Source organism: Molothrus ater, chromosome 6 (genome assembly GCF_012460135.2).
Source record: "Molothrus ater isolate BHLD 08-10-18 breed brown headed cowbird chromosome 6, BPBGC_Mater_1.1, whole genome shotgun sequence".
Classification (NCBI taxonomy): domain Eukaryota; kingdom Metazoa; phylum Chordata; class Aves; order Passeriformes; family Icteridae; genus Molothrus; species Molothrus ater.
The window spans coordinates 7,444,887-7,512,633 of NC_050483.2; the positions used below are offsets into that span (position 1 = coordinate 7,444,887).

The window sequence follows — 67,747 nt, forward strand, 5'->3', positions numbered from 1 at the left end:
ATGACTTAGTCAAATACATCTGGAGCCCTTTTCCCTGAAGAAATGAAACTGATGTAATAACACAACACAGTCTCCTTATTATGTAAATCATGAGGCAGAAGGCTGAGGACATTATTTAAAGCAAACTGAGGAAAGCTGAAGATTTGCTCAAGTAATTTCCCGTTTTTACCCCATATGAGATCTTGCAGATGGCAGGAAGGAGTAGAAAAAGCAGCAGCCTCCTGACTTCCAAACGTGAGACAGCTCTTGTCTCACAGTAAGATTTTATACCACTGGAAACCTGGAGTTTTCCACAGTAGAAGCATTTGGACACATTGTAAGAAAATCAACCCAGACTTTATCTACACATCCTGTGTGTAGAGAATAAAGGAATAATGTAGGTTATTATTTGTGATAGGATTTTTGGAGGCATGAATTTGTCTTAAAGACATACTCTGGTTTTGAGCCCAGGAAATCTCTCTAGCTTGCAAATAGAAATTTCCATCTTTTTGCATTAACTGAAACTTGGATGCAGTGAAAAAGTGGGAAAGAACCAACTAGAACATTTTCTGCAATTTTTGGCTAATTGTGCCAAAAATTATTCATCTTTACTTCACATAAAGTTCATGTTCAAGTCTTTTGCTTTTTTATTCAAGTTATTTGGGATCATGATGTGGTTTTGATCATTTTCTTCAATTATTTGTTTTTTCTGTGGTATTCAGAATGTATCATCCATAGATAAATGTAAAGCTTCATGGGTTGCTGCTTGTGGATGAGGAAAAATGAACCTTGGTGCCATTTCCTTTCACTCTTAGCAAAGCCAGGCCGGTGCCCTGTCACAAAAAATAGCTTCACTTTTCTGGCACAACAGGGTTTTCCTAAATAGAGAAAGCAGATCTCTGCAAGAGACAACATTTTTGAGGGCATGACTCAGACACGAAGCTCTCTGGGGATAGCACACCATGGAAGGGCTCCCCACCCTCTGCTCAGCTGTCCAGGTCCACCCTCTCAGATTTCATGTTCTGCTAGAGGAAGAGATGCAGAAGGTCGCAGTGCATCACTGCTTGGTGCACTGCTGAAAGGGCTCAAATACTTCAGGCCTGAGTGCATGCAAGGATTTACATGAATGGGAACAAAGAGGAGTTGCCTCAAGACTCTGAGGTTTGTTGCAGACAAATCATTACAGTGTTCCCCTACACTCACTGCCCTGCTGAATGTGCAGGGGATGCTCTGTGGCTCACTGTTTGTGGCTTAGGTATTGGTCAAGGTATCGACAGCTTTCACTAATTTTGAACCAATGTGACTTTTCTCATGGAAGAATAAAATTTTGCACCTTTAAAATCTGCTTCCCACTCAGTTTCTGATTTATTTTCATCCTTTTTAATTTTCCTTCTCCTGATTAGGGCTGTGAATCCCCTCTCTGGGAACCTGGAATTTCCAATGCATGAAGAAAAACTGTTTACATGAAAGAAAGCTGTGGGGAGAGATCAAGAACCATGACTGTAAGTAATAAAATGTAAGTAGAGAAGGAAGAATTTTCATTCTTCACTTAAAAAGCCTAGGATTTCATTTACCTTCTCAATACCAGCAAATCATCACATATTCTCACTTTCACTTCCCTGGCCCCAGTGATCTGCTTAGGGCTCCAGCTGCTTACCCATATAAATTAATATAAATACCCATATAGAGTACAAAGGCTCAAATATTACTTATTAATTATAATTGTGGTTTAAGGCTATGAGATGTTTGTGTCTTGCACCTTCTAATCCTACAACCTTCATTAATTCCAAGATCACATGAACGTTTTCTTCCTGCCTGTGTGAAGATTCACTTGCCTTGCACAAACCTTATTGCTGTTAGAGTATTTTAATCTTTTTACTTCCTATGAGCCAGATCTGCTGGGACAGTGTTTCCCCTAATGTGGATTTTTAGTCTTGAATGTTCATGTGGATTGCAATTGTTCTGCTGGAGACAGAAAAGTCCTTGTTCCCATGGGTGCAAAGTCCTTTCTCTGCACTCATGAGATCTGGGTTCGAGCAAGAACTTATTATTTCTGAAATATGGAATGCATTTGCTCTTGGAACACATGTCCTTTTTATGCCCCCTGGTTCATGAGCTGGTTGCAAAGCTACAAATTTGCTATAAAATTCCTTTTAAGGTGCAGCGCTGCTAGAAATTTGTAGAATAATAGAGATCCTTTCATCCTTTGTATTTAAAGATGCAATTTGCTCTAACGGGGTCTGATCAGCCATTAAAACCCACTCTGTGTTTTATGTGTCTAACAAAAACCACACTTGCCCAAGTAAAACAGCATCTATTGTGGCATGCAAGGCTACAGTAGAACTATTTATATTGAACCTATAACGAGGTTCTGCAGAACTCCTTTTGTCCTGAGGGGTTCAACAGCCCTGTCCCAGCAGCACCAGTGGAAGGTGGAGGAAGCCCTGTGGAAGGAAAGCTGCAGCACAGCACCATGCAGTTGTAAAGTGAGGGTTTTGGTAGTGTTTTGGGGTGGCAGTCCCAAAGAGGGGCTTCAACCCCCACAACAGGGATGCTCCAGCACCCCTGTGTGGAATCTGCAATGCTGGATGTCTCTCCTGTGGCATTGGGAAGGAAAAAGTTCTCAGGATTCAAGGCTTGTCTGAAAGACTCACAATAAATTTGAAGGTTGGCTGTTCCTTTTAAAGCTGACTGATTTGCCATAGAGTTGCCTTTTTTTCAATGAAGAAAATGCAATTTCTCATGTATTCCTGTTTGTTTTGCTTAAGCATGCAAAGCTTTGCTCAGCTGAAGGCATCAAGCAAGCATCAAGCCACAAGGGAGAGTATCCTGGCTTGCAGTCCAAAGGCCTTTCCACAGGTAGCACTTTGCCCAAAATCCCATCCAATTCACTTTTCTCAAGATAATTTTTTGTGCCTTCTGGCTCTGTGTTCAGCCTTTTTTTTTTTCCTTAATGCTCAATTGTTTTCTCTTGCTTTTTTTTCCCCCCAAAACTCAACAAATTTTTTTTTGTCTTGTTTTTTTTTCCTCCCAAACCCACAAAAACTCAACAACTATTAAATCTACTGAACTATGAGTCTGTAGGTATGCATTGGAACTCCCCTGGTTTCAGCTGTCAGATCCTGGGAAGTTATTTACAGGAGGACATAATGGACATAAGCATTAGTGGAAAACCAAGAAATTAACTGCCAGAGACATTTCAAAGATGTTTTCAGTCTTTGCAACTAAGAAATGATTACTTCTTTGTTATCAATATTTTTCCATAAAGTTTGATTCCATTGCTGTCATGAACATCCTAAAATGAAAGTGTCAAAATAAAATTTTATTTTGGAACTACAGAGATCAAAAAACCCCGATTTTTAATTTGAAGATTCTTCCATGCATTGCATTTGTCATATCAGAGCTGAAGATGAAAATTCAAACAACTTATCAAAACATTTTGATAACATTTCAATCCTTTTAAGTAGTGAATTTTATTTTTTTTTAAAGGCTTCATGCATTATTTCCAGGAAAAGAAGTGGTTGATTACTTTTTGTATTTGAAATATCTTGTGACCATGAACACCCCAACCTTTCCTGTCAGTTCAGCCAGGACTGCAAATCGTTTAGTCACCACAATTTTTAACATAATAGTAAGAACCCCCAAACTCCTGGTTTTTACATGTATTTATGTTTAATGCTAAGGATAGATCTGTGTAATGAGTTTTAAGGGACTATTTTACCATGGTTGTCACAAAAACTAGCACATAGCAGATTTGCCTTCTTGTTCTTTTTCAAAGCCCAAATCTTTTGGCTGACCAAATAATCCCAAGACCTCTAAAATATTCTGTGATCTTTCTAATTGGATACACTGATGTCTGCTGGAAAACAGATGTGATCAACTGCAGTCATCTGTGAGCTGAAAGAAAATACAGCATGTTTTTTTCAGGAAAACTTTATCAGTAACTCTACCTCCTTCCAAGGCATAGATGTAATCCATAAATAAAAGAGTTGCCATTTGATGAGAAGGAGGAAATTCTATCTTAGTCAATGACAGGGAAAGTGAAATGTGGTCACCCAGAGTTCCTGCAATTCAAAGCCAACTCATGCCCACTTTAATTATTATGATGTATGTTCCTGTTCAGCTTTAATAGCCCTGCTTGTATGAGCAAAGGATCTCAATTGCCAGGGTCACATTTGCTCCACTTTTTTCCCTCTCTAGTTTGGAGTTAGAAAACCTGCAGGAAGGACAAGGATCCTTTGAGAGAGCCATCTGTTTTCTGGACTCTGCTTCCCCCAGGGGAGCAGCAGAGCCAGGGTGGTAGACCCCTGGAGAGCAGCAGAGTGGAAGTGAGGGGAAGTGGGAATGGACTGGCCTTGTTTTCCCCTGAGAAGCTGTGGGATTCAAAGCCAGAGCACCAGGGTGTTTTTGGAGAGGACTGAGTTAGCGTAGGTCGGGATGGCAGAATCTGCCACAGGAAACCAGGAGCTCTGGACAGATCACTCAAGGAGGTGACTGCAATAATTGTTACATTTTCATGGGTTTAAGAACTTGCAGTTTTAGCTTTAATTTTGCCACAGCTTTTTCAATCTCATTTGAATGTTAGAAAGCAAAGTATTCACAGGTGCAGTCGGGAACAGATCTACAAAGTAGATGAAACTTTTTTGTAGGATTGGAGAGGATGGAGATGACAGGTGCTAATTGCTGTCATTACTGGAGGATTTTGTACTGTTGAGAAGTTTAAAGAGTTTTGATTTTGTCCAAGCTCTTCAGACTCCAGGTGGGTTGAGACACTCTGAGGCTTTGGCAGTCCATTTGGGCAGCACCTCTGCTTTGGTGAGGTTCTCCACACAAGATCTGCCTTCTGTGTCGGATTCTCTTTGGAAAGCACTGTTCCAATCAACCACTCTCTCTCTTTGGGCAGGGTGTTGTCTGCCTGAAAGCTCCAGGCAGGGACAGGGAGGCTCCTGTGGGACTCCTCTGGGGAATGCTGACAGTGGGAATCACCAGGCTGCCTCTGTTCCCAGCCCATTAACAGGATTGGCTCAGCTTGGACACTCCAACATCCATAAAACCATTAAGGTGGGAAATGTCTTCAGGCATTATATACCTGTGAGGGCTAAGGCATGCCTTGCTTTAATGTGAAAATTTAAATCCTGATGTCAGCATGTAGCTTTGGGAGCTGTGATTGAAGCCAAGGACCTATAAAATATGTGCTTTTATCTTGTGCTTTTATCTTGCTGCTTTCTAGCACAAAGGTCTTACAGGCATCTAGCATACAAAGGTGGCTCGTTTTAGAACTGATTTTATTCACAGTAGTAGTAGTGCCAATCACCAAACTGAAATCAGAGGCCAGTAAGAATTTGATCTTAGACTGCAACCATTAGCCACCTCAAACCTCATCCAGGATCAATTAAAAAAAATTAACAAATAAATGACTGAAATAATTTTTTATCTTTTCAGAGGACACAGGCTTCAAATTTCCATGAAAACTGCTCCACAGCCAGCTGCTTCTGCAGCTGACATGTGCTTATTGAGCCAAATCCATATCTCAGGGCAGACCAGAGGGAATGTGTCTATTCTGGTTCCTGAGAAACAAAGCAGACAAGGGCTATTTCTAGAGGCCTTTCAGGTCCAGTGTGGGTGGCTGAGAACGCTGAATCAAAGTCCTTCCTTTCAAACTGAGCCCAGTGATATGAATTTTGAACAGGGCTTGCAGACTTAAACCTGGTAAAGGACAAATTTGAGACTGCTTGTGATGCAACAAGCAACTCTGCTTCTCAGAATATTATCTTCAAGAGATGGGGGAAGAAGCAAATAGGAAACAAACTCAGAAGAATGAATTTAAATATTAGAGGACACCAAAATCTAGGGAAAATGTCTTGGCTCGTTTTCTTCAAAACATTTTGATAGCCTTCTGATAAACTAGGAAACAAAAAATAAGCTGTCAGCTTGGGCCAACAAACAAGAAAAAATGCTGACAGATGTGTGGAACACTCACTTTTTTTTTTTCTTTTCTTCTTTACAAAGTTCTACAATAAAATCCAGCCAGTGTATGTGACTATGATATTAGGGAGGAGAGAAGGAAGGGAAGAAGGTTAAAGAGTCAAACATGTGTGTTTAATGCCAAATCTGTATTTCTTATATAAATAATTTTGAGAAATGCATCGCTCATCTCTCATCTGATGCATCTCAGAATTGCCCCCATAAAACATTTAAGGTTGAATTGGCCTTTTGAGGTGATGTGATATGGTGTTCTTCATTCAGTGAAGGAAGCACCTATGAACCATTCCTTTTTTGATTTGCTTCATTTCTGAATGCTCACTTACCCTAAATAAGATATGAAATTTGGGCATGAGAGGGTGAAGGAGCAAAGGCTGCACTGTATTTCTCAAAGGCAGTCTGATGATAAACAGTAATATATATTTGCAGTGCTAAGAGTGATAATGTGCTACAGCTTTAGAGCATTTTAATAATATGTACAGACTGCAAAGGAAGAGGTATTTCTTTTTTTGTCAAAGAGTAGCCATTCATAAATTGCTGAACAATGGGAACTGCACGCACTCGTAGTGCCTGGACTTAGGGTGAACCATGGCATTCCACAGACTTGTAGAGCTCGGCTCCCTCTGCTCTTGGGAGGCTGCATCACCGAGTATCTGCTCCCTTAAACCCCAGGATAGAGGAGAAATTTTCATGGAGCTTATAGTGATTTATAATGGGAAGCATAGGCTTTTTCATAGACATTGTTCTCAGTGACAGTGTAAAGAAAGAGAGCACTAAATCTCTTCTCATCATAACTAATGATTAAGTCAGCAGCTTTTTTGGCGAATACAGAATGCCCTTCTACAAAAACAAAGTATTCTATTGTGATGTATTACATTTAAAAAACCCCCATAAGTATCCCATAAGGCTATTGCAATATTTTTAACTAGATCTTCCCTCTTTGTCACCATATTGAAATAAATGGAATGTGTCAGACTGAGTAATGCTCTTTCAATAAGTTTTTAGGAGCCCACTTAGAAGTTTGGCAAAATATAAAGAAGCGAGGAAAACTTTCTCAGGATCCTCTCTGGCCTGAATGAAAGATCAGTTCATTAAGGAGAAAAGCTTATGCTGATGCTGACACTAATAAATGGGACAGGGAAGGATATTTCATCTTACTTTGGGCTACCTTGCTCCAAGTTTGCTGCCTCAAGTTGCCCTGTGAAATAAATCAGCCAGCTGAAGATGATTCATTGCATTGCAAAGTTCCCATCAATATAATGGGGAAATCAGTTTTGTGTGGATGTTCAAATGTGATCCAGCCCTCAACTATTAGAGTCAAAGGGTCAGCAGTTGCTGAAAAATTAACTTCCCTGCATCCACTGCTTGGACCTGGACTTGAGCTCTGCAATGCCTCTGACTTCAGAGGGCATTTCTGTTATTTAGCCTAGATTCTGAACTTGCTTGAGCATCATACTTTATTTAGAAGAAAACACCATCATTTTGCAAGATTATTCCTTCTCCAGTTCTTTCATTTCATGTGATCTCAGCCCTCATGAAATCAGTGATAACACTCCTACAGCCATCACCGGTTCAAGGCTTTTTTAATCTCTACTTTCACCATTGAGGAAAATTTTGACAAGGTGAGCCTTCACAGTTTGCTCTAGCTTGGATTTTAAGTCTGTCTTGTAGGGAATATAAATACATTGTCTTTTATAAATATGTTCCCTGAACAATTTTCTGCATCAAAACACTTTTTGTTTACAACAACAACAACAAAACCCAAACTTCAGTGCTGCTCAGATGAGAAATTTGCAGTAGTATGGCAATGAGAAAGAAATGTGTTTAATCATTATCCCTCAGATAAAGGTCAGACTTGAGGGGTCCATTGACCTCCAGGTTGCAAGTGCCGTATTTTAATACCCTCTATCTTTCATTCTTTCAGGAAAAAAGATACATTAATGAGAATCCATTTCCAAGAGATTCTTCTTTTGTGACAATGAACCTAGTGTGTTCTTATATGACTTTGTTTAAACATTTCTGAGATGTTTGGAAATCTTGCCTAGTAAATCCTCTTTCGCTTCTTTGCACTGCAGCCTGTCCTGAGTGCCACATCTGGAATCCTGGCCACAATTCACAAAAGTTATGGTTGGATAAAGTGGGCCCTCCTCAGACTTGAGAATCCTTCCGTTTTCCCTCCCTTCCTCCCTCCCCTCTACCTCACAAATGTCCTAATCAAGACTAGGGTAGAAGGAAATCCCATTAGAGCCTAATAATGCTGCTTCTTTCCAGAGGGAGTCACTAGAAAGTAATTTATTTCTTCTTCAGCGTGCAACTGGAGGTACTAATTTGTCACAGGCCTGTGCGCGCTGGTGCCACGGCCTTCGTTATCCCGGGGACGGGGGGCTGAGGTGGTGACCCACAAAGCCTATTCTTCTGCCAGCCTGGCCCTGTCTGTTCCTTCCCAGCTCAGACATCACACCCAAGTCCCCAGGACGTGCAGGGCTGTGCTGCTGGCTGGAATCTGTACAGTGTAAGGTACCAAGCCCTGCAGTTGTGCTGCCTGCCCGTGTTAGCGTCAGCGAGGGGCTGCGGTGAGAGCACTGCTGTCAGCCGCATTCCCTGGGCTCCTGGGCTGAGGGCAGCTCTAATTTTCAGACATGCTTTCCTTCCCCCTGCCCTGCTTTCCCCTATTGTTGTGTCTTTCCCATCAAGGGAATTCACCCTCGAGTTCAGAACACACACACTTGGGAGGGATGCGGCGGAGAATCGGCCCTTTGTGAGCGTGTGAAGGATGCTTTCCTTGACCTGTCAGGGAACATATTTTACTGGATGAGAAAGAATGCTGGGCCAAATTCCTCCCTACTGTAAGCAGGCTGCTGGAAGTGGCCTGTCCATCAGGCATGAGCATGGCCTACTTTGGCTGGTGGATGGTCTCCTCAGCAGATGACACTGTTTACAATGTGTTGGCTGCTTTTACTGCTCTCTTAAGTGATGGTGAGTGTTCAGCCCAAACAATGCAAATAGGAAGTCATTTGTTTGTGAGGGCCTAATCCTGAAGCCCTTATTTGGTGTTTACTGAAGTTAAATTCAGCCTTTAGTCAGATAAACTCCAGTTGAATTCACATGGAGTTTGCCACAGCGAGGACAAGAAGAGGGCTGTGGGAGTGCTCTGCTTGTTTTTGGCCCCATCACAAAGATACTTTGGGTTCAAATACACGCTGAGGGGACAAGAGGCACACACAATGACTGTCTATATACATGCAGCACTATACGTGTGCACATGAACACAATTGCACACTAATCTAATCAATACATTCATTTCTTATTAGAACATAATTACACATCCCAGGAGGCTGGAACAGAAAAGTCCCATTAACCCCTCATGCCCTTTTCGGCTTTCCTCTGCCTTTCCATCTAACAGACCTCTGTGTCACTCCACTCATTAGCAGTTACTGTCTATGACATTGTTACATAAATAAGGATGTCGACCTGTCAGAATGGGTCACCCAATTCAAGGGTGATGATAAATATCTGTCCCTCTGAATTAGGCTAAAGACACCAGAGTACAGGACAGCTACTGTTGATTATTGGATAGTTAATGTATAGAGGACAAAAGGTGCTGAGGCCTGGTCACTTTTTGGATCATTAATATGGATTTAGGCCTATTGTTAAAAAAAAAAAAGCACACACACACTCAAAACTAGGTTAGCAAGAACATGCATAACTTTCAGTTTGGGGTAGAATGTATGGATGGCGGGTACATTCATCGTGCTGAAGGTGTGTGTGGGTTTCACATCAAATTCATGGCCCTTTTGGGTAAACAGCCAAAATATTTTGGGGCTGGGCTGAAAACAGTTTGTGCCCTCCTTGCTTATAAATGCAGGGGAAGTAAAAGGCACATGGATGCCTTTAAATCAGCAGAAATAATTCCAGGAAGGAGAATATACAGTTAAGTACATTCAGTTCCAAGGCAACTAGAGAGTGCTGAAGTAGATCTCGTGGTTTGCACTGAGAATTGGTAATTGCCAAGATTCTTTTCTCAAATCCTGCTCTATTTTCAAAACACCTTTTCCTACCTAAATAATAAAGGGACTGGAGAGTGTCTATAACCCAAAATCATTCATTTTGTGATTGCTATCTTCTGGCATTAGTGATAGGTTATTCCTTGCAGGTAACTCTGAAGTGTGATGCAACACACTGCTTTGATTGTAACAGCAGATAATGTAAAAACATCAAGGCAGCTTGTAGACAGAGGCTCTTGCCATTCCAAATAAGAATTAATTAAGACCCTTTTTGAAAAGACTCAACACTGTAGCTGACATGAATGAATTAAGACTCTTTCCAAAAGAGTCTCACTGAAAATGTTACACACTGGGCACAGCATCCTTTAGGATCTGTTTATCTGAAAGTCTAATCTCAGCACCCACAACTTTTCCTGAATTCCATGTCCCACAGGATCAGACAGTTGTATCACTGTCTAGAATTTATTACAATGACTTGCTCTGAGTGGCAGATCCAGTCTGGGAGGGAGCCAAGTGTCCTGTTAAGAAGTTGGGGTAAGTACAGTGTGTCTTGGCAGACTCAGGCCCCCCAGCTTCACTCCACTTGCTCCAACTTCCATGCAGTGTTACATCCTGTACATCCTGCCTCTGAGCTGCAGGAGAGTGCTTACAGCATCAGACTTTGGGAAGGAATCCTCCCCTGGGAGAGTGGTGAGGCCCCGTCACAGGTTGCCCAGAGAAACTGGGGCTGCCTCATCCCTGGAAGTGTCCAAGAGCAGGTTGAACAGGACTTAGAGCAACCTGGGATAGTGGAAGCTGTCCCTGCCCATGGTGGGAGGTTTGGAATTAGATGATTTTTAAGGTCCCTTCCAACCCAAAACCATTTTTGGATTCTATGATTCTTCTAGAGCAAAGCTCTGATAGAGTATGCTCCAGCCCACGCGCCAAGTCAGTTGTGCAAGGTAGCTGCAATTAACTCTGTTTCCCTGTTCCTCATGTCCTCCACCCTCAGGGAACAACTGATTCAAGAAGTATCCCTGTCTCCCCAGCACACTGATCTGTGGATGTTTGGCTGGTTATTCTAGTCTGAAAATGCAGTCTCACTGGGGTGCCAGACCTTCTGAGCACAGGAGGACCAACAAGTCAACCCAAGTCTGCTGATTGGAGTGGACACTGTGAGTTCTGGCTTGCTGGGAGAACATTCACATCTTTGTCCAGGTTAAGCCAAACAGATCTGGAAAAAGACAATGCAGGTTGATCATAAATAGGAATTCCTACAGCTCCTGAATTTGGTTTGCTAGAGTCAGACTCTGACAGCCTTTTGGGAAAGTGTATTCGTGCTGAATCAGTATTGGACACAGGGAAATCTGAGCAGGTGTGGTGGTTGCACTTTGGGCTCAGTTGGGTCTTCCTTTCCATTTGATAAATAATTGGCTCATTAAAAGGTATGAAGGAGGGAAGGAACAGTAAGAAATAAGCTATGATGTTCACTGGGTAAAGCACCTGTGTGTATCCTCAGGTTCAGAATCTGGAGTGTGGAGCTGTAGTAAATCCATCCCAGATGCCTTTGGATTTCAGTGGCAGAGAAAATGTAAGTTTTCAGACCCTCTCAGACAAAATATCATATAATCAGAGGATCATTAAGGTTGGAAAAGACCTCTAAGATCATTGAGTCCAACCATTAATGATGGATGAATGCATTCTGCAATGTCCTCTGCAAACATGATAATAGATCTGTAAGAAATGTAACAGGACTCTGACAACATGGGTGTTTTATTTCCCCATTCAAGCTGCAGTCCCACATACCTTTCTTTTTAACTGCACTAGATTCTACTATTTTGTGATCATTATTAGTAAGATTCATGCTACTCCATAAAATAAAATTTTAGGATTAGTTTTCCAGAACAGGTTTGTCTATAAAATAATCTGCAGATGTGTTTCTGCTGGAATATACATTTTCTCTCCAGAATTAAATTGGAGGATAAGAAAGCCAACATTTCAGTATCATTATAATAACTAAAATTTGAAGATATTTCAATCCAAGATTTCCTCAATACATATTCTAATATGTGTTGAAGATGATGTTACAAGAAAGACAAGGTTCTTGCATGGCTTGGAAGTGCAGGGTTCAGTAAAGGTGCTGGCTAATACTTTTGTTTCTTAAAATCCTGACATCAGTCCATGTTCTGACTGATATCAGCCACCCTCAGGTATCAACACCTATTCCATTGAAATGACAGATTTGATAGTCTGTGGGAAATACATAAAAAACATAATTAAGAAAAAGCACACTAAATTACATTATTTCTTCATATTTGGTTATTTCATAAATATTTTACAGGACTGGCATAGCCCTATTAGCTTGACAGGGGAGAACCACGTCAAAATATAAGAATGAAAATATATTTCTTTCCTTTTTAGGGTTGATTGTAAAAACCCTTGTGCATACACACATGCTACATATATATATTATTTATATAAATAATTCCTAGCACCCACTAAAAAAGTCTAATCATAATATCTCAAATATGTGGCCAATATAGATGGGATTATTTTGCAGCAGTGGCTTAAGCGTATTGCTGGCACAGAGCTCCGGGACATGGTGATATAAATTCACAGAAATAGTGCTTGCTAATGCAGTAAATGACGACAGCTGCTGTAGCTGCTGGACTCAAAGGGAGCTCTATCCAAGAATAATGAATATTTCCCGTTGCATTTCAGAAGTGCATGCTTTGCACATGTGAGGGTGGGTCGTAACTCAGTCAGCTCCACATAGCCCTGCATTTACTGCACAGTCACGTTGAGGGGAACTAATTAGAGGCCCCAAGTTAACTGTGCACATACTTGGCCTGAGAATTCCAGTGAGGCACCCAAGAGATCCAATCCCTTGGCACAGCCATGGGCCAGGTACCCCTGGCTCAGCCCAGGCAAGGCATTGCTGCCATAACCTGCCCTGGGTGAGAAATTCACTCTGTGTCCACTGCAGCCCATGAACAATCCACCCATCTGTGCCCGTGTTTTCTGTGCTGTGACAACCTTTCCAACAGGAACTGGACTGAGATCACTGGCTTATTCCAGTCTAGCCACTGAAAGGCTGCCTGTTTATTAAAACCATACTCTCTGTGAAATGCATCTTTGTCTATGAAACAGCATAGCCATTACATAATAAGTTGGTGATTTATGGTTGTCAGATAGTGTGTTTGCAGTAGGCAAAGCTGTAGAACATGAGGGATCAGGATTTGTTAGCCCAGGGCTGTCCATCTCCAGGTGCTTTCATGCTTGTTTGCTTCACTGAAACACAATAATTGATGGGAATTAGCCTCTTCAGCCATGAACAGAGCTGTTCCTCACATTGGGTGAGGCAAACCCAAACCAGCAGCTATAGTGTAAAATGTAAATGTAGTGTAAATGTAATGTAGTGTAAAATGTATCAGAAGTATCTGAAGCACCTGGACACCTGTCAGAGTGACATGAGAACGTTCCTGGGCTGTCTCCAGAGCTCAGGAATTGGGAGCAGTCTGGCTGTGGCAGGATGGAGCACTGTGGACATTAATTTACCCCACTGAGAAGCGCTTGAAGCTGTGGCTCCACATTTTTCTCTGTTGCACTTTTGGCTCCAGCAAGTCACGCTGCCACCAACCAGGACAGCTTGTGGCAGTCCCTGCACTTCCCTCCTTGTTCTTCATGGGCACAGAGGGGTGGCAGGAGCATGGGAGCAGCAGGGGAGAGTCAGAGTGGACATTGCCTGCTGGTGCTGACTCCACGTCCCGAAGAAATGTGTGTGTAACCACAACCCAAAGGCCAGGATGAATAAGCTTATGTGAAAGTCTGTGACTAAATCCTTCTGGAAAATAGGCTCTGGGCTCTTTCAAAAGTGTTATCCACTGCTGATAGGACTGGATGTCTCAAAGAAAGGCAAAAGGCTGTTTCATCTGTTCCTTTAAGTGAATATCTCCATCTAACAAAGAAATCGCTGGAAGATGTGAGCTTTCTCAACAAGTTAGTGATGGCAATAAAGATTACACTGCCCTCTCTAAAGTGGTTCTTGGTGTTAATCTAATCAGTGTCAAGTACAGGAGCTGCTGATCTGTGCCAAGTCTCTCCCCTATTATCTGGGTTAAGCCTATTCCCTGGGTGTTAAAGTAACATTTCATAAGTATTGAAGCTGAAACAAAATATGAAGAGCAAGTGCGTTACAGGGCAATAGGAGAGAGGGCTGTTGTGTCCATTGTATCAGTTTATCTGAAAATTTGGATGGTGAAACCTTCCTTTCTCCTTTGTGTTGTCAGAGGGATGTGTGCAGTGCATGGGAGCAGCAGAGGAAGCAGAACTGCTGTGAGTGGATTATCCACCACGAATTACTCAACAGTGCAGTTACAAATATTCATATGCAATGGTATGCATGTCACCAGGGTGGTCCCAGCTGGTGTCACTTGGGTGAGATGCAATAAATTGCCTAAATGGCTCCATGCACCATTGTAGGGTGAGTGTGCCAAGCCCCCTCTGCCTCCAGCTCTATGAGTTGCACCTTGAAAATGCTCATTTGAGAGTTTTCCCCTAAGTGGCATGTGCAAAAACCTCCACTCTTGCACTAAATCCTGCAAGTTAAGGTAGAGAAATGAGGTACAGAAGGAAGCAGACCTCCAGAGGCAGGTCATAAGAGGCTGATGCTTATGAGCCTTTTTACACCCCAAATTTGCCATTCATCACAGTCCCTGTGACAAATGGATCATTTGTCTGCCTGGCTAACCTAACCCCAGGACCACACCAGCAGGTGTGTCTGGGACAGGGTCTGGTGGTGCTTATTCTGAACAGGGCCAGCCAGGAACATCAGTCAGGAGCTACATCCCAAGTTTTTGCCCCAAAACCCCCTCAGCTCTCTATTGACAGAGAGAAGCTGGAGCTTTTGTAAAGCTTGGAGCCCCACACTGTGATCTCATCAGGTGCCATGTGCTAACTCAGGGCTTCAATGGAGGCCTTTTACAGTGTGCATGGGATGCTCTGCTGGTGAATACATGGCATCTTTTCTTCTGAATATGCCTTAAAATATGCCTTAAGCTCACTGCAGTGTGCACCACAGGTACCTACCCCAGTAATAAACTTGACTTAACTTCTCCTCTTCATGTGGCTGTTTTTCCATCATTTTTGCAAAGGTGCATGTGATATTGTAATTCATGGCTGCACTTCCTCTGGCAGTGGAAGCAGACAGTGGTGCAGGATGGATCTCACCTCCAACAGCTCAGGACTGAAAACACAGGGATGTGGTGTTCCCCAGCCTCAGGCAGTCCCCATTCTTGGCTGGGGTGATGGGAAGTGTGGCAATGAGAAGAAAGCAGAGGCAACAGGCATGTCCTGAAGCTGTGGTGGAGACAGGGTGAAGGCAGAATGACTGATTCTCACTGTAGGAAATGTGTGTGATAGAATCAGAGCAGGTCAGCTGTTAGAAAATAAGCAAATACACAACCTGAGAAAATGCAATTTTCCAGGCTACAGAGCCAAGTTCTTTCAGGCACTGATTCCATTTACATCCCTGAGAGAAAATATCTGCTCACACTGAAATGTGGGATTTCCACTGCTGAATTACAATTCTGTGCACTCAAACATATGGCCCATGTCCCCCTGACCCCACCAGGAACAGCTCCACAGCTTCTGTCACAGCTGGCTTGCCACGCTGGCTGGGCAGGATTTCCAGATTTGGGACAGACAGGTTCTGCTCCATGACCCCATCTTTTGGTACGTGCAGGAGGACATCCTTTCCCAGCAGCCACTCACACCACTGGAACTCTCAGTAACTCACTCAAGAGCAGACCAGCCCCTCAGGCTGGGGTTTGTCTGGGTTAATCTTCATGGTACAGCACAGGCCTTTTGCCAGCAGGTAGGATGGACAGACCTGCTGGGTATGAATGTTCATGGCTGTATCCTACTGCCTGAGCTTGGCTAAAAAGCAGCATTTTAGATTTATCTCAACTGCCAGTAACACTTTTAACCCAGCTCTCACAATAAAGGGGTGCACAGCCCCATCCATCAGCATCCTTCTGGACCACCAAAATTGAAATTTTTTAAGCATAAGGCATTTTTTAAATAAATGAAGAATCCTACCCAGTTATTATTCAGCACCATTAATTCAAACTTTATTGATATTTTGCTGTGTTTTCATTTTGGTACACTTCCAAAAGGCGTAGAACTAGATTTGGAGACATGCACAAATTTGTGTATTTGTGGGTTGTGTGTGTGTGTGTGTGTGTGTTTGTGTGTGTGTGTAAATATAGATATCTATATAGATATGTAGATATGTAGATATGTAGATATATAGGTGTATAGGTGTATAGATATAGATATAGATGATATAGATTATAGATATAGATATAGATATATAGATATAGATATAGATATAGATATAGATATAGATAGATATAGATGAGATAGAGATAGAGATAGAGATAGACATAGATGGATATAGATATAGATATAGATATAGATATAGATATAGATATACATATACATATACATATACATATACATAGATATACATAGATATAGATATAGATTAGATATAGAGATATATAGGTAGAAATACACACAAGGAATCAGAAGAAACTCATACTCTGCTGGATTTCAGAGTCCTGAGACTGAATTTACTCTGTGCTGGGATCAGATCTGGCAAGAGCTGTGCTTTGCCCTCAGCGCTCAGTTCAAGGTCCCTCTGAAGCCACAAAGATGTAAGTTGGCTTTTATTCCGATTAGTCCTCATTTCCACATGCTTGTTCACATCCAGGTTCTGGAAGAAGCTTCCAGAGGAAGTGCCAGAATCTTATTAGGGAGAGATTGCTGTGCTTTGTCTCCCTGAGGAGGCCTGATGAGATGTGAAATCAGCATCACGCTGCTGCTGCCACAGGGGGCTCAGGGGTGAGGGAAGCAGAGAAGATGGGCAAGTTAAAAGGAAGAAGGAAAAGTGCAAAAGAAGTAAAAGAGGTACAGCAAGTTAAAAGGAAGAAGGAAAAGTGCAAAAGAAGTCAAAGAGGTACAGCAAGTTAAAAGGAAGAAGGAAAAGTGCAAAAGAGGTACAGTGCACAGGGATGTCAAGAGAAAGGAAATTACACATGAGCAGAATGGATCTTCTCTGGTTTGCAGCATTAATGATATCCCTGTCTGCATTTGTCACATCATTTAACAGTGACCTGGAAATGATTATTTTTATTGCATTTATGTTTTTCATCACTTGTTGATGATTTACAATGAAAGCTTAAAAGAGATCACAGCTTGATTGATTTTTTTAAAATATATTCATTGTTGCTGTTCTGTATCTCAGGCTTTCTGTGTACACAAAATTTTTGCCAGCACAGCTAAATTAGTTCAGATGGATCCTGATATGTTACTGTACAATCCTTCTCCTGCAGCAACCCAAATCCTCATCAGCCTCTGCTTTGGTCAGAGCAGTCATTTTCAGTAGCTCTGCTTTCTGTCCATAAGAAATGCTCAAACTGTCAAAACTTTTGCTGGCAGACAGACTTTCAAGGTGTCAGGAAGATAGAGATGAGGGAAATGGAGAGTGGAATTTTACAGGCAATAGTTACCTGAACTATATAAAAAATGGGGCAGAGGATTTATTTCCCTGGCTCGACTCCTTTTGCAGTTCACCTCTAAAGTAAAATTTCCTATTTTTAATGCATATGTACTAATGTGCTCATGTTCAGTTGTAGATTATTGTATAATTAACAGGATATTCGTTACATTTAAGCACGCTGAGCTCACAGAAACAGCTGGAAAAATATTATAATAATCATTTATTATGCAGAAGTGAGGAAACAAGCATGGATGTGTATGTGTTTATGGGCACAGTGTGTATTAAACCCCACACAGCACTTTATATCTGGGAGAGGGCCCTCCCAAGGACATGGATGACATACAAGCATGATGGATTTAAGATAACAGAGTAAGAGGTGAACATAAATCCAGAGATCAAACAGAAAAACAGAAGAGAAGATAGGGAACAAACTGAGAGGAAGTTCTAGGTTAGTGGAGGGGGAAAATAAATATTCTGTTTGTATATATTTAGTTCTGGCTCTGAAGAAGAGAAAACTTGTAGCAATATGTATGAGAGAAAAGCTTAAAATTGCAGAAGAATAAGGGAAACATAAGGTGAGAAGGCAGATCTGTACCCACCAGGCTCATTTTTTAATATATTAAGAAGAAAACCTGAATGATTCTGATCTTCTTCTCTGGTTTAAAATACAGTAAGATAAAAAGGATAAAACTGGCCTTATTTCAGAAAAAAAAAAAACCAACAAAAACCCCATATCTTATAATTATCCTTAATAGGGATCATTCAGTGTTTCCTTTCCAAGAGTAATTTAATAAGTTCTAACAGGAGCTTTTTAGGAACAAACTACTACAATCAGAATTAAGATCAAAGCATCCCTATATCTGTACCCAGGAATTTTAAAGTACCTCTGAGATTTTCTGGGGTGACAGTAGATACTAATTGGATATAAGCTTCCAAAAACACTAAGGGACAGGTGCCATCCATAACTAGGTGAAAAGAAAGCTGGGAATAAGGATGTTTAAGGCAGGTGACTTCTGCATTTCTCTAGAAAAACATGGTAGAGATTAATGTGGGTGCTGTTTTGCTGAAAATTTTTAAACCAGAGAATAGAAACTCTGATATAAATCAGTTTAGGATATTCTATGGAATACACTGAATTGGAAATAGAACTATGGGACAAATGTACACACACTTATGCCTTGACTTTCCTTTCTGAAAATTCTACAGTGTGAAGTGGCTTTGTACTCAATATATTGAACTTGCTATGTCTTGTATTTTTAACTATGGATATTAAACACCTTTTTCCTTATGGCTTGTATTGCAAGGCTAAGCTCTCCAGCAGCACAGCTCCACAAGAGCTTTTGTGACTTGTGTGTCCTCTGTAAATTTTGTCTTGTGTGAGCCACATGCAGTCTCTCAAATCTATAAAATTATGCATATCATCTTTGATCTAAACCAGTACAAGCTCAGTAAGGGGAAACCCTGTGGTTATCTGTGGGTCAAAAGATGATGGTGGCTTCTTTGGCCCTTCCCAAAATCTGATAATTGAGACAAAGAATAATTACTGTCTCTCAACTCCTTCCTCACTTCCTTGAATGCAACCATATTGATTTTTAAGTAGCTTGAAATATAAAAGTATTACATGGAGACATCAGGAGAATGGGGATCAGACATGTACAGGTAGAGAGCTATAGAACATGGATGCTATTGGTTAAATTGCATGAATTAAGGTTTCTAAATAGGCTTCTGATAACTTTTGGAGAAAGGGGAAAGAAAGGCAAAAATACCATTGCAAGGAGATAAAATTAAATGTGCAACAGCAGAGGAAAGAAATATTGTCATTAATTTAGTGGTATCTTCATGGATTATATGAATTTGGGTTAAAAACAAATGTTTATAAAACTACAGCTTTCCTTTTGTATCTGCATGGGCTCTAGGTTGCCAGATAAATAAAACATTTCTGAAAAAACTCTCTTTTTTTTTGAACCTACTGTTTGTCAAAAACCCAGGGGAGTTGAAAAACCCCTGAGTAACCCAGAGATTGAGTGTGAGAATTACAGTTGGCTGCTCCAGCCCCTGATTGCCTGGTGTCCTTTGCAAGAACAAACACAGAGCCCTGTCATTTGATACCTCCAACCACAACCTGTGATAATCCACACTCTTTAATCCTTTGTATAGCTGTCACTGTGTCATTACAGTTTATTTTAAAATGATGTTCCTCAGTACTAATCTCATTCCCAATCATTCATATTAATGTTAGAATTAGAGTGAATTAGGGCATCATTTGCCTCGTATGTGACACTTAAGCACTTGTAAGTAATTGCACAGGGGAGAGGAGAGCATTAAATGGAAATGGCACATACATATGAAAAATTGAAGAGAACAAATATTAAACTTTTACTAGAAATAACTCCAGCAGAACTTTCCCACAGGCAACAGAACTCTGATATTTTTAGCTGGTTGAGGCCAATGTATGTTAAGAATAGCATTCACTGGAGTGGGAAAATACACAATTTCTATTATGGGGCAGTCAGAATAACAACATACTGATGATACACTGGTATAAAATATGTAATTATCTAGCATGCAAAGAATAAATCACATAAACTGTTTACAGTAGGAATTGTGAAGGGACAATGACACATTGTTGTCTTCTTTGCGTAGCAAGGATAAAGTTTGGCTTCTGAAATTGCAAATTTTAATTCGTGGTGTTTATGTGACACTTCCTGCAAGAAGGCTCTGATAAGATTTTTTTTTTTTAATTCTAGTAAATTAGGTTAGATACTAGCTTGGTTAAAGTGGGAGATAGAAGTGGTTAAAATTAGAAAAATGTCAGCTTGGATAGCATCTTGTGTTTCTTCATGTTGTACCATTAGTCTAAAATTACACAGAATTATCCTCCTTTCCCATGCAGTTGCAGATAACTGCAATTTTTCTTCTAGAACCAAGTTTTGTGGTTCATCCACTGCAAAATTCACAACCATACCTGGAGTGAAGCCCAGCTCTTCGAGAGCTCTGCTTGGAGTGATTATTCTTGTTACAGAACTCCTAGTCCATCATATTAATAATTATTAATAATGCAGAGAACAAAGGCATTGAGTGTCCTCATCTATCATCATGTATAAAAATAGTTTTAATTGATAAGCCCGTCTGTTCTGTGTGCTATTATTGTATCACTATAAATTGTAAAAATAGGGTGAAATCAATATTTTTTATCTGTCCTCCTTGGTAGCAAAGACCTAAGCTTCAGGATTAGTGGACAGATATGAGGAGGATTTCTTTCTTTGTGATACAAATCTGTATTAATTGATTTTTCTTGATGTGGATTAATTGCAGCTCTTTATTAGGAATAATATCACAAATAAACTATAGACAAGTATAGATTGCTAAGCCTAGATTTCAATTGAATGAGGCTAATCAATACCTAAGTCTGTAATTTAAAGCAATTCATTAGGGCCTCGGGAAAAGCTAAGCAATATACGTGAGAAATGTCTCATCTGGAGCCTTCCAGGAGTTTCTCCCTAAACAGAATAAATACATTTGCAATATATAATTATTGCAGATTAATCTTGCTCAAATGCTTTTTTTTTTCCTTGCCAGCTCTTTGCTCTGAGGGTGAGGAGAGCACCAGAGCCCTGTGCTGTGTTTGTCATGGGCTGGGCAAGGCAGGAGGGGAGGCTGGGGGAGCTGGAAAGGGGCTCAGCCTGGAGAAAAGGAGGCTCAGGGGGGACCTTCTGGCTCTCCACAATTCCCTGAAAGGAGCATGGAACCAGGGAACAGGGACAGGACAGGAGGAAATGGCCTCAAGTTGCACTGGGGTAGGTTTAGATTTGATATTAGTGGAAATTTGCCCATGGAAGCATTGGCCAGGCATTGGAACAGGCTGCCCAGGGATCCCAGAGGGATCTAAAAGCCATACAGATGTGGCACTTGGGGACATGGATTAGTGGTGGCCTTGGCAGAGCTGCGCTGGTTGTTGAACTCCATGATCTTACAGGGCTTTCCCAACCTAAATGTTTCTATGATTCTGTTCATTGGCTCCAGCATTGTAGAGCAGACACATTTTGGGTCTTGTAGGTCATTAAAAGCCAATTGCTCTGGTGCATCCCTTGTGCTATCCCTTTAATCAAATGGACAAAAGATCTTAGGCATCCATCTAAGGTTAAATACAGCAGCAAACATGCTTAAAATTGCTCTAATTGCCACCTCCAGGAAATTTTAGTGACCTGTAGTGAGTGTTTATTGTGCAAGGTGAGTTCCAGGCTTTTGTGAAGAGCTTTTAGAATAAAAATTGTATCATACAATGAGGCTGTAGCATTTGGGTAGTAGGACTGCCATATTGCTTGAGACAGATCCTAGGTTTGGAAGCACTAAATGCAAAACCTGGGATAAAGCAACTAAGTCAGTGCAACAGTAATGAACAAAATGTTGAATTTCAAAATGATTTTACAGTAAGTATATTTTAAACATACATTTTGGCATACAATCTTCCTAGCCATGTGTGTGGATAACATAGAAACAGACTTCAAAAATCTACTCATAGCTCAGTCTAGTGCAAATTTTAGCATTTAACAAATCCATGAACTTCTTTAGACTTGCAATGGAGATGCATCTGCCCTGGTAATTCCATGAATGCTGCACTTAACAAGATGTTTCCTTTCTGTTGCTTAAGAAACTTGATTTTAGAGCTTTAAATCCCAAAATCTTAGCACAAGCCCCAGGTTTCAGTGAGTCTACAGCAGGGAAAACGGCAAATTATTCCTGCTGGGAAAACCATGGTATTCTGCAATGGAATAAGCCAGGCAAAACATTCTATTAACTCTCCAGTGTGCATATCCTGATAACCAATAGATGCTGTTATTGCCATAAGCCTTGTCCTTTTCCCCCCACTGCCCTTCTAGGAGAAAAACCACCTTGATTTCCAGATTCCTTCAGTGGAGATTCCTCCAGTGTGTTTAGCTCTCACTGTGAAGATACCAGAGGTTATTAACTCATGTGCACCAAAGATCAACTTTCCAGGTGTTTAACTTGGTTAAGTGACTTGACTTGGACTGCTGGTTCCCACATACACATGAGTTTGTCCTTGTTCTTGTGTTAAGGATTGCTTTGACAAGTAAATTCTCTAACTCAAAGTAGCTGCTACCTAAACTATCTTCTTCCAGGACAGACTTGACATGATTTGGGGCTAATTTTCTGCGTGCCATGCATCCTTTACACAACTGTAAGGGAAATACTGATAACAAGTGTATTTAACTGACATAGAAATAATATCCTACATAACTACATAATGAAAGATGCTACAGGATAGAAATTTCTTGCTCTTTCTCATTCATTTATATCTCTCATTTATAAATTCCATGTTGCTTCCATGGCAGCACCATAAATCAAAGCCTAAACCTGAAGATGTGTGGAAACGGGAGGACATCCAGGACAGACTGCTCTTGCATCTGACAGCCTAAAAAAGCCGAGGGAATAAACACCATAATAAGTCAGTGTGCCCTGTCTCTGGCTTAGATTATCTGGAGGCCATCTGAATAAACTCTTAGCTGCAGCAGGAAGCCCTGGGACTAGATCTTTCACCTTCCTTTGATTGTCATTTTCCAATTGTTTTCATTTTTCAGTGACGCCAGCACACTTGTTCATTGATGTTCCATTCTGGCCGTGCTCTGCCAGATCCACCCAGAGAACACTGAAGCCAAGAGCAAATAGGGCCTCAAAAAGAGGGGCTTTCCTTGAGGCATCCTCAGGAGTGAGGTCCTGAAGAAGGATGCAGGCAGTGCTTCAGTTTTGTGTCAGTGCTTTGAGTTCATCAGGCTGCTTGAATAGGTGGAAATGCCATCACATGCTGAGAAACAAGGGTACCAGCAGCAGAGATATTTCTGTGGCAAAAAAAAAAAGTCCTTTTTTTTTTCTTTTCTGAACCAGAAAACTATAAAAGCTGACTATATTAGGAGAGATTTTGCTCCTTTTCTAGTCTTTGTTAGACTGATTGTGCCATGAAAAGTGGCACAATGTGGCAATGCAACAAGTTCACTGAGAATTCCAAATTGGAAAGGACCCACAAGGATCATGGAGTCCAACTCTTAAGTAAAAATGGCCCATATGGGGATTGAGTCCACTTTGGTGTTAGGTTGGTTTGGCACCAACTGAGCCAATCTCAGTTCTTCTCTTCTCTTCTCTTCTCTTCTCTTCTCTTCTCTTCTCTTCTCTTCTCTTCTCTTCTCTTCTCTTCTCTTCTCTTCTCTTCTCTTCTCTTCTCTTCTCTTCTCTTCTCTTCTCTTCTCTTCTCTTCTCTCTCTCCTCTCCTCTCCTCTCCTCTCCTCTCCTCTCCTCTCCTCTCCTCTCCTCTCCTCTCCTCTCCTCTCCTCTCCTCTCCTCCCCTTTTATTGCCCAAGTACAATGTGAATTTGAGTATTTGATACACAATTGTGTATCACCAACCAAGGAGAGAGAGAACACCTCAGCAAGCAGCACGATTCCTCCTCTCTCCTGTTTATTTTGGCTCATTGCTCGTGTGAGATGAAGGAGAGAAAGATCCACACTCATTTATCCTGACCAAAACTCACCATTCCTCAGGGACAGGAGTTGGCATGAGTGTGAAGAAGGCTGGACTGTCTTGACCTTCCATGTGCCCTGTCCATTTTAGGCTTGGGACCTGGCTGGCAAGGAAAGCAAACCCCCACTTCATCTATTCTCCTTGTGCAAACATTTCAATTGCACAGGGGCTGCCAATTTTGGAACTCAACATTAACATTAAAGCTTAGAGGGGAAAAGCTGCTCTGGAATGGCCCAACAGGGGAAGTCATCCATGCATTTGCACTTTACAGCTGGTAGTGGTGCCACATTCAGAGCAGCTCCCTGGTCTGAGGGTGGATCTGCAGGGCAATTACATTTCATTTGAGGTTTCATTTGAAACAGAAACAAAACAGAAAAAGAAGCACCAAACCGCAATTTTAAAAATAGGATGCTCCAAGACGCCTCCTGGAAGTCACAGACTGTCCTTATATCCTTCAATTTTTTGAATTCTTCAGGAGTGAGAACAGCCTGGCTTGTCAACAGAGGGCTGTTCAGAGAGGCAGGCAGGAGAGTGAAAGAAGGCTGGCTATTGTTCGGGATGTGGTGCAGGCTGCAAGAGTGCCTTGAGAATGTCAGGCAGAGAGAGAGGGCTTTGTGTGAGAGCTCTGAGGCAGAGTGTCAATCATGTGGATAACCTCCATCTCGTTTTTTTATCTTGGTCCCTGTCATGACATTTCCCTGCCTGGAGTCCATAAGGATGGGTGTCAGTTTCCTGGAACATGCTGGTGTCTAATCCAAGCTGTCCAGGAGATCTGACCTGCTATGAGGTGGGAAAGAGCGTTGGGAGCATCCCACCTTCCCTGTGTGCTCTTCTTTGTGCCACTCTGACACAGCCTTGAGCATCTTTCTGAGCAGGTAACACACAAGCACCCTGCTTTGCTTTGGCTTTCCCTAAAACAGGAATGCCTTTATCATTCCTTTATCATTCCCCAGAACAAAGTGCATGATTTGGAACATTCATAACTGGAGAAGGAAAACATTGGGTAATAGAAAGGAAAAGCTACACACTCATGCAAATGTAAAACCCTTGCTTGATCTGACAATGGTGCACATTGTGTCTGGGTGCAATGATGTCAGAGCACTGTTATGAAATTCCTCAAAATCCTGAGTGGAACAGAGGCAACATGCCTGGAAAGGGCCCATCTGTGATTAAAATAATTTTAGTCTTTAGGCAAATTATCGTTTGAAACAGAAGCTTGCTGGGCTGGGAATAACATACCTGTTGTGACCTGAGTCAGAGCAGAAGTCTCCCTCCTCATGGGTTGGTGCTGCTTCGTGGTGCTTGGGGCAGACCCACCTTTGAGGTAACACTGCCAGCAATGAGAGGAGATCCTACTCTGATAAAATCCTCCTCCCTCTGAGAGGCTGGGCTAGGATTTTGTGAGCCCACACCATGCAGGAATCATAATAGCTCTGTGTCAGTGGAGTTTAGGGCCAAGAGGAGCAAATTTGCTCAGGCACCCGCAAGTGAGATCTGTCATGTGAATATGCAGAAGGAAAGTGATCCTGGGCAGCGCAGGGTGCAGTCCTACGCCACCAAAGTCAAAGAGAACTTTCTCAAAAACTTAAAAGAGCATTAAGAATGTGGATTTTGGGATAAACCATGTTATTTCACTGGCCTCCAGCATGGTTTATTTGGTATAGTGAATGAACAACAGGCCATGTAAAAATCTCTGTTTGTTAAACCAGTGTAGCTCTTGTCAGTTCAATAGGGCTGTGGTGATTTGTCCCAGCTGAAGATTTATTTTCATCACCTCAGGTTTCTTCTTCACTTTTATGGCAACTGTAGCTGTATAGCACTTAATAACAGCACCTTATTATGTTAGAGTTTTCCATGATTCATGTAAGTACACATAACCACTTGTACTTAGGGCTTAAATGCTGTGCAGATAATCATCTTGATTGTAGAAGCAAATTTTATTTATGCATAAAAATATTATTTATTTGGCCAAAACTAGCAATTTCCAAAGTTTGCCAGAATGTAGAAGCCTACAGGATGGATGTGCCATTGGGAATGGCCAGTAACTGGAGAAAGCCGTGTACTGTTTCACAAAATCTTAAAATATGTTTTTCAGTCTAACCCATGAAAAATATTCAGTTTCATTCTAGAGGGTAAAACCGTTTTGAGAAAAAATTTGCATCTCTTTTATTTTGGTTACAAAAATAATATTTCCCCCACCCACCCGCCATTAAAACACAATTCAGAATATATTTTAATATGAAATCCTACAAATCTCACTGAAAAAAATGTTGTTACAATTCCTTGGGGAAGAGGGAAGGGTTGTTTCTTTTGCATTTGTCTTGTGCTGTGCGGGCGTGAAGAGGAAAATTTCTCCTAATGGCGATAATTCAGTTGAAAGCTATTTTAGAAAGAAATGCGATTTGACAGAGATAGTGGCCAATTCTTGGGTTAGATTTTTTAGCAGCGCACATTTTTTAGCACTGCACTCCAGTTGGGGTTCCAAACTACAACTACCAAAATTCTCTGATGACTAACTCTTCCTGGCTGTGCTTCATGCTGGCTTGGAAAGAACAAGACGACTTTTTGTCTAAGCCTGTACCAAAGTTAAATAAAAGTCTGTGAAAAAGGTTGTGCAGGTCCATCCACAAGCATCTGTCTTTTGCACATGCTTGTGATGTTTTTGCTCCTGGCTTTTAGGGAGAGTTAATCTAAAGTTTAATTAAATCATTGAGCTTTACTCCAGCCATACTTTTTCCCCCCCTAGCTGGCTGTTTTTTCATGAAGGAATTTGCTGCAGTCCCAAAAGAAAAATGAATAACGCTTCCTATCCTTAGCACAGAGTGATCTGATGGTGCATGTTGTTACTGAATATTGAGGAAAAACATCCATCATCTACTCTGGCCCATGTGGTGGGGAGCTGACATCCCCTTGCCCTGAGTCAGGCTGTGACAAGAGACACTGGTGTTAATTAAAATTAATGTGATAATACCCACCCCTCCAAAACACCATGCAGGCCATTTGTGCGTGTTTAGCAATTCTTTGACTCTGAAATGAAACCCACAGAACAAAGATAAGAGCTGAAAGTACAGGCAGCACTGAGCACATCTGATTTTTCTGTAGGAGTCAGGGCCCACCAACCCATGGACTCAAAGCATCATCTTAACTCCTCAGGAAATAAAGACCAAAGGAAAGCTGCATGAAAATCCTCTTCTTGCTCAGAAGACATTCTGCCTTCCCATTCCTGCTCCCTCCCTTCCATATATTTCCATATTTTACTGTGTCCCTTGATTGCTATTTGTGATTTAAAAAGTGGTATCTGCATTTGAAGAGATCATCTTTGATCCTTGCACCAGCTTTGTGGTTATCTTCATTCTTATACTCCAGATCATGGAAAGTCCCTGCAGGCTCCCTTCTTTATCCTCCCTCAATTTTCATTCTTCTCTAGGGTTGGACTATTTTTTTTGTGCAGGTTATCCTCAAAGTGGAAATTTCAGCCGAGTTCCATGACCTCAGCACATTTTACATCTCTGCTTCCTCGGCCTGCATCGCTTGGGCAGGGCTGGACCGAGGCTCACCAGGAGGAACTTCCCCGCCAACAGCTGTGGCTGCTGGGAATTGAGGCAGGGATTGAGCCTCACAGGAGCTGCCTCTGGACCCCCTGGGTGAGGGAAACCTTCAGACACAGCTCTCAGGACTCTTTTCATCCTTTGGCACCCCTACAAAGATGCTCCAGCCAGGGGTTGTGCTGCATCTCAGATGTGTACACAGCTCTTGACGCGAAGAGGGTGCTCTAAAATGACTGCTCTGTTCTAAAATGTTGCTGGCAAATTGTTGTGAACATGGGAAAGAAACAAGAGTGTTGAGAGCTCTGGATATTATTGAAATATTTAAATATTATGTATGGTGATGCCTCTAATTCAACATTTGCTGTGGTAAACACAGCAGAAATAACTGTAGCAAAATGTTATTCCATATTCTAAGCCAGATTCTTGAGGTTTGTTTTATTTATATCACATGTGGCAGGGGAGAAATAGTTCTAGAAAGGCTCAAACCATATATTTTCTTTTCAAATTGCCAAAATATCTTAGAGAAATCAATTGCTGGGGACTCTTCTGTGCAGCTAAAGATTTATTTTTAACCTCTTGGTGTGCCAAAATCAGGAACAATTATTAATCTGTCCTGAAACTGCCAATACAACCTGCTAGCAACAGATGGTGTGAATGAAAAGCCCGAAGTGGCCATTTTTAATATTCAATAGATTAAAACAATCTTAGTTCTCTAATCTTATCTAACCTCTTGTGACTGAGGGTCCACAGTATTGACTAAAAGACAATATCAATAGCCTTGATTTGAGCCTGAATCAGCCAGAGAACTGAATCATCTGAGGCACTTTGTACCTCTAAGTGGTGCTTTGTGTTCCCATCTCTGCTGGCCTTGGTGGGAGAGGAGCACTGAGGGGTCCCCTTCAGGAACTTAAAAGCCAGAGCACCTCGTGCTGCAGGTATGGCTGCACTCCAGGGGCTCTTGTTTAGGTCTGAACTTGTATGGTAGTTAAGAACAGCTCCTGTCAATGCCAAGGGATGCAGGAGGATTACATTACTAGATATTATCTCGGGCTTGCTGTATTTATACATTTCAATTACAAAATCAGGAAGTGTTGCCAGCCATCCTTTGGGTACAGCTGGCACAAACACACACACACACACAGAAAGAAACAAAAATAATCCCATACTGTGAGCCTGCTTGACTTTTTTGATTAGTTAAGGAATTGTGGAAATCTGATTCTTGCAGCCTGTGGTGACCCTGTGCTGCTGGGGAAGGCAGGAGCACAGGATTCCACATCTGCTCCGGAAAGGTGGATCCCAACTTCAGACTCACTCACCTCACCCAGGAGAAAAGCTGCACCTGAATCCCAGGTTTGGGATTGCTCATTGCTTGCTGCAGCACCTCTGCAGCCCTGATTTATTTTGTGAGCAACAAAAGCAGGTGAAGGTGGTGACTAAGGGCTGTTATAAACGCAGCAGCAGCTCCTGTATGAGGTAGTGTAGGTGAGAAACAGCCAGGAGGAATTCCCCAGGTCAGGCATCTTCTATTTGCTGGGCAAAAGCAGCAGATGTGGCAGGAGGACCAACTTTGCCCGTTCGACTCCGGGACGGACAAAACCTCCTGCGCGCCAAGGGCTGCAATTTGAGCAGCCTCCCCTGTGTCTATTTTTAATGCCTTTATTGATAGTTGTGTGCACAGCCCCCGTGTCCTGGCGGGTCAGCAGCTCCTCAGCCACAAAGCCCAGCTCTGGTCCAGCCTCCCTGCTGCCCCTTCCCGCCCACGGAAAGCACTGAGCGCGGTCAGGCAGGCGTTCCCCTGACAATTGGGGATGTGGGAAAGCTCTTCCCGGCCAAGCAGCAGCCTTTGCAGAGCTCAGGCCAGGCAGGAAAGGCTGATGCACCAGGGGAGAGCACTGGGAGGACATTGCAGCTTCCTGATGAAGGGAAAATGAGTTCTCCTCCGTGGAGTTTTCTCTGGAGGCTACGAGAGCGAGACTTCGGAATTGGAGGGGAGGGAGAAAAAGAAGGAAAGATGAGAAAATAGCCAGCTAGAGGGATGTAACCTTAATTTGCACATTGGCACACTGATGGGAAGTACTGCTGTGGAATGGAAGGTGCTGGGAAACACCAGGAAAGATAAACTTCAATATCAAGTGATCTTGGACAGCAAAATTTAGTGTGCCAAACAGAGAGAGACAAACACCTAAGGAACAAGGGCATAGCTAAGCTATCCCTCAAGGATTTCTGCTGGAAACAAGCAGGGCCTGGGGGGCCTATGGTCTGAGTAGATATCAGCAAAGTATTCTTCAATTCTACTCGTGGATGTGACACAGAACCCCTTCCTAGCTTTGGATACATCTTGCACGGAGAGCGCGTTCACTTGTCTGAAAAGGGGGTTATGAAGTGATTATTCATGTCTGTAATATTGTTTCACTACAGAAAAAATATTAAAATGCCTTCCTGTGACAGCAAATTTCTGCCAGCTCTGAGATGTGTTCCTAAGTGTTAGTTTTGTACTATCAGGCCATGTTTTTTATTGTGATTGTGTTGAAAGTCTCTTTTTCTCCCTGATTCTAGGAGAATTTCTGCACTATTAGCAGTGAATTAACTCTGAATATCAGACTATATAACTCTGAATATGTTCACAATGCATGGGTTTCCTTAATGTGAAAATATTTTGCATCCTTGCAGAAATAACTTCAGCACTTCTGTGAGGGATATAGTCTGCAAAGCACAACCCTTTGATTACAAGCCCTTGTAATCACAACACCAGAATTCATAAAAATAAATGAGGGGTCTAAGACATGATATGAGATCTTTATAGTAATGGAAATGAAATTATTTTTCTTTTTTTAATTTGTTTTTTTTACTTTATGTGTGTGTGCATTATAGTTCTCATTCTTACTTCTCTCATGGGTGGTGGAAAAACCTACAGCTGTTTAGCTTTATAATATCACAGAAAATAGCCCAGATTTCTGCTCTGCCTCACTTGAAGACTCTCTTTTAGGTTGTTTTGTGTTGTTTGTTCTCAGAGAAGAGAGCTTGCCTTTTGATATTAACATTAACAGAAAAGTCCTGAAGCAAATAAGCTCTTAGAGCTCAGGGGGAACATCTCCAAATTTTTCTGCTGTCTGGATGGACTAATCACACACTGCAAAAACAGAGAAAAAGACAGGGAACTGGAAATTATATCTTCAGGGCTGTTTTTTTTTAATCATGTTTCAATCCACTTTTTAAAATTTTTCTCTTTTTTGGCTTTACTGTTTAAACAACAACAATAAAGTATTTCCTTATTCTTTTCTGCATAGGGAATCACAAAAGTTGCAGAGTATATGGAACAGCCAAGGCTGGGGTAGAAGGGAAGGTCATCACTTTACAGGACTGAATCCTAAGTACCACCAGAATTCCTGACAGCACATAAAATAAAGAAAAGCCTGCAATGACTAAACTTCCTTTTTGGAATGGGTGCCTGGTGCTGGAAGGTACCATTGACAAGAAAGGCATCTAAGGACACTTAGGAGCAGCCAGGTAATATTCAGTGTCTTCCAAGATCCAGTGCCTCAGCAGGCAGGAGCAGAGATGCAGGGGTTTTTCAGCATCCAAAAAAAGAAAGGTGAAGGGTTCATCTCAGTCCTAGGTGGTATTTGAAGGCTGGTGTGGTTAAGGCATGCCCAGCACTGCTGCCAGCAGCTTGCAAACCATTTTCTTTTGACTTTTCCTGTCTGAAGAACAAGAGCAGGGATTAGGGTGAGCACAGAGCAGGCCTCAGGCTCACCCCTCATTCCTTTCATCATCAGACCATTTGGATTCTCTGCATAGCTGGAAAACAAACTCTTCCACACTCCATGTAAATTCCTCTGTAGTTCTCTTAATACAGGCGAGTGAGGACTGACACCAGTTGATGATATTTTCCTGCATTTTTAATTCTGAGATTTAACATTTTTTGCAGCAAAACCAAAGCGAATTAAGCCATTTTTTTTGCAATGACTGTAGTCAAAGACTGTGAAGCAAAGCCAGGAGCATTTATAAAATAATCCACCTACATTTATTTATTTAATTTTTTCTATTTATTTATTTTATAGAAATCACCTACATTTGTTTATTTGTTTGTTTGTTTGTTTTGAAAATTTCTGCAGCCCACTTGTCAGGCTTCTAAAACTGGTGACAAGATGACAGACAGGTGAGAAATAAGGACCAGAGATAATATTCTCTTTATAGTTCATGAGAGTTTATTTTTAACAAGACTTCTATGAAAATAGAGAAAGCTGGGTTACTCTTGATTTGCATCTCCTCTCCCCCTCAAAAAAAAAAAAGTAGGTATATATGCATATATAGATATTGAAGTAGTCTATATTAGGAAATATATGAAAGATGTAAAGAAAGAACATGAGAGATATAAAAAATAACATTATGAAATAAAAACTATGTGTATGACTGTTTAGTTTAATGACCATCAGACCCCTCATGTCTTGGAGTATTCAGATAGAGCTAATCCTAAATAACAATAAATATACTCTCTTTTTTTAGCACTTTAAAACAATTTTTTTCCTTTGAAAGTTACAGTATGTTTTTACTGGTCTGCCTTCAACAAGGTTCAGTGGCCATTTGTGTGATGTGATTTACTCTCCATTAATTTGAACTTTTCTGGTAGGGGAAAAAACACCACAAAAAAAGAGACTGCAAAGTTCTGGCATTATTCTATTTCTATCTGTATTGAAACAAAGGAATCATTTCAATTCCAAACACTGAGCTGGTAGAAATAACTTTAGTTGCAGGAGGTAAAACTAAAGATAGTGTTAAATCTGCATGTACAAAACAGAAATCTGCACACACAAACCCACATCTGCATGTGCAGAATGAGTTGATTCTTGCTCAGGTGAGATTTTGCCAGTGTGAGCATGCAGGAACACTGGGTCAGTTGTTAAAATGCTGCACACACAGAACTCACAAATTCTATTTGATCTAATTTGTGAGTCTGAACAGCAACAAACACTTAAAGCACAACATGGGGTAAAGAAGCATGCTGCAATAATAAAATATCTACTTTTCCATCATTAAATTCTCAAATGTCTAAGTTTTGGATCTACACATCTTATCTTTGTGTACTAACAAAGCACTTGAATGGGAATTCATCGATGTGGAATGACATTTCTATTTCCCCTTATCAGCAAGATGTTTAGCCATTCTTTTTTAAATATCAGCATTACAATAAAATTGTATCGATGTACAGAATATTTGTCACAGATTCTTGACTGAGTATGCTGTAAGGGTAGAATGAAAAATGCTTTATTTGTATTTTGCAGTTTTTGAGAAAACCTTTGTGTGCAACACACAGCCCATTGCAGATCCAAGTGCATCCACCCTTCTGGAGTGAGTCTCATGTAGGCTCCAATTTTCCATGGATGGATAAGCACTGTACTGGTGAAGTTGAAACTCTTCATTTTTAATAGCTAGGGAAGTAACACAGTGGCTGGGTAATAAGTCCTATCACACAGGCACATCCCTGGAAAAATCCACTCTATTTTTACTCGGAGACCCTCCACCATCAATTTGCTGTCTGACCCAAGTTCCTTAATTCCCCTGCAAGTAAAGTGAGAATACTGTCCTTTTTGGGATAAATGTTCATTTATTTCAGCAATATGTACTATGATGAGTATTAATAAGCTTGTCTCCAACTGACCAAAAAATTACTTCTTTAGTTTTTATCAGTGAAATATGGTCAGTCATACAAAAATTTACTTCTCTGGCATACTCTCCACTTACCATAATGAGGAAGTATAATTCAAGAAATATATGGTTAGAAATAATGCTTTTATGTTTTCTATATTTTGTTATTTTTGCCTCAAATCACAGCTCAGTTCAGTGTGATCTGACATGGTTGAAATACTGAAACCCCCACTCCTCCAAAGCAGTGTTTATTATAGAAACCACAAACTTAACCTAACCTAGAGCAGCTTTTCCAGCAGTGATATAATTACAGTAGTTATTGTTGCAATAAACCAGATGTTCCTGAGCTGGAATGAAAGCACTTCCCCCCCCCATTACATTTGTTACGTTGCCTCTTTTCAAGTTTCACATCAGCTGTTCGGAAAGCGCTCTCTCCGTTGAGTGTCGCTTACAGATTCTTGCTGGGTGAGTCTTTTAGGGCAAAAGAATGAAATGCTGGCCAGGCTCTGAATTTTCACTGCTCTCCTTAAGGCCCCCAACATGACAGTTTTCAGTGTCACCAATTCTTGCCCTGGTTTAAAGATTTAAATTTTTTGTCCTTTAAGACACTTGGCTGAAAAAAACAAAAAACCCAACGCTTTGGAAAACCTGCTTATTGAATGAGTGCATTGTTCTGTGTGAAAGGGAGTGTTCTACTCCTACAAAATCAATGGAGTTTGGCACAGACTTCAGTGGAGCCACCATTTTAGTCACTATTTTGAGCAATTTAGTTATTGGGCAACATCTTTTGAACTGCTTTGTCAGCTGTGGTTGCAACTCTGGACCATGAACAACCGTTCAACCTGAACCACGAATATCCAGCATTGCTCCAACATTACACATCTTGTGTTTTTTTACAATGTGTTAGTCAACACATTTCTAATATTTCCCAGCCCAATCAAGTCCTAACTGCAAAAATATGTTGCCAATAAAGAATTGGACTGTGTTTAAACTGCTAGGATCTTAGACATGAAAGTTTTTGTATATATTTCATGTGTGCAAGAAACCTGTCTAGGAACAGCCACCACGAAGAGTCAAGAAGTCAGGAGATTTCTTTATTGCACTTACAGAGCCATATAATAATACAATAAAGAAACACCAACGAGGCTTGGAGTTTTGTTTACTCATAGGTAAGTTCTCATGAAAATACACGAACGGTAAGAATTAATTATCTTATCAGCTATCTGAACAAGTCACGGCAATCCTGGAAGAAACCTTTGTAATGGTACACGTGCTGCTCTTTTTTCTGCTCACTCGTGGTAAACTATTAAGTCAACCCATCCCCGTGGCAACTGCAATGTGATGAGGGAGGAATTCACCCCGTGGTCTGCTAAATTTACACTTTGTAAAAATGTAAATGTTTCTTATAGGAGGAATTTACATGGCTCTGAAACACGGTCCAACTTTTCACTGATGTGGTAGGGGATGCAGACATTGTTGGCCTGGTTTTACAAAAATCTTTGAAAATGGGCCATAAAATAGCTGAGGAAACCCAAGAGGCACCCACACGTTGGGAAGCAGATTATAAGAGAGCTCTGCTGCTCAGCCACAACCAGCTCCCTGCTTTCAAAAGACATGGTATCAAATTCACATTTTTTGCTCTCCTACAGGGAACGTGTCAGAGCTGAAATAAATAAATAAGCAGGGCCCATGTCCAGGGAACCTTGACGTCTTTCCCATCACCGAGGCTGGGAGGCCCCTGTGCTTCCTCCCCTGGCTGTGACATGCCCAGCAAATATTTCCACCACCCACACTTGATTCATTCTTAACTCTCCTCACCCACTCATCATTACAGCTGTGCAAAGCATCCATTGCAAACCCTGGAGCCATCCAAAACCTACCGTAGTAACTTCGCTCTGTGCTTCGCACCCAGCGGGGATTGGTTGGACTTTTGGCTGGATTAACTTTCTGAGACAATCGACCCCCAGTTTCATGCAAATCTGGGCCCAGGTTAAGGTGAATGATTTATGGGTTGCATAGTTTGAAAATCACTGAGAGGGTTTCACATCACCTCGCTGCGTAGATCTCAGTCAATATTCGTGGAAATTGAAAAAGATTGTGCATAGTACACTGTAAAAAGGAGTAATAATAATAACAGTGGTCAAATCCCAAATGAGCTCTGTGCATTGCAAACAATTCCTGGTCTGAAGGACCTGAGCGGGGGGGGGGGGGGGAAGGAAAAAAAAAATCTTTTTAAGTCTTTAACACTCTATTGCTTCAAAGTGTAAGTCACTCATAAATTTTTAATGACATTCCTTTATTTAGCACATATGCATGCCACTAGTGGTTCAATTAGACAGGAACTCTGCAAGGAGTTGCTGTAACAATGCTCTCTGGCAGGAAGCAGAGGGAATCCCAGACTCCAAAATTCAGATGGAAAGTTAGATTTTTCTGTAGTCAAAATGAGAGATTTATTTGGTTGGTGGCAAAAGTTCATGTCTGCAGAGTTTGGATTTGGGTGATCACCGGGATTTTGGGCAGCCCAGTTAGCAAAATTAAGCAGTTAAAGGGAATCTAGATTATGCCAACCCTACTGAGTGACATCTTTCTCTGACACCTTTCAGAACTGTGGGGCAATCTGCTTTAAAGCCACTGGCAGAAATTACAGATAAGCAAGATTTTTAAAATAAAAATCAGTGAAGGACAGGATTCAATTTTGGAGGCTCTGTGGCTTTTTAGACAGGATCAAAATTAGTTTTAATTTCACACCTTAATTTTTAAAGGAAGCCCAAACCACGCAAAGCAGAAGTACCAAACATGTCACTTAACATCTTGTAACAAAAGAACTTCCTTTGTTTCTGTTTGCAGCATGACATCTTCTTGTTTGCAAAAGAATCCTTCTCTATCATGAGTGAGCCCATGCAGAAGATTGTGACCACCTTAGCAGATCCCAACTGTGGAATACTCCTTCCTGCTGATATGAAAATGTTCATTTCAGTGAGAGACCCAGGGACAGCTTTTAGTGTGTGGTCAGTGTTGCTTTGTCCTGGGGTCACTTCAGTTATTTTCTGAAATCCTGTGATGCACCCATTTATCAAAATGCCTTCAAGACAAGCAGATTAAAAGTTTGGAAATTTGTATAAATCACAAAAAACATTGGCTTGAGGTGGAGTTACATTGTGCTTAAGGTCATATTAAGAAAAGCAAGCATGGGGTTCAGCTGAGCAGGGGGAGACTCACAGTGCAAACCAGTGTCTGAACTGGTCACCACAGTGTGAGGCACTGCTGGCTCTCAGTTCTCCCAGATGTCTGGGACAGGTAAGGTGAATCACAGCCTACAGGTTTCTGTTTTTTCCCATTATCTCCACAGGGAAGGGGAGTGACTGAGCTGGGAGTGTATCTCGCTCCCTGTTAGGTGAGGACAGCTCTGTTCCCGGTGTCTGGTGAGTCCACACAAGGTGGAGTTTGGTGGATGTGAAAGGGAGAGAGGACAAACATTCAGTGCTGTGGAGATCAGTGCTTTATCCTGCCCTGCTGAAAGCAGAATTCCTGCCTTGGTCAAGAATTATCAAGTAAAAATAGTATGGCAAGTTCATCATGGAAACACTAACAAATGGCAGAATCGGCGGCAGTTCTCTGTGAAGAAATGAGCCACAAAACCAACCCGTGGGCAGCCTTGGATTGCAACACCAGAGCCCCAAAGTGCATTTATAACAGCCCTTAGTCACCACCTTCACCGTGTCCATTTGTCCTGGCTTGGAGAAGTGCTGAGCATCCTCATCCCACGTCAGCATCAACACCTTGAGCACTGATACCCAGGGGCAGATAAAATATGGCACATTAATGTTTCCTATCACACACGTGGGGATGGCTGTGAATCAGGGGAAACAATTGCTTTCAAATAAATGATGTGAGACTAGAAAAGTGATAACATAATGCTTGATTGGAGAGCAAAACCCCTCTGGATTCACTCCAGTAAAAGAGTGGTGCCACTAACAGCGCTGTTCTGAGGAGTCAGTTGGCATTTCCACTGATAATCTTGATTCTTGGGATTGGTATCTGTCATTTCAACTCAGGCTGAAACTAAGTTACTAAGTTGTAACTTAGTGTGAAAAGGAAAAAGAAATTGCTGAAATTATAGGATTTCTCCATCTCCCCTCTCTCTGCATCACAACAAAATAATATTTACTTTTTATGAGCTATTTGCCAAACCTCACATCATAAACATCTTCCTTTTAAATGGATGGATGGATAAAGGAAAGGAAGACAAATGAGATAAGTTCAATATTTAAGAGATTTGCTCAACATAGACAGTCCTTCCTTTCCATAAGTTGCTATTTTTTCTTCTTAAAAATTGAGAAATTTGTTACAAACTGCATTTAATAACATGAGGGGGGGGAAATGCAGGCAATAGGCAGTGACTGCTCCAGTAAACATATCTGTTGCAAGAAGAGGTGTCATAAAAAATGGTAGAACTGAGATTTACTGCCACTGAAGTCAGCAACAGCATTTCCATTGCCTCCAGCTGGAGGAGGACTCGGTTCCTAGGAAGTTCACTCCAAAGATGATTATCTTTATATCAGCAAGTCTAGGAGCAGGGGCTCCATGGCCTTCAAGGTGAATGCTGGAGGGAATAAAGGGCTGTAAATCCCTGTTTCTGCAATGATAAGGATGCTGGCCCCAGCTGAAATATACAGAAATAAAGTACAGTTATATGAGTTTGAAAATCTGACCGAAAATCTCTGAGTAACCACATCTGCAGTCCTACCACAGGTAAATCTTCCAGAGCTCTTGTTACAACTGTGACTTAAAAAAGCAGTCTGGGGCCTGTCTGAGTGTTTGTTATCAGATTGTTCAAATATTTCACTTACATTTATTAACTAAAGAAGGTCTCAGACTCTTTGTCCCAGCTGTATACAGAATTTACTGATTTCACTGTTCATAGTCTACATAGTAGAGGCTGAATTGTCTGGGAACTTTCAAATAATCTTGTTCAGACTGTGACTTTCAATTAATATAAAAATGGACCTTTAAGGCCTTCCTTAAACTGTCTCATTTTTTGGCCTAAAAAATAACCAGACTTTCACAATTCTGTAATGGCTAGAGGTAGTGACAAGGTATTCTGGCCCTGCTTTCCAGGAACACAGGCGAGCAAATCTCTTGATTCCACTTTCTTGCGTGCTTATCCCATTTTTTGTTACTTGAGACAACTACAATTGTGTACAGCTTTGAACAGGCCTGAATTCACAGCTGCCCACTTGTGAACTGCTGCTAAATCACTTTTCCTCTCTCATGGAAGGGGAGAAGGTTTCCTTGGTCCTGCTGCCCAGGAAAGCTCAGGGACTGAAGTTCCTCTTTGCCAGCACGGCTCCAGCAGGCTGCCCACCTTCCTCCCAGCCTGCCCCGAGCCCCATCTCTGCTGCTCAGCCTGCTCTGCCGTTTTTCCACATGCATCCCTGCCCAAAACAAACTCTGCAAGGTTCCCCACCCAGATCTTTGGAATTCCTGGGCAACCTTACATATGCCTTTGTTTTGGGCAGGAACATGTGCTGAACTGTCTCCTCCAGCGCCGCTGAAGAGAAGGGCGGTGGTTAAACCTACAATTTTCAACAGGGCTTAACGCAGCCTGCAACAAAACCTTCACCCTTGGTGAAGGTGCAATTTCACAAGCCCCTGTCTGTGTGTGTGTGTGTGCTATGTGGGAAGGAATTTGCAGAGAAATGGCCATTTTCCCCAAATTTCCTGCTGGAGAGGAGCAACAATCGGGACCAGGTTCAGCTGAGAGCTGTGTGTAGGAAAAAGTTTTAATACTTAGCATTTGGTTGCCCTCATGGTTTGTACTTCAGACTTTGGGGGACTCAACAGATGTAGAGGCAGTTCCAGCTCTTTAGTTCTGAGCTGAGCACCAGTTTGGAGCCAGGGAGGCCACTCTGGGTGTGAAGTTGGGCTGTACCTTGCCCAAATCCCAAGCCAAAGCTCTGCCTTCATGAGACTGTGGAATTGACTGAGGCTTTGCCCCAAGAACTTCAGTAATGCAGAAAGCACTGCCACATCTGCCAATCCCAAATAATGCTGCTGTGGATGGCCTTCCTAAGACAGGGGTTCGTACCCTGGGAAGACTCATCCACAGGATGTTCAGTTTTCCCTGGGTGGGAAGGAGGTGTTCTCCAAAGCAGTGTTGTAGCCATTGGCAATGGAATGGGCAGGAGGTGTTCCATAACTTGGCATCTTCTAAAAGACAGCATTTGTGTTGAGGTGGGTTATCACACATAACCAGCCTTAATCCCTTTTAAATGAAGGCTCTGTTTATGGCACATCAAGGTCAAGACTGTAAATCCTGGAACAAATCACCAGGTATAATGAAAAGGAATAATGCCAATTATATTCTCCAGCCATTTTTAGTACTTGAAACGTGGTCTCTGTACTCCTTGGACTTCTCTCAAGGAAGTACAGATGGTATCTTTGTGAGGTAATAGTAACCTGCTTATTACAGTTTTTACCACTAAAAGCTTGAAATTCATGCCATTATGAAGCATTGTTATGTGGCATAACAAACCAGGTAATTCTTCCAGTTTTTCAGTGACATGTTCAACAGAGCTCTGGAAATATTTCCAAAGAAATTTCCAACCTTTATTTATCCTTTGTTGATCATTTCACTTTGCTTTACTCACAAGCTTTTTGTGGTCAGTTTCGAGCAGTCATTCCCAGGTCACTGATGGGAATTTTACAGGAATGAAGGGTTCTCCATATGTCTCACAGAAAATTTTGGAAACAAGAATGTCTCTAATCTTTATCATATAACTTTGCAAAAGAAAATAGAATCTGAGAGATAAAGTACTTCTCAACAAAACGAAAAGTGGTGTAGAAGTAGCACATGATCTGATTCCTTACAGGAAATTATATACAAACCTTTCTGTTAAAAGGTAATGTCTTCATATTAAATTGAATACGTTAGTTATTTTTTTTTAAACAACTAAGTTTAAAAAATATCTAGAAGTTTAATGACAAGAAAAAGAGGAAAAAAAGTCTGTGGCTTTACTGCAGTTAACTGGGCTATATGTATTCTCTCAGTACAGCCAATTATTGTAGTCAAACCAGCAGTACATAACTAGAGAAATTCTGCCTAGTTAAAGTGTTGGCTGTGTGACAGAACATGCATAAGGCACAGTAAATAGTATTACTGTGTGTAGAAATGTTTAATTCTCTCAGTCACAGAGGTTTATCAAGTCCAGTATATAATCTTAGGCTGGAAAGAAAGATAAAGAAACTTTGCAGGTAAGGAACATTTTCCTGACAGGATCCCAAGTTGTATTAATAAATTGGGATACTTTTTTTTTTGTTGTTGTTTCCACTGAGGTGTAGGGGGAAAATAATAGAGAGTTGGTTTTTCCCTCATTATTTGGTGGTCCTTCCCTGAAACTTTCCAAACCAAAGCCATTTCTCACATCTGGTTGGAACACAGATCTTTAAGACATTCAAGTAATTCAAGTCAGATGTAAAAAGCTAAGCTACACTGTATGAAATTCAAGAACAATATAGTTACAGGGTTAGAAAAGTCTGCAATATGGCACCTCTTTTAATCAATACCAGCCTCAGTTTCGGTTTGTCTGTAAATACAAGACTATAATTAAGAATGATCTACTGCATTAATTATTTCAATACCCAGCATAGCAACTTACTAGATTAGTGACACTTTGCATTTACAATATCATTAACAATTTGTTTTCCCTGTGCTCTGGGTGAAGTCCACAGCAACGTGGCCTGAATCGGATTATAGTTCCAATGGAAAATATTGAAGATCACTAATATCAATAAGCACTTCCTTACCCCTGCCATTTGGAGCTGCCTGTATTGACTTTCGCCGCATTCCAGCAGTTCTGCCTGTACCCAAACCCTAGTTAGTCATTAATTTCCATTAACTAAGCCACCACCAAACACCATTTAAATTATTTCCAATAAATGCTCCATTAATGCCTGTTATCTGCATTTAATTCCCATTGATTCCCAAAAGCTACTGTGGAGCTTAATTGCAGCCCCAAGAAGAGCAGCTTCCCACAGGTGTCATCGGGGCTGATTTCTCTCCCCGCTACACCAGGCTGCCATGCAAATCAATGGCTAAAAGCCCCAACAGCTGCAGCTGGACTTGACCAGAAAACATTATTTACCTCACCAACAAGCGCCTGCTCCTCTAGGATCCCGTTTCAGTTGGCCAGAAAATATTTTAGGGGTTTTTCTTAGACTTAGCCTCTGAAAATAAAAGTGACGCAGTATTCTGGCTTGTTCCACTTGGGTAAAAAAATACCATCTGATAAACAGAAGTTCTAGACCCAGGGAAAAATCAGTGCAATTGTTTAATCCTTTTCTGATCCTTATTAAAATTTTGTCCATACAAATATTTCTGACCAAGGAAAAAAAAAATCCAAACCTTTACCTGTAGGATTCTTTCTGGTATTTTTTGGATAATGTAGTTCTCAGCAACACTTTGAACTCCTTGGGATTACATCACCTTTTAAAGATATCTTTTGGTATGTAACATACAAGTCAGTTACACTTAAACTCTCAGAAACTGGAGTTCAAGAAAACAAAACATCTGCCTAACAGTGATGAGCTTGACTAATGTTCCTTTTGAAGAGAAAAGCAAAAGAATTGGCTTGCTGAAAATTGAATGTTACTGCGTTTTCAAAAACAACATTTTCAATTTTACATTGCAAAACATTTCCCCCTATTTTCCATACTATTTCAAGTTGACATCTAAATTAAATATTTTGCTTTTATTCAAACAAATCACTTGATTGACCAACAATTACTGTATTCATAATCATGCTTTGTAATAGCTTTCTGGATTTTTTTATTGCTTTCATTAGGAGTGGAAGTAAAACTCAACCATAGGACATTCCCTGAGAAGGAAAAATCTGGATCTCACGGGGCTTTGGTTAGAGCATTTTTTCATTAGCTTCACTTTCTGAAGATGTTCAGTGCATTATGCAAAAAGTCCCTCCAAGCTAGTCCTGTCCAAAAGTTGCCACACATCCCACATTGTGCTATGGTCAAACCTCATGTCCATTATGAAATGACAGCAGGATATGGCTTTTCCTAGAGTTTTGTTGCAGCCTGCTGTTCTTTAACAGCTCGGCATTCACACAGCAAATGCAACACATGTTCATTATCTGCCTTTGGGATTGCACAGGCATAAATTACCACTGGACCTGAGGCTCCCAACGTGAAGGCCCAGTTGTGTAGCCATTCCTCCATCTGCACTGCATTCCGCAGGCTCTGCCCTGCCTTGGATTGCTTCACCGCAGCCAAATCTCAAGGTGACAAAGTCTGGGGCAGAAGTTTTCCAGTTTTCCCCACTTTGCATCTGAAAAACGCGCCCAGGAAGCGAACGCACATGCTGGGGGTGATGGGCTCCGGGCTGGGAGAGAGCAGAGCCCCCAGGCAGCCCTCAATGCATCCCGGAGGGATCCCCTTCCCCTGCAGAGCCCTGGTGCTGTCGAGAGCTGCTGAAAGGACCAGAGCAAAGGAAACCATTTGCAGGGCACGAAAAGAAGGAATTCTGTTGGTTTGGGAGAACTTTATCTCCAGACACGTTATCTATTAACTATCTGCACAGACCAGGTATCAGTGGTGAGAGACATTATCTGCACTTCCTTTTGATTGCTTCCCTCTCCTGCCAGCCTTGCCCCTGCCTGGTCAGGGCTCAGCCCTTTAATGCTTCATGTAAATCCTTTGTAATAAACAGAGAACACATAAAGCAAGAAAAGATGTATTTCTTTCTAGTCCTAGAGCTTTTTGTGTGTTTCAGCCCGTATTTCATGGTGGAAAACCTCTACATATGCTTGAATTCCAACCTGCTTCCTTGCAGGACTAAGACCTTATTGCTTTTGAATGTCCCAAACATTATTACTGTTGTTGTTATTGTTACCATTTTTATTTCTGGTTTTTAATTTAAATTATTATTTATTTGGATTATTGTATTTCCCACATCCTTTGCAAGCAGCAAAGATGAGATTTGTGTCTTGTTTTTCCCCTGACAGTCCTTATACAGAAAATGTGGAGAAGAGCATATTAGAAAGACACAGAACTAAATTAAAACAAAATATGATTCATATTAAACTCTGCATTTATGATGACATAACATGCATAGCATCTCCTACTACTGCATTCTCCCAGATAATTTAACTTCAAAATCACAGACTGTGACCAATATTTTACTGCACAGCACCAGGTAAGGTCTTACTTGCTTTTCTTCCAAACTCTCTTTTCAGAGTTTCTCAAATCCTCTGGAGATTCAGAGGAAATTTTGCCCCACAAAACAACCTCCAGAGATATCAACCTCCAAAATTTTACCCTCCTTTATGAAATCTGCCATTTTCTGGGCTCTGCAACCTGGAAGCCAAGACAGGGTTACTTTGGGCAGTTGCTCGTTCTCACAGTTTGCCACAGCCTCTGCTGTTTTCCTTTCTCACTCAAATTATCCTGGAAGACCTGCCCAGGGGGCAGGTGCTTTTGGGAGATAAGGAGTGGCTGAAAAGTTTCGGAACTTATCCCAGTGTACAATAAACTTGACATCTAATCTGCTGCTGGGGGCTGTAACGCACCCAGCAGAGTTAAACTAATCGGCCACCGCAGTCCCTGCAGCCCTCCCAACACTTTTCCCTGGTTATTCTACCAAAGTACTGGAGCTAAAGATGCTCCCTCCACATGTTTTTTTTCAGGTGGGCACATGCAGGCATTCACTCAGCCTTGGGCAGTAAATTCAGAGCGCAGTGGCATTGGCGTGGAGGATTCCCTTCCCAGCTGGATTCCTCCACCAAAGGAGAACTTGAGCATACACTGAATTTTACCAAGCTTCACTTTGGGCATGTGCAGGACTTTAAAATGCAGAGACTTCAAACAGGGTTTTGGGGCTTAATTTTAGTTTACAGGCATAGTACCTGAATTTGACTTCTGTACCAATTTATATTCCTAAATCTGCTTTCTGACCTAGCCCTTAGCGACTGAGTGGCAGAGATTAAGATAACCACCCTTGGTAATTCACTAAGTTCCTAAATTAAAAGCACTCCTCTGAGATGCATAAATGATTTACCTGTTTCACATAGACCAGAAAATCAGGACCAAAGTCCAAGCAAAAATGACATATCAAAACACCAGCTGAAACAGAAGGTTCCAGCTGTTTCAAATGCCACTAAACCACAATGATTGTTGTTAACATAAATAAAACAAAATCTTAATCCAGTTTTATCAAGGACTTACTAACCATATTTCTCAGTTCTTCCAGTGGTTTTATGAGAGTGTATTTTCATAAGCAAGGATGGCATATTGGGGACCACTTTCTCTTGTGCTGTTAGAAAACCTCAAACAGCTCCAAATGCCCCTAACAAACAACTGAACTTGGTCAATTCACATGGAGTAGGAAAAAAAAAAGCTGTCAAACCAAGGTCTAAATTATGTGCTTGCTAAGTAGCTTGACTTGTGGTGGGGATTTTATTGGACAGTGTCACTTCCTTGTGACCACCACAAATGATAACAGTTGCAAGAGCTTTACAGCCGCTAAACCAAAGGAATGGCTGGAATTTTGGAAAAATCTTTGCAGCATCAGCCCAGGCTGACATTTTGTACTTTACAAGCTATCTTTAAGCAACTAAATAGGTGAGAGAGCACTCCAGAAGCTGGCAAGACAAAGGGAAAAATATCAAAGCCTGCAAATGCCAAGCTGCTGCACTTTTGCTGCCCTCCATGGTTGTGGTGAAGGGTTTGGGTTGTTTCATTTGCAGACTCATGCAGGCTCCCTTCATTCCAGTAACAAAAATGCCAATAGCGTTTCTAAATTAAAGCCAGCATCTTGTCCCTTCTATTTAGGACAGATTTTCCCTGGCCCACCACATCTCCAAGCACAATGCCAGTTCTCTCATACCATCTGTGTAAACTTCCCCCCACTGCTTCCAAAAGTGCCTTTTTTTTCCACTGCTGGAATCCTCCACTCAAGGAGAAAATGTTCAAGAAGATGAGTTCAGTGAGGAATTTTTTTTTTCTTTTTTGCTAGCCCAGTTAAACTGATCATAAAAAGTTCCCCTTCAATTTTTTTTTCCTCAATTCCCACCATTATGATACTCTCCAAAAGGGGTCTCTGAGGACCCTAATTCTGGTTCTTCACAACATTGGATAGGAGAGGAAGAGCACTGAAGTTTGATGCTGTTTGAAGAGTCATTGCAATTCCTCATCATTCCAAAAGACTAATGGCTAAAGGAAGATATTTTTAAGGACACTAAGGAGAACCTCTGCAGCAGTATATAGCAAAGGGAAACCTGAACTTTCTGGAAGTTAATTCGCTTCCATTGAGGCAGACAAGCCACAGGGCAGGACTGTTCCCCTCCAGGAATGTGATGCTTTGATAAAAATGTGCCTCTTTTGGGGATCCAGGGTTGGATCTCTCCATGGCAGCAAACGGATGGTGCTTTGAATCCCAGTGATTTTCACCAGGACTCGTGCTTCTACATCTTTTAGGAGATTTTGATCTATTGCCTCTAGTTGTTTATGCTGGCATTTCTCTGCAAAGTTTGTACCACTCCAGTGGCTACCAGGAGCTGCTGGGAACTGGCATGGGGACAAGTTAACAGGGTGCCAAGGGCTGAAGATGCAAGAACTACTTTTTTTGCTGGGCTTGCAGAGAGACTTAGGATGACAGATTTCTGCTGGAGAAGTGAGGATGACAGTGCATGAGCATCTGGGTGAACAGCTGGAACACACTGTCTCTCTTCCCCCTCTTTAAAATACAATCCCTTGTCCTTAGTTAATAATTGTAATTCCTTGCTTTCCCATTACAATCAGCCTACATGCTTATGTTCAAATGACAAGGTAGCTTAGAGGGGAAAAAAATTTCCAAATAATTGTTCTGCAAACAATATTGCTCTTTTATATGAACACAACAACAGAGCTGTGTTCACAAACTCCCCGTTACCAATATAAATAATTACAAAACCATAAAGAAAAATAAATGCACACAATAACCAAAAGTCTAAACCCACCACTACTAAACAGCGCTTCATAACTGTGGCTCTGAATTATTACTGCCCCACCAGCACAGCCACAAAATCTGCCTTCAGAAACCCCTCCACTTCACAAATTAAATGGATTGGATAATTAAGAAAGCCTATGTTTAGTCCACAGACTGAAACCACCCTCACTGTAACATCACAATGAACCCATATTTTCAAAAATGGCAACATTTTCATTCCCTGGAGTGGGAATGCATGATCCAGCCTCCTTGCTCCCTGTCCATCCCACTGGGAGCTGTGTGTGTGCATGAGCACTCCCTGCCACTCAGCAGTGCTGGGGGTGCCTGGGGATTGCCAGGAGCTGCCCTTTCCTTGCTGCTCCCATGGCTGGAGCTGCAGACAGATCCCTGCCTCTGTGCTCTCCTACCATGTGCCAGGAGATATCTGTTACAACTCCCAGAATGTGTCTGGGAGCTGTGGAGCGCTGCCTGATTGCCTTAGCCCTATAAATAGGACACCACCACACCTATGGGGATGATGTAAGAGAATGTCTGTTTCCCTCTGAGCAGCATCTCCAGAGCAGCTGCTGACACTTTGCTGGTTGCATTTCACTTGTAACATTTCAGCTTTTGCCAAGAGGATTTTTTCCACCGTCTCTGCAGATGGCCAGGTGTTGTTATCACCCCACCCACGTGCCCGCTCACGGTCCCGCCCCTGGCAAAATTCAATCTTTGCTCATTTCTTGACCCGTGCTCATCTTTGCATTGCTTTTTAATGAACCCACGCTCAGCTGAAGCTCCTGCCATAAATCAATGATTTCCTTTCAATTCTTGTTAAAGATTTTTTCATTTCCCTAAATTTGCAGCACGTTGCTCCGGAGCTGTTAACAGCACACTTTTCTCTCATTATCAAATCAGCCAGGAACGGGGTCAATGAAGCAAAAAACCACAAACCCAGCACTGAAGACCTTCAGGCTTAAAGACATTTCTATCTGTCCCAGACACACTGCAAATGAAAACATGTTCTCTTGCCACCTTGGGAGCTACAGGCCAGATCCTCCCTGGGTGTAAAGCACCAGGTTTTGGGGCAAAGCACGTCATGTCCTGATTTACACCAGCAGAGTACTTGGCAATTACTCTGTCTACTCTCTAGCTGGGGCAGGAGCTGTCTGTGAAACTGCCCCTCATCCAGGAACCACTGGGGTTTTCTAAATGCAAATTTTCATACCTTTTTATTTTGGCAAGCAGAATGTGGAGTTCTGTGTGGAGTTCGTCAGGGGATGCTCACGTTGAGGATGCCTCTTTGTGCCACTGCTCAGCGTCTCATCTCTTAGCACTTTTATTTAATAAAGTTCTAATCATCAGGGGTTCACTTTTCATCCTGGGGTTCAGTCTTCATCATGGGGTTCAATTTTCATCATGGGGTTCAGTTTTCAAGCCACTGGCAAATGGAAAGAGCCTTAAAAATCCCCAGATGTCCTAATAGTGTTTGCTTTAAAAAGACAAAATGAACAAATCACACAAATGAGAGTTGTGAACTTATCTACCTGTTTTCTCAAAGGGCCTGAGAGGCAAATCACTATTTGGTTCATTGAAGGAAAATGCAAATTAAACCCCATTTGAAGGCAGTTTATCAGCGTGACCACGTGCTCAGCAAGGTCTGTGAGCTGCACACACCAGACCTCAGTCCAGTTACAGCATCCTCAGTGGCTCGAGCCCATGCTCACCAGGCATGTGAATCAAATTAAACTTTTAACTTCTTTTCTCCAGTTACCCTTCTGTGAATCTGGGTCTGAATTTTCAGTAAGATTGCACGGGCCGTTCCCACAATTATGCATGTAATCAATTAGTTATTTATGCTCACAACTACTGTGACCAGGTATGCAAATCTCCCAGCAGCAGCTCTTGCCATTTCCCCACAATTTAGCCCTTTTGTCGTTTACCCACCCACTTTTGTTGGAAGCACCAAGTTCATGGAAATTTAACTCATTTGAAACATATGTGTAGATCTATAGGAACTGCCCAAAAGCGTCACAAAGAGAAAGGATAACCTTGTTGTTAAGGCAGGAGAGCGCGAAATCTGGTTTCCATTCTGAGTTCTGCCACACATTTCCTGTGTAACCTTGGGCAAGTCATGAACTGTAACCCAGCTCAGTGGAGCTGACCTACATGGAGAAGCAGACAGAGCAGTCCTTACTCAGAGAGGTTATTGAGGCATTTTTGTGGGTTAGTACGCAGGGAAAATATCAAAATAAGCCAGGGGAAGGTGCTAAAAAATTATAAGGTATCAGCAGTGGGAGATCAGTAACGAGGGATGATCTGTACTCAGTGAAAAAAACCAGCAAGTGAAGGGGCAAATTGAGAACTGAGCAAAGAAAACAGCAAATTCAAGCAGGGAGATGAAAGAGAACCAAATGGTAACAGTGAGAATGAGCAGGCATGTGAGTAATTAACCTTTATACAGCAATTTTTACTGTCCTGCTTGGTCTTGTCCTTTCACAAAGGGCCACAGTGTCAGGCGATATTTGAGAAGAACTGAGCTGGTTAACATGGCACTGGCCACCTCACAGGCTGCCTGATTGGCATGAATTACTCTTCATTAATCAGGGTAATCCTGGCAGGGTTATTAATGCCAGGTATTGACCAAAAGCTGGTGGAGAACACTGTGTTATTGAAGCAATTACTGTAGCTGTGCAGAGTTAGAGGGAAACTTGCACTCTTTTGTTTCCTCATACACCAGAACAGAGCTGCAAAGTCAGTTCAGTTGGCTGCCATTGCTTCCACCTTTTTGGATGAAACACAGGTAGATTTGCACATTATTTCACTAAATGCTTGGGGTATGGCCTTGTGGGAGCCCTGCAAATCATGACATATTCTGAGAGAATACATCTCCTGTAAAAAATCACCTGATTTTGTAGCTGACCTAGATATGGCACTCACACTGACACTCACACTGCTCACAATCAGTCTAGGGCAGACTGATTGCAGTATCTGGCCCAAATTTTTGACTTAATACAGCAAAATGTTCATTATCCTCAGATCCAGCTGGGTTTAAATGTTACAACTGGGGCTCCCTGTAGCAAAGTTCCCCTTTGATTAACAAAAAAAAAAACAACTTTCCTGGTGAGAAATGAAACCAAGTTTTTGGAATATATTAAAGATTGTAGCTCTTCACCTCTAAAAATAATTTAGTGGGTCTTCATTTCACACACAGTATGCCTTGGAAGAATCTGGAAAGAAGAAAAATGAACCTTGAATGAACAAAGAGAATTCTGGTACATTACTTTTAGGGATTTCTGAGCTTCTGGCAAACTTTTGACAATATTCCTCGACACAAAGCCCTAAAGGAATCGTGATCCAGCCAGTCTGGGGGCAATGGAGCCTCCCACTTCATCCCACCCTGTTCCTTCACCCCAGCATCCTGCATGGAAAATCCACAGTGGTTCCCATTACCTGCTTGGAAGTGAGAAGGCTGCAAGGGATGGGTGTGGGTGCATCAGCCTCCTGAGCCCCCTGGAATCAATCCCTGTTTGATTTGGAGCACAACTTTTGGAAAAAGATATCATCATGATTTAAAGTGTTCTACTGAGGGAAAACAGGCAATAAACATCGGGAAATTATTTTAATGGCTAATTAAACTCAATTAAAAAACCTGTGATAATCAGAAAGGAGCTTCACAGGAGTCCTTATCACCTACAGAGAAGAAGCCCAGATTTATTTGTTTTTTACAGGTCAATTGCACTTGTGTGACGTCGCTTATTTTTTAATACAAAAACACACTGTAAAGCTCTGGCCAGCAGAATGATTAGGAGAGTCAGCCACCCCTTTCACATCTTGTGAGGTGTCTAAACATGATCTGAAAAATTGAGATAACAGGCATGTGCTGTGGGAGCAGCTCCACCACACTTCAGCTGCTCTTCATTCCTCCCTCTGAGCTAAAGTCACTGGAAAAAAACAGGCACTTCCACACATGATTCACTGGGTCTCAGCTATGCACCTACCTCGTGTTTGGAGGCATGAATCACACTTGCAGTATGTGTGGCAGTTAAAATTTAGGTCCTGAGCAACCAGGAAAAGGGTGGATGGAGCAGCTCTGCCTGATGGAAAATGCTCTGCCAGGCCCAGGGGGGAGTGCCTGGGGACAGAGCCTGACACACAAGAGGGACCTGCTTGGGTTTCACACCTGGTTTAGGCTCTGCCTTCAGAGCAGGGGTGCAGCTGATGGTGTTTCTGCCCATCCCAGAGCCCTGAGGAGCCCCCAGACCAGGCTGGCTTGGCCCAACCATACATTCATGGGCACTCATTTCTCTGTCTTCAGACAATTGATCCCCTCCAGCACAGCAGAAATACCTACCTCCCTCCCTGCCTGGGTTTTTGTAAGTAGTCACCACTTTAGAATTTGGTCTCCAGGGGAATTCCTTCCAGCCCAAATGGAGTTAACTCTGGGAATAACACTCCTTAAACTGCAGGTTCCCTAAAGGAGAGCTCCACCTTTCATTTCCTCTCAGTGCTGTGCTCACCTACAGGCCCTAGAGAGTTAATGACCACAATGCAGAGTTACACAGGTGGAAACTTAAAACAAGAGGTCAGATGGGAAACTCGGCTTTCATGCATGGCTGGGGTCATCACTGGAATGCAAAGAGATCATTTCACTTAGAGAAGGCTCAGTAATTGTAGAGGGAATATCATCTACCCCCTTCCCCACTCTCCAAAGAAATTACCTAATAGTTTCCAATTGAGATGGCTTTTAAAAGAATTTGGGTTTGATTCAGCCATCATCTCAGAATAAGGAAAAGTATTTTATTCTTCAATTGTAATTTTCATTAGTTGCCTAATGCCAGTTGAAATTCACACCATTCCTCAACCCAACACCTGCTTCTTAAATTTTCACTTCCTTTGATAACAGAATAGAATACATAGGTGAAAGTAAAGAATACATAGGTGAAAGTAATAATCTGCTGTACCTCTAACCCAGGATCCAAAAAGTTCCTTAAGAAACTGGATTTGATTTCCAGGCAGAGAAGATGAGTCAGAAGGAGCTCCAGGGCTTTGTCTGGGATCACACAACAAGCCAGCAATTGACCTGGGAATAAAATCCAGGTGCACTGTTTAACTTCCATGTGCCATCCTCTAACCAACACTACCATCCCAATTCCTTCTCTCTACGGCTATATCTGATTTTAGCAATGTTGGGAAAGTGGAATTTTTCTGCAAGGTTCCACAGAAGAACAAGTTGTCTTACCTGAACCTGTCAAATATTAAAATACTGCTTTATTTTGCTTTTATGGGTAAGAATATGTCTATTCTACCTGCCAGTTCCTGCCACAGAAATGATAACTGACACACCTCAATGCTTGTGTCTGCTGTCAAAAGATCTGGTCACTGAAAAGATGAAAAATGTGGTTTAGAATGGAAAAAACATTCAGCTATTATGACAAATATAACTGAGGAAGACTTTCTGAGTCCTCTGATGAAGCTTTTAAAATGTTATTTGTTAACTAAAGTAAATTTGTCTTGTTGGTGTACACATTCAAAGGTAGCACTTATGTCTGGCCTAAGGAGGAAGGGGCTGGTTCAGGAGGGTAAGGCCCAGCTACAAGGAGTAATAATGGAGATGCCTTTGAGGATAGGGGATGCCTGCAGAAGCCACAGAGATTTCTCCTTTTTGTCTCCAGACAGATGATGAGGACCAGGATTCTTTCACACACAGAAAGAAACAATTGCTGGGTGCTTGAAGGAAATCCAGTTGAGCCCCAGATACTGTAAACTACGGATCTTTTGTTCATGCAGAAAAAAATACGATGGTTGCAAGTCCCACATATATCAATATTGAGTGGCTGGGGCTTTTTTTCAAATAATTAGGCAAAAGCTTTCTCTTTTTTGTGGGGTTCCTCCCACGAAATGCCTTGGGAACTTGCTGCAGATCCCAACTGCCAAGCAGTTGCCCTTTTTGTTCGGTCTAAAATACATCTATATTTTTCTCCTCCCCAATTAGATAATCTTTATTTTTCCATTCACCTCAGGCCTAGCTGCATCACTTTGACCTCTCTGTGAGGCCTGGGTAAATCCTGGAGGTGCTGGGCCACAATTCTTAAGAAGGAAACTTCAAGTTCTTTCCGCTTCAGTTGCCCTTCACATGTGTGAGGCAGCTAGGGCTGCTGCCCCATAGTCTGCGTGGCAGGGGCTGTGTGCTGGCTGTGGCACCCATTGTCTGCATTTTTCCTCTCGTTAGTCTCCTTGACCTTTCATTGTCTTACTCCTGCAGTGTCAGGTCAGACTTACTGTAGGTCTGCCTTCACTAAGGACCCCTTTCCTTTCGTGGATCACTAAGCAGGACAATTGCTCTATCCATCTTTTCAGGGCCTATTGTCGGGCCCCCCCTGAGCTGAGAAAGGTTTGATTCACTGGGAAACCATTTTGGTCAAAGGGAAACCTGACTATGTGTCCTTTTAGGAACTCTGTCTTAATCACTGACTTTTTTATCTGGGATATGAAGAGGATTCAGGAGATCAAAAGGTTTGGGAGTACATGGGTTTGACCATATTTTTCCTGGAAATAATGGGAAACCTCCACTGAAAAATGAGCTCCGTTACAATGGGCAAACAAGAAGGAAAGCTCTAGTGTTCCCAGAGCATTCTGAATCGTCAGACCTTCAATAGCTTCCATAGAGAAGGGAAAAAGTAAACAGAAAATGTAAATGGAATGTAATAATTAATGGGCCTAAAGAAACAGGCTCATTTGATTTGCGCATAATCGCTGCCTTTAAAAAAGAGATAAGTCAAAAGGGATCCCCAGAGCAGATGGAGGAGGCTGAGGACTGGAGGTCCAGTCTGGCTGGGTGTGCAGGGGGTGTGTGTGGGGCTGCTCAGGATTAGCAGCTTGCCTCACCTCCACCACTGGTTCCACATCCAACAGCCCCACGTCCTTCCCAGGAAAAGCCCCAGAGATCCTGCTGGAATGTCACCATGGAACTGTGCTGGGTTTGAAGGGCCTGCCCTTGGCACCAGGCATTCAGCCAAAAATCCTTCAAAAATGTTGGATGCCTCCAACATTTCCTCCTGCATGGAAACCCTGATCATTCCCAGCAATTATGAAGCCAAATCATATGAGACAATGATGAAACTTCTGCACTTCCAAGGAAGTTCACCAGCAGCAGCCATTCCCATCCAGGCAGTTCTTCAAAAAGAGATGTAGGGGCCTCTTTCTTTTCCAAATCATGTGAGACAATCATGAAACTTCTGCACTTCCAAGGAAGTTCACCAGCAGCAGCCATTCCCATCCAGGCAGTTCTTGAAACAGAGATGTAGGGGCCTCTTTCTTTTCCAAATATCAAATCAATTACTTCAAGGACTTACCGAAAAACAGGAAGAATGAAAATGCCTGTTTTCCTGCAGTGTAGCTGGAACCCTTTTACCTACTCGTGTGCCAAAATGCCTTTATTAATGAACATTTAGCTCCTCCTTCAAGCAGCCATTACCTCTGCACAGAGTCAGCTCAAGCCTCTTCAGCAAGCAGAGCTGAAAGTTGCAGTGTAAGATAAAAGAGAGGAAATGGACTGGTCTTGGGAAGGCAGGCCAGCAAAGAGAGGAACTCAGGCAGAAAACCTTGGAGAGCTGGACTCATGTCCCAGATATCAATAAGATGAAAGAAAAAATGTAAGCAGAAGCCAGTGACTCACCTTTTCCCTTTGACCCAGGCAAAGTCAACAGGGAGCCAGGTTGTTTGCCTTTCTCCAGGGATCTACTTTTCCCAGCAATTATCTGAGCTCCTCCTTACATTTTTCCCAAAAATTTTTAGCAGGAGCTAAAATTTAGGATTTTGCTTTGGAAAGTACCCCAGTCTGAGCTAAAGTTTGTATTTAAACTTCAGTACATGCTGAGACCTTTACCTGAGTAAGAGAAAAAATGTCAGCTGGCTATAGTGAGGACCTCTGCACTGGCTTTTGGATGAGGAACTACTGCTGGCCCTAAACAAGGAGATTAAACAGATTAAACATTTCTTCTCCAATTAAAAAAAAAAAAAAAAAAAAGGAAAAATCCTTTCATCCTTTCAGAAAAAACCTTTCTGCCATGAAGAGTGAAAAGTGGCAACATCTATATCTGGGGTATTTCAGGTGTACATAAGTGTAGAATTCAATGAATATGAGCTGTTCTAGTCTTCTACACTGAAATTGCTGAAGCTGGCATTTCTTGGATGAAACACAGACATAATCCTTGTGATATTTACATGAAGTGTGATGAAGAGAATTTTTTTTCTTTGCTGGCACATATTGCCATGGAAGGAATGACAATATTTACAGTAACTTCAGTGTCACCTTAACTTGCTGCTGCCATTTGATTTCCCAGTGTCAAGCAATCACTTGAGGTCAGCAGAGTCACTTTCTGCCAACATTACCAAGTGGAAGTGTCCAGGATATTAAATATGCTTGCATTTACATATGAGAGGAAGGGGAAAAGTGATACAAGCATTTCCTGTGCTGTAGAAACACCAAAACATCATTTCAGTTGAGCTGTGACTGGCTCACTGACAAAGTTCTGCTCCACAAATGTCTTTAGTCCCGATCCTCAGTGACACTAAATATCGATTTTCTATTAATGAGGTCACAAATATAAGCGAGAAAAGAAGTGATTGGTGAAGGAAAACACAAGTATTTCTGCTGATCTGGTGGAATCAGTGTAGCTGCAGCCTCAAATTCCCAAAGTCAGAGAGAAATACTGTGGGATATACTCCAGCCATACCAGGGAAGCCCTTGGCAAAATGGAAGTGCCAAGACGGTTAAGATTATCTGGAAATGGTTAAGATTATCTGGAAAACTGTTGAGTTTTGTTGCACACTTTAAGCTTGATCAAGAGAGCTTTGCTGAACAGGTCTGAGGATCTAATGACTGCCTTGTGTACTTACAGAAATTTTGTCCAGGAACATCCTGGAGGAAATACCTTTAAGTGGGCATGAAGAATTGTTTTCCATTTCCCTGGTGACTGCCCCTCTTTGCCTGTGGACACAGAGAGCTGTCACAGGTACCCTCACAGCTTGGTCTTTCCTGATGAGCTAACTTGGGGAAAATTTGTTACAGCTCCCAGGAGAAATTAATTCCCCTAATTAGACTGAGAATATAACTTTGCACAGCTAAGTGATTTGCAAAGTTTCATTTAACTTTGCACAGCTAAGTAATTTCAAAGTTTCAATTCATAGATTGATGGAGGCAGGACCTCCAACAAAGCCATGGCAAAAGGAGGAGGGTCACCTTTTCCATTTGCTCAGTTGGATCAGGAAGAGGATGATTTACTCTCCCCATCCTAAACTCCTATGGAAATGAACAATCCTGTTCCTCACAAAGGACTGATGCACATTTAACTGGAATGGCAATATGGTCACTTGCATAGCTGAAGACATAAGGTTTGTAATATGATTGAGCTAATTGCTTCCAGAGGGAAAGAAACAGAAAGAAGCTATAAAAAGGTATCCAATGTTTGAAAATCAGATTTCCCTCCTCAAACCCCCAACTAATTATGTTTGCAGAGCTTTAAATGTCAGGTGGAACACAAATTATTAACTATTTTTCTTGTCATCATGTGCATTTTTTGTCTTTTTTAAAATATTTTCTCTGCTATTGGCTCATGCTAATAGCTCCGATAGTAAGATATACTACAGAGAGGTGAGCAAAATTATTTTTTAAAATCTTTTCTCTGCTGTTGGCTTATGAATAGCTCCAATGGAAAAATACACTACAGACAGGTGGGCAAAATGAGTGTGCATTCTGACTAATTAGATTCAATTAGCAATAACTACTGGTGTTTTATTCAACCTTGCAATCTTCTAATTGAGACACTGAGTAAGTGCAAACTTACATTAATTCCTCTTTTGTTACAGCAGGGCCAGTAGCTGGTTAAAGTCACAGGAAAGATTCCCATTAAATTCAGTGGTCTGTGAATCAAGCTCTTGATATATATAGAAGGCCCCTGAAAACAGAGTTTTGTTTTTTAATGTATTGTCTCATTTGTTGAATAGCATGGCTTGCTGCCCAGTGTTATGGCAGTTCACAATGACTATTCTTCCCACCCATTCTCCTTCTCCTCCTTCCATTAATCAGTGATGGGTCAAATTCAAATGTTTTGGAAGTTCTGTCTGGTTTTGATGTGATGGTACATAAAAATATCTCCAGAGTGGTTATTAGGGTGCTTGGTGTGGCTGCATTTGTCCCGGAGAAACCTCCCCCTCCTCTCTGAGGGCAGCAGCCCATTTTGTGGCAAGGTTGGCAGCTCTACAAGGTCTTCTTTGAGGCAGGCTCCACTCCCTCTGCCCCAGTGGTACATCCATCATTTCTGGTTTTCCTTTCCAAAAATGCTTTTCACAAAAGTCACTTCCTTGTTTCACATTACTCCACGCTCTGTGAGTCCAGACTGAGACACGCTGCGAACCAGATCTGTATCTGGGGTAAATCAGCATCATCCTGCTGCTCTCAGTGCAGCTGCAAAATCCTGCACCCATGGAGCATCTTGCCCATGAACTTTCTGCCCAAAGGGGGCAGCTTTGGTGGAGTGAAAAAGGGTTTGTGTGTTTTTGGAGAGATGCTGGCAGGAAGACCAAATTGCAAACCTCACCTAAACCATAGGGTGCTGAACTTCACAGATTTTGACATCTCTGTTCTGCCTAATGAGATTATTTTTTTTCTCTGAAAAAAAAAATGTCCTACTAGAAATTGGTGCAAAGCAAAAAAAGAAAAAATAAAAAAGGACCAGGCTGATGAGAGGTCAATTAGTATCATAAAATAACCCTGTATAAAAAGATATTTTGCACTCCCTTTTCCTTATATAACCCACCACCCCAAGCACCTTTTTAAAAAAGTTCCTCAAAGTTTATTCAAGGATGCATTTTGGTTAGGTTTACAGTATTTGCCACTAGCTGGCCAAAAGTGACAGAAGGGATTTCAGTGTGCTGCTCTTTGCCATGGTGACATTGCCTTTAATTTAGAGTAAGTGATTATACATGTTTGACTGTCAAATCACTGCATGCAGCTTTTGTGGTCGGGGGCTTGTTTTATCAAAGAATTCTGCTGAACCTCTTCCAAACCAGAACTCCCATGTGTATAATTATATTGTATTTTCATTATATAAACTTTATTTTTAAGACTGAAAACATATGAAATGATTATGGGAATGTGCGTTCTACACGACACCACCACGTACTTGTGGGGAGAGAGGTTTGTAACAGAAACCAAATGTTGCCATTAATATACAGGTACAAGATACATCCTTGTGACTCAGGAAATAAGGGTGGGATAGAGAAAATACGGGCAATTGAACTTCAGATTGAGAGAAAACCCTTATTCCATGATAAATAGCACCTGGTACTCTCTGGAAGTAGATCTTAGGGATCCATAGCCTGCAGCTGAACAGTACTTGTATAGCAAATTTAGGTTCCTCCAAAATACCTCTCAAACTGATCCTTTAAAAATTGTATTCCTTCATAAATGTATTTGATTGGTGCAAACACTTCTCTGTTAGAGACCTATTTTGTTCTGGGACAACTACTTTGGTGTTTTGCCCAAAAACTGCACATTTGGAGTTACATCTTTAATTTAATTTCATTGTCTTATGTCACAACCCAACGAGGACCTAATTTCAGTTTGAACAGGTACCACAGAGACCAACATTTTACAAGATCTTCAAGAGAATATTGTTTAAGGCAGGATCCAAAATTATATCCAGCAGCAAGGTCTCTGGCTGGGAGGGATAAACTGGGTAAGTTCTGAGTAAGTTGCCATCACCTTCATGTCCACAGTCCACATCCATTCATATGGATTCATAGATTTTATTTTATTAACAAGGCTGTTAAGATTTGTCCTCCTGTCATAAACAAGGAACTGAGTCACCACGTAGATTAAACAATTTTACATACTGAGCATATCCACATGATTCAGCACTTGAATTTCCACTCTCCTGCACCCTTATCCCACTGCCCTAAATAATAAACTGTTCTCTATTTCAAATACTTTTGGTAGTTTCTTTCTGTCTGCCTCAGTAGCTTTTGCTTGACTAATAGTGGTTCTTTAAAAAACAATCCCCCACAGAAATCAAAGGGTATGTCATGAAAGGAAACAAATTATTTTGTGTATATATATTATATTTAATGGGCATATATGCACATGGAGAGCAAGAGAGATGCACTAAGGGCAAACCAAAGCACATCTCCATCATCAGAGCAATCTGTGAGTCACCTAAGACAAATGCTAACTCCTTCAAGGCAATCCTATACAATAGATCAGTAAACAATATCTTCAGTCTCTGGCTGGGAATTTAGACCCAGTCATTTACAAGCCAAAAATTAGGTCAAAGAATAATGGTGATAACTTGCCTTATCATCAGGCAGGGCGTGTGACAAGCCTGCTCACATGGCCTCCGATTTTTCTGTGGGGATGACAGCCCAGAAGCCATTGATGTCACCTCAGTGCTGCAAACCTGAGTGGAAAATCAGAGACAGGTTTAAAAAAAAACACCTCTTATAATTATGTATAATTTATAAGGTAAGACATAACAGACTTTTAAAAGGACAGCAAATGCAGAATAATACCTGAGTTGAATGAACACAGGGCTTCTTAACCACCAGAGAAGCCACCTGAAGAGAGTTTTGCAGCTCAGTGTGACAAATTCCTGCACAGCACTCTCAAAGTCCCCAGCCTGAGCCACTTTGAGCTCAGCTGCTCTTGGGCAGAGAGAGTTGGGAAGCTGGGGAATCACTGCTGAGTAATGTATGTTTTCATAATCTTCACTTTCAGGAATGTCCATTCAACATCCCAGCTATTGGGATAAGGGTGCAGATGGAATGTGGTTTCCACATTTGGAACACGCTGGGGGGAATCTGTTCCTGAAGTGTGTTTATGTTTGAGGGACTTTGCATGCAGCCTATCTCCTCAGCAGCATGTTAAACTCTGCTCTCCAAAGGCAAGAGTGCAAGAGGCAGAGTGGAGGGGGAGAAGAATCCAAGAGGATGGAAAAGCTGCAAGACACATTTCTTTTGGAATACTGAAACTGGATTTTCAAGATTTGAAGAGCCTTTCTCATTAAAAGGAAAAATAACAAGCTCCAATAAACTTGCCACAAGTGATGAAGTGTTGGGGGGGGTCTGGAGCTGTAAAACGAGACACTGTATTTTCAGCTATCTCCACAATGAATGTCATTTGACAGAACATCATGTGTTCAAACACTGAAATCCCTCAAAATGTTTGCAGGTTTTCAAAGCTGCAAATTTTTTTGCAATTTTTTTTTTCAATTTTTTTTTTTTTTGCAAATTTCAAAGCTCTTGCTTTGAAATTTTCAAAGCTCTCTTAATTTTACACCATCTCCTTCCCTCTTTCCATACCTGCATGTGGATGCTGACATGTGCTGTCACTTAAAATTTGTCTTTCACAGCCTGAGCGATCATTTTTGGTGTAAGGGAAGGGCTTGCCAGCATTCTGTGGCATGGTATTTAGGCTTGGCTCCCATTGTGTGCCTATTTCCACTGAAGTCAATCAGTTCACATCAGGTATTCTGCAGACCCAGCACTGCAGTTTCTTATCATCTGTCGGGAGATTAGAGATAGAAACTTAACCGCTGGCTTGAAGATGACACAGAATTATCCCCGGATTTGCTCCCAGACTCATGCAAATAGCTTCCCCACTCCCACAATAACTCCCGAGTACCTTTCACCCCCCTCACACTCCTGCATCCCCCCTCACTTCCCGAGCGGGGCAGGGGCGTTTCAGAAATAGCCATCACAATGGTGTTTCCACTCCGAAGGAGGAAACGCGGGCTGGGAGGAGTTATGAGAGGAACAGAGGAAGCGGAGCTGTTTCCACACCATCCCAGGCTGCACTTTCGCAGCAAAGGGCTGGGAATGCCTTTGGGGCTCCGGGGACAGCGGAGCCCCGAGGCTGCGCACCCGGGATGCGCCCGCCGGGAGCGCGGCCGGCCCGGAGCTCGCGTGTGGCTCCCGCATCACCCAGCACAGCTGAGGCTGACAGCAGCTCTGAGCTGCTGAACAAACTGAATGAACCGAGGTCAGCCCCCAGCATCCCTCCCTCCCTCCCTCCCTGACTCACTGAGACATGAAAGGCGCTGGACGGCTCCTCCTCAGCCGGGGCTGCTCCGTCACATGTCCTGTCAGCCAGCCAAGGTTTTTAGCTCTGCACTTCTCCGTGGAGCCAATGGCGATGTTTTCTGGCTGGCTTGGCCGGGGCTATGGGAATGCGGTGTCGAGGCAGGCTGTCCGTGCTCTGGGATTGCTTTCATGCGTCTCCACCTGCTGGCTGGCATTCCGCTAATTGCAGCCGCCCAAGCCGCCGGGATGACAGCGGGGACCGGGCTGACGTGGGAAATGTCGCTCGCTCTCGCAAGGACATGGGCAGACAAGCGCGACAGGAGAGGATCACTTTCTTAATTTGGTAGCGAGCGACATCCTGCATCGCAGGCGACAGGTAGAAGGCCACTGAGATTTTTCACGCCAAGCTTTTGAACTGCTGGAGCCTGGCTTGAGAGGATAACCAGTAAGAAAGATTTTTGGGGGGAAGGAATCTATAAAGTGTGGAACCATCAGCGTTTTGTTTCCCTACCAAAAGCAGATGCTGGGAATGTTAACGTGCTTTCATTGACACGGTGAAGGAGGGAAATTGTTCATTAATATCTGGAAGCATGAGCATTCTGGGGCCCACAACTTAGTTGCTGTGTGGTTAGAAAAAGCAGTTACTTAGCAAATGCAGGCAGGCAGCTGTTTCAAATGGAAAGGAATAGAAATGATTAATGACTTCTATGCTTTAAAGAAATGAACCCACAGGATTTCTTTCTTCTACTGTGCTGTCCCACTTGGCCATTTCTGTCATGTGCCCTGGGACTTTCTTTGGAAGTTTTCAATGCTCTGTCGTGAACTACTCTTTAGAAACTTACTGGACCAGATCTGGAGCCAGACAGATGCCAGCTGTGGATGTGACCCATTTGTACATACATTTACAGACTCTGAGCACAGACTATCAACACTTGATATTCCATGAACTTTGTCCTGCAGCAGCAACGGGATGTCCTGCTTTCAGGCACTGCAGTGATGAGCACAGCACTGACTCCTGTTCAGAGCAGGATCAGTGTCACCTTTTCCCTCTTGCAGCTGCATTTTATCTGGGCTATATTGTACAAGGGAGCAGGCAAGGGGCACTCTCAGGAACCCAGACAATACAAGGAATGAGACTTTCCTTTGTGAGCCATGTCAGATATCAACATGGATTATTGGTATTTCACCATCTCCTGCACTTCCAGCAGTGGCTTGTTTTTGTCCTTTATCACTCTGTCTTACTCTGGTTCTTAGGTCTTCTCTGCGTGGCATCACAAGGCAGAAAAGGCTAAAAAGGGGATGAGGAAGAGAAAGAGGAATATGGAGAAAAGAAAAAGGAAGGGTACACAAAACAGATAATATTTTCACCGAACTGTTCATAGTGAATCATCCAGCCAATTTTATGATGTTACTTATCAGGGAGAGCAAGTTCTCCCCCTGACTTGACTTAATGGAATTATTTTGAATTTACTCCTGTTAAAAAGGATACATACCTTGGTCCACTAATTGTTCTATTGCCATATTTTTGATTGAGTATGTGTTCAGAAATGTGAATGTTTGCTCTTCCAAAGTATTATCCCCTCTCAAAAGGGATATGGTTAAGCATTGTGAACAGGATAGATACTACAGAAGGTGGTAAAAGTGCCCATTGCATATCTGTATGATTAAACACATCCAAGCACATTTATTACATACCTACACAGGCAACACTCCTGGCAGGTCCAGTATATTCCATTTTTGTTAGCACCAGAGGTATGACTAAATCAGCTGGCTGTGTGAACTCAAACCCACCAAGGAGTTTAGAAGGTGTATGAGCTTAATGCATCCTGAATGTGCCTAATAACTTGGCTAAGCACAGGCAGACAGCTGAGGGGGGTTCTCACAGATTAGTCTGAGAGCCAGCAGGACTGGAAGGTGATATTTCCTCGTCCACGAGGATATCGCTCTCAGGTCATCGCTTCAACACAGGAAGTTATCTGCAACCTGGGGCAACAATGTGCACCAGGACACAATTAGCCTGCTGTCTGATGATATTTAAGAATTAGCCTCATAAGGCTTTCTTACAAAGCTGTCAGAAAGGCTCAACTGATTATTTTAACTAAGCCTGTTTAAAATACCTGAATAAACCGATGCAAAACAAAAGCAACTTTTGCACGTTTGAATTGCAGGCTTCCTTTACATCATTTTATTTTTGGTGTAGGAATAAAGACCAGCTACAGTGAATGGTGTTTCTCCTTCTATATCTCTCTGGAGATCTCTGTCAGGTACCCAGGTGAATTAGCACTGATACCATTCAGAGCTCACAGCAGAAGGATGAGCTTTAACCATGTGGGTACCTCAAATCACACATGGAGGTATAAATTCAGCTCCAAGCTTCAGTCCACTTTGCTGAAAGCAGAAGTTGCTCCAATAGCCTGAATCTTCTTTCACAGGCTATTTTTGAAACTGATACAACTTGGGCAGGAAGTGTGTATCTGTGCTGCTGAACACCACATGAGGGCCAGATCTGTTTTCTGAAGTCAATTCTTGCTCCTGGTTTTGCTTCATTGTTTTTTTGTTGTTGGTTTTGGTTTTTTTTAACTGCAAAATACTTCCTGAAAACTTATCCCTGGTAATCCTACAGGGTTTAATAACAAGGTCTTATTCCTAACTGGATCATCTAGCTGTTGTGCATATGGATAAATTTCTCTCTTGTTTTCCTGGCCCCTTTCATCTTGCAGCATTTAGTCTGTGCTCCCAGTTGACGCTGTCCCAGTTACCACAGTATTTTACTGCCACATTAAAAATTCTTCTAAAATAGTGCTCAGTTGAAGATCCCTCCACAGCACAGCATTTCTGCCATCCATGAAAAAGCACATTCAGAAATAGGCTGTGAATTTTATGATTGTTGTTATTATTATTTTACGTTTTTCCTCCAGAGCACGTTGATGCTGTGCAGAATGTCAGGCAGGTGAAAGAGTCACGTGCACCATTTGCAAACAGATCCTACATCAGTGGATGTCCTCAGACCTCAGAGCTGCACCACCAGTGAGGAAATACTGATTTTGAACACTTTCACCAGGAATGCCCCAATTAGTGTTTCTGGTTTTTATCCCTCTTCTTTCTGTCCTGCAAGCTGAGGCTTGTGAGCACCAGGGGAGAAGCAAGCTTCAGTCTAGCAGCTCAAACACCGAAGCAACTTACTTCCCTGGCTGGAACAAGGAGGAACTGTGGAAGGAATTGCAGCTCTCTGAGTCATACTTCCTCCTTGGAGTTTCTCTTGGAGTGGTGCAGCCCTGCACCATGCCTTAGGCTGACTCTAGAATCAAGCTTGTCCATCACAAAGTGATAGAGAAGAGGAAAGACAGTGAGGCACTGGGTTATCATATCCTCAAATCTCCCAATTGCAGCTCTAAATATAGCCAAACATGTAAAAATCTGTTTCTGGAAACAGTACAACTATTTAGCTCCCAACCCTTCAAACAACATACACACACAAAAAAACCCCAAAAAACCCCAAAAAACCAAACCAAACCAAAACAAAACAAAAAAAAAAATGCCACCCCAAACCCCAAAAAGCCCCAACCAGTTCTTCCCCAACCAAGATCCTGTGTGTGGAGCCATGTTAAGCACATTCTGATCTCCAGCCAGCAAGTGAAAAATTCCCAAATGCCACACCTATCCAGGGTGTGACTAGAGACTATCAACCAGTTTATATTTGCACTTTGATATAGAGCACATGCTTAACATCCTATGGTGTATCCTTGGAAAAAAAATAGCAACAAGTTTCAACACAGAAATAGCGTTAGATTAGGAGGCCAGAATAAATAGAGCCAATGAGTTGTACAATGACTTGTGGTAGTGTATAAGATCTCATCTTAAAAAATAACATGAGGGCAGTACGTTGCAGATGAAACACAGAATGAAAAAAAACATTCCAAACTCCTCATGTGAGAATAGATTACAAATAAAATAGGCTCGGGCATGCCAAATGTAAAATCTTTGATATGGAAATGCAGTAATGGTTAAATGAAATGGGCTGAAAATCTATTTATCAACAGTGTGTAATGCCTACTTGGATCGTCCCATGAGAAAAGCAAATAAGGAGTAGTAGGAGAATATACAGACACTGTTAAAAAGTTTACATACCTCCTGCTTTCAAATCTCACGACACAGCCCTTCACCTGCACTGGAGATTTTGAGAAGTTACAAAGTTGGTATGAGACCACACCTCAAAGGATTCAGTAAACATGCCCTGAGACCCAGATGTTTGGGATTCACCCACTAGGTTCAGGGCATTTAAAAGGACCTGATCTCTCCACAATGAAAAGGAGCCCTCTGGCATCAGGCACCCCATGAGCATCATTCCCAAAAGCCTCAACCCAGGCCAGGGCGCTCCACAAGGTTGTCATTGATGGCAGCTGTGAGAGGGACCAGCAGCCCGTGCTCCCAGTGACACCACCCGACTTCAAGGGGCTCCTTCCCGTCCCTGCTACCTCGGGATCCTTTCCCTTTGTGTCCCTTTGTGCTGGCCCTCTGCTCCATTATTGCCAATGGGCATGTAAGTCATTACTGCGCCTGACATGTGAATCACAAACGCCAGTGCCATGGAAATTAAACTCCCTGACCTGCTCGCATTTTTCTCTTTGATGTCAGCCTGAATAGGCATTTTTGACTGGAACATAGTTTTAATTTTGAGAGCTGGCAAGGCAACCACAACCTTTTCTACAAGGGAGAATTCTTTGTTGTTCTTCCCCAATTGCTTTCCTAAAGAAAGAGTGTCTCGGCGAGCAGCGCTGCAGAAGGCCCCCAGTCGTGCTTGCACTGCTCTCAAACACAGGAAGCAGAAAACAGCTCCTGTGTTCCTGTTCAAGTGCACAGCCCCACACGGCACCAGCCTGAGCCAGTTGCATAATTTCCATTCATATGACACGGGGCTGGAAATGGAAAGTATCTCTCATTCATGGCTCTTTGCAGTGGCACCCTGGCTTTAGGGTTATCGTGGGCAGCTGCATGCTCCAGGTCTGAGCACCAAACCACTGGCACGGGCAGAGGTGTTGGGACCTGAAGGAATTTTGCAAGGGATCCAGAAGCAGTGTTAGATTTCCCTTTGCAATCACAGGCTGCTCTGCTGAGAACACTGCGTGGTGGGCGCCTGTTTGGAAACTGCAATTTCCCACCTCGCTCTCACTGACCTGTTTGAAAGGATAGAACCAGAAGGGTTTCCAGGATGGATGACACTGGGGCCAGGGATAAACCTCACTTGTGTCTCTAAAGGCTTTTCCATGGTTGGAAACCTCGTTCTTGCTTCAGAGGACTGGTTTTTCCTTCCCTCTCTCAGCCACCTTTGTCTTCAGTTCACAAATATGGTTCTTACAGCTGCAGGATTTCAGGTAAATAAATATTCCAGAACTAGGAAATAAGCATGCATTCAAATATATATCCATGCTACCCAAAGGAAAATTTTGTTTCAGACATATCTGGGAAAAAAGATATTGTCTGATGCACTGTTCTGTAATTTGTCATTTGGGCCTTTCCTAGAACTTTCAGGCTGGCAAAGAGGCAGAAAATAATTTTATGGCCAGGAAGATGGCATGGACATCGACTTGTTGAAGTTCCAGATGGACTCAATGATTCACATGAAGTCATATTTTATAGCTAAACTGCTGGAAACAGAACTCTTCATTACAGAATCACTACAAATACCTCCACAATTAAGATTACAAGAAGAACAGACTATTTATTTCAAGCCAATTTTTCAAACCTCCTCAGACCTGAACGACAATTGATTGACTGCAAAATGAATCTACCAAAGTCTGGAACACAAATCTGAGGTTAAAGAATAGTACTTCTGAAACCTCAGATTTTCAGCTTTCTTCTCAGGTTTGTTCTCTGCAGAAAAAGGGGGAAAGAAACTTTGAGAACCATGCACTGCTTTTCTAGAGAAGAAGATGAAATTCTATATTAAATTAAAGCCATCACCATTTTATCATTGATTTTGAAAGAACCAAGGTTGAGAGACAGTAGAGGGAGAAAGGCCAAAGGTGTGTAACACTTGAAGATGCCACTATAAGGTTTACAAGACACATTTGCTACCCTTGCAGTGAAATTTGCCAAGATTTCTCTACAGAGCTGATTTCCAAATGTACACAAAGGAGGCAAAGCTGGACCCCTGGGTTTAAGGAAGAATATGCAGGAGCTCTTGAACCAAGTGAGCAGTCAGCAGAGATGTGGCAAACCATGGATTTGTGCATTTGAGGCCTTGAAATTTTCCTGAAGAAACCTAATTTTAATAGGGACCAGAGGCATGTTTTGCTCTGGTGAGGTTGACAGGACACAGGCTCGTCAAAGACCTCAGAAACCAAAAGCTCCTGTTGTGCTTGAAAAGAGTAGTAATGGAATGTAAAGAAACAAGAGTCCAGAACTGTCTTATGCCTGAGCAGCCTCCTGGATAAAAAAAAAAAAGGAGTTTGTGCCAGAGAAAGGGCGGGCAGACCCGTGAAGTGGATACTGATGTTCCCCATTTGCTTCTCATTCCTGCCAAATAATTCTTATACAGTGTTGGGCAAGACAATTCAATTTTTCTGGGCCAGTTTTTCTGACATGGAGGCAATAAAGAATGATTTCTGTCCCCAGTCCTTTGTTCCTTTTGTCTATATGAGCAGAAAGCTGTTCAGGACCAGGGCTGTATGTGACTGGATGTATTTTCAGTGCTTAGCATAAATGTCTCTCAGTCTCAGATGTGACCTCTAGGCACCATGGTACTACAAAATTAATTACCTGAGCTTGTGTGTTTATGTAGCTAATTGAAATAACTTCCATGGGGATACAGGGTCTAATTTTAGCTCAGTGTAAATCAGTTCATATCCATTGATTGGCCTGTCTCTCCAAGCCTATTGCTTGTGAAAATATTGGTTCACAAGCAGGATGTCAACATACTCAGGGACCTTTCTATTGTTTGGGGCTTTTGTTTTGTTTTTTTTTTCCCCCCTGTGAAATGAGCAGGTGAGGATGCCTTACTGCCTGAAAGTTAACAGACTTAGGACATATTTCAAATGTACCTGATGCTAGTCAATTTGTGAAGATGCAGAAGGGTACAACACAACTAAACAACTTCAGGAAGAATGCCTGAATTGCTGGAAGGTATGCTGGATGTGTGCTGAATCACCTCCACAGAGGCAGCCTCCTGTGCCTTACCTCACTGTCCCCCTGTCTGCCCTACTGGCACAAAACCACACTTCATTATCCCGGAGAAAATCGGTCAAAGTGTAAAGCATTCAGCACCCAGTGAGGCCAAGCAGAATTATTTCCTTGATGACAAGAAGCACAAGGATTTTGAAGACCTTTCCTGTGGCTGCTGAGCACTTTCTCTGGAGTCCTGAGCATCATCAGACTCAGTTGTGGTTTTCTGCCTTAATGTGTGCTTAGCACCGTGCAGTTCTCCCTCCTGACGTGCATCGAACTTTTCTGTCGAGT

General features: G+C 42.0%; 2 long non-coding RNA genes across 2 annotated transcripts; both read right to left on the reverse strand.

Annotated features, from left to right (window-relative positions):
• Positions 1-34,311: 34,311 nt before the first annotated feature.
• LOC118687711 (uncharacterized) lies at positions 34,312-56,165 on the reverse strand. Its single transcript, XR_004980378.2, has 6 exons — positions 56,062-56,165; positions 51,178-51,296; positions 49,389-49,443; positions 48,265-48,378; positions 47,442-47,705; positions 34,312-35,346 (listed from the first exon to the last, which is right to left on the reverse strand). It is a non-coding gene; the product is annotated as an uncharacterized LOC118687711 (long non-coding RNA).
• Positions 56,166-58,572: 2,407 nt separating this feature from the next.
• Positions 58,573-60,442, reverse strand: LOC118687712 (uncharacterized). The gene is made up of 3 exons (XR_004980379.1): positions 60,294-60,442; positions 59,573-59,773; positions 58,573-58,671 (listed from the first exon to the last, which is right to left on the reverse strand). It is a non-coding gene; the product is annotated as an uncharacterized LOC118687712 (long non-coding RNA).
• Positions 60,443-67,747: the final 7,305 nt, after the last annotated feature.